Genomic DNA, 72,089 nt, shown 5'->3' with positions numbered 1-72,089 from the left:
AATAAAAATGATTGAGTACTCGGTAATTAGTTTCCAATCTTAATTTACCTCTTGTTTGCTCGGCTCTTTTTTTGGCATAAAATGCTTCTCACACCCATTATGAATTTGATAGCTCAATGAGATCAAAATCCACTAGCTCCCGACACTCCTATTTTGCAAGCAGAAGGTGATCGAGATTCATACTAGAGTGACTTTCTTTTGTAGGATTAATATTCTCATTTTTCTTGAAAGACAGCTTGATGAAGAACTCTTCATTTTTCCATAAAGGATTGTCACATTTGGTTAAGAATTCAGTGTGAGATTCTATACAAGAATGTTATGTGATTTGTGCTTCAATTTCCCTGACTTGATCTTCTCCTGTGAGCTGGAACAATCTCGGGATTGCACAATATGGCTTGAATTGCTTTGTGAATGCTATCCCATTAGCTTTGATCTGGAGTTCGTCCTGCAAAACCCTGTAAATGTCAAAAGCATTTTTATCAAATCCTTACCTGGGATATCTGACCCAATCAATTTGGTCCTATACTTCACTCTAGGGAAGAATTCAATGGTGATCGAGTGCTTGGTGAAGATAGTTGTGGTCAGAATTCCATTTGAGGCAGTGTTGAAATTTTTGAAGTATGGCACCCAATATTCATCTGGAAAGACCACATGATTAATGACTGAGGAGGCTGCTCTCGTGTCAAAGAAAGATATTACATGTGTTGGTTTTTCCCACTTGGAAGCATAGACTTTGATTTTTGCTTGCGGGATCACCGTGATGATGTGGGTCTCTTCTTTCACCTTTGTCTTGTTTATGAAATTCGGTAATGATCATCACCATATTCCTCATAAATATCAAGGGAAAAGAGTCTCTTATGTGGGTTCATCTTCAAGTGAGAAAACGGATTCATAATCGTCATCTTCACTAAAATGAACGCTTGTGTAATCTGTAATTTCAGAGTGAAGTCTAATAGACTGCTTGAATTACGGGTAGTTCCGCGCAAAATATCCTATTTTATTATAAACAAATAGGCTCTATTTGTTGGGTATCGTAACTATCCTCTGTTGGAACTTCTTGGATAGAATGATCGATAGGCTCCTCTTTTTGCTAGGTAATGGATCCTTGAGGTGTTACCTTCTCTAAATCACTATGTGGTTGGGAAACATAGGCTTGGGATTTGGAGGAAAGAGATCATGAAGTTCTCATAGTTGGCATTTTTTGAGCTTTCTCCTACCTCTCTCTCTTCTATTTCGGGTGTCTCTAGGCTGCAAGTGCATCTTTTCTTTCCCAAACTAACTTTGCAATGTCAAATTTGGGTTCTTCAACAGTTTGAGTAAATGGGTTAGCAATTATATGGCTTTTTCTTTGGGGAGAGGAAAAAGTAGAAAAAAGGATAATCTAGCCGAGGAGGGAAACAATATTGGGATGATAATGTACTTTTGGGAGGAAGAGAAGTGACTTGAGGACTTCTGGGTTTCTGGGGCACAAAGTGATCACTTTTCGAGAAGTGTATTTGTTCTCTTAATGACACCATCTCTTTCTACTACTGCTGGATGAAATGGAAAAGAGAAGTACCGATCGGACAAATATCGTACTGCAAGCTTGCTAACCTATGCTCCAAGGGTTTGATGAGTCGTGCATGCTGAGAAGACTTCTTTATAACCTGTTCCACCTTCTTCTCAATATTTTCCACGTTGGTAAGTATTCTATTCTAAGCGTGTGCAATATTTTTAACAGCGCTATTAATGTTGTTCAAGAGCTATTTTGAGACATACAATTTTCGGACTGCCAATTAATTGTTGCTTGAATGTCACTAGATGAAGGTTTTTTCATGAGGTAAAAATAACATTCTTTTTGGGGATCGTGTGGGCATGATCTACATCATCTTTACTGAAATGTTCGAGAGGTGAAAAAATATGGGTATAGCCGGCGCTAACATGTCTATACATTAGTATTTCAGGATTGTTGGGAAAAGTTGTTGCCTCGTCAAATTCCCAACTAAGGGTGATTGGCCTGGCATTTATCTCTGGAAATTTTGGCCATTCTTGAGGGTTATATCTGACAAGGTATTCATATTTACCTGGGCGGATGAGCGAGCGAACTAATGGGTCGCGTTTTTCATACCTTTCTCTAAGGCATCCTCTATATGATTTGCACTTTTTATTCCTGGCCTTCTTATTTTTTTTTTGGTCACCCGATAGTATTTTGCTGGATCCTCAAGGCATTCTTGACATGAATATTCAATATCCCATGGGCAGTGACCTGTGAAAGGATCCTTGAACCATCACACATTTGTACCTTCGATGTCAAAGTGCACAGTCTAGTCTTGGCCAAGCATGATTCTATCTATCAGTTCAGAGAAATATTTTGGATCATATCCAAAGGGAGAGTGGTACATGGGCTGTATCATATGGAAAGAAAAAGTACCATTGTTTGGCTTTTTAAGGTGAGAGTGGTCAAAACTTATCAAGACACTTGGATCATTGTTTCTCACAATGGTTCACTCGGTGGATGTGAGGGGTTCTGGGGGCTCTATTAATTTTTCACCCATGAATCTAGAAGAATTTTTACAAGTTATTCTTTCAAAATTTAACTGGCGACTGGGTGCATTGGGTAGTACTTTTTGTGGCATCAACATTGATTGCAAAGCATCACCATCACCGGAGAGAGAGAGAGAGAGAGAGAGAGAGAGAGAGAGAGAGAGAGAGAGAGAGAGAGAGAGAGAGAGAGAGATCCATGGCATGATTCTGAACTCTCCATGCAATCTGATAGTGAATAGTTGCTTGAATGACATCCTTGTCAAGCGAGGCTCCTAAGATCTGGACTTGAATATTCAATGCCTCTATGAGATATGGATCATATAGAGACATGTTGAAATTCGAGAACACTGCCACAAAGACTGTTCCTGCATTCAGAGTGACTTCAGTTGTGCCAAGATTAGCATGTCAGTATTCAAGATACCTGGTATCAAGGAGAAAAATCCTTGCAATAACTGGTTGCCCTTTTCGTCCATGATAAGTTAATGCTATCCGGACAGCTCCAAAGTGTATGTGAGTGAAACCGTGACTCTTACATTGCTTTGTAAACTCATTAGGGATCTGCAAAGTGATGAATTATTCTCGTTGTGTTGCATAAATGGGATGTTGGGCAAGATTAGAAGCAGCAACATATTCTCTAACACTTTTGGGCCTTTGTTTGACCAAAGAGCGGATTTGAGACCATGGAGACAATTATTTTTTAGCAAAAGCAGAATAAGGATTTATGAGTGGCAAATAGGTAGATGAAGTTTTTTTGATACCGTAAGGTGTGAGTTTAGTAACGGGAATCGTAGAAGTCAGTAAAATACTAGAGTAGAGATTGAATTAATAGAATAGAGATTGGATTACCTTCGTAGAGATTGGATAACCTTAGTAGAGATTGAATCACCTTAGCAGTGATTGAATTATTCTCACATAAGTCTTCCTACAAGAAGGGTGTCAGAGGCTCACAAAAGGAGTTCCCTGCTACAACTAGGCTGTCAACAGCGAACTCGGAAAACTTTTGCACTCCTGATGCAACAACTACTAAATCAATCTTTCTTAATTACTAGAGTAATCTTACTCAACTACTAGAGCAATCTTCTTCAACTACTAAAGTATTTTGAGACTCTACACTCGAATATAAACCACCCATATCCCTATATTTTAGAGTAATAAACTATAAGAGACTTAGCTAGAAGAAAAGTTTTTATTACACAAGAGTTTTTACAAGAGCACTAGTTTGGAATTAAGATGTCATCCAACTACAACAAAAGCTCCTATTTATAGGAAATGGAAAGCTAGTATATATACTACCCTTATTTAATTACTTAGTATAAGTGGCGTAAATCAAGTACGACAAACATAAAAGTCTTACAATGTAAGACACTTATTTGGCTAATAGACAAAGCATAAAAGCGTGATCATGAACTAGAAAACAAATTGCATGGCCTTGGGTTTTGGTATTGATTTGGACAAGATATGGGTGATGGCAAAGGGACCCATGAATAGTATTTGCATGATATTGGGTTTGGATAAATTTATGGCTTGACATGTATGACTTTTCTTTGATGACACGAGGGACCCTTAAATAGTACTTGCATGGCATAGAACTTTGGGAACTTTATGGAAAGACATGGGTAGTTAACATTATTGATATATATTTGGATTTTTATGGTAACTTTAGGTGGTTAAAATGGCTAAAAGAAGGTGTGTATACTTTTATTTCTTCAAATAGGTACTTACCTAGGGGGTAAGAGATTAAAATGGTTTGAGACACTTGTAAAGTTTCTTAGTTTAGGAAAAAGTGGAATTATGGAAGGGAAGTTGGCAAAAAAGGTTTAAAAAACTTATCCAAATTATTTCCTACCTCATGATTACGCGTTATGCTTGTCTTTAACCCTTCTAGCCTTCGCTTTTCAGCTCTTGTGAAATATCTCTCTATGTGCAAATGATCTTCTTCCATAACTCTTGCTCTTTTACCTTTGCGATGAAGTGTTATTTTCCCCTTTTAAAATAATCTTAGCAATTTCTGCTGGATTAATTTCATATGGGTCTTGTGAGTCTTAAAAATCACGACACTTGAATTCCATGTGAATATTGTATTGATAGCAGAGATAGCATTAGAATCATAAGTTCTCCTGTGGAAATTTCTTAGCTTGCGCTATGAACACCTGAAAAATGGATATTCCAGATTAATACCAAAAGGTGCTAGTATAGAACCTCCGTAGTTTCAAAAAACCTGGAGTTCATACAAAATCCGTTGCCCTAATAAGATGGACGAATCAAGAGGATCCAAAAAAATTAATCAACTCATGCGAGTGAGGTATGGATGAAGAACCTGGCCGTGGCATATGTGAGAACATGAACATTTGAACTGCAGATTTATTTTTCTTCTTGTGCTTTTGTTGCATAAACCTTTTGGAAAGTTCACCTGGCCTTGAAAGGAAATCAACAAGAACATTATCTTTCCCTTTCAAGTGCTTGACTTGCAAAAATTATTTTTTTGGCTAAAAGCATTATACCATTTTTTTGCACTAAAGATGCAAAATGATTGAGAAAATTTATGTATTCCTCCCAAGTATCGCTGAATAATAAAATATCATCAATGTAAAAAAGTGATGTGTGGAGGAAAGGCTGATATATTTTTATCATGGACTTTTAAAACAAAGATGGAGTAATCTTTAAACCGAAAGGCATGACTTTGCACTGAAAATGACGACAGGGAATGCAAAAACCAATTTTTTTCCCATCATCCGAGTGGATTACTAATTGCCAAAAGCCTGATTTGAGATCAAACTTAGAAAAATGATTTGCTTTGGAATGTTTAGAGAAAATGGTGAGCTTTTTTGAGATGAAAATCTTTTTATCCAAAAGAAAACGATTGAGTGGTTGATAATTAATTACCAATCTCAATTTACCTCTTGTTAGCTCGTCTCTTTTGTGGACATAAAATTCTTTGCACTCCCATTGTGAATTTTATGGCTCAATGAGATTAAAATTCACTAGCTCATGACATTCTTTTTTTGCAAGCTCTAGGTGGCCGGGATTCATACCAGAGTGACTTGCTTTTGTAGGATTGATATTATCCTTTTTCTTGAAAAGCAGCTTAATTAAGAACTCTTCATTTTCCATAAATGATTGTCACATTGGGTTAAGAATTCGATGTGAGATTCTTCACCTGAGTGTTGTGTGATTTGTGCTTCAATTTCACTGACTTGAACTTCTTCTATGAGCTGGAACAATCTCGAGACTATACAATATGGCTTGAATTTCTTTTTGAATGCTATCCCATTGGCTTTGATATGAAGTTTGTCCTGAAAAGCCTTGTAAATATCCAAACCAATTACTAAATCCTTACATGGGACATCTGACCCAATAAATTTGGTCCTATAATTTAGTCCTGGGAAGAACTCGATGGTATCAGGTGCTTGGTAATGATAGTTGTAGTCAGAATTCCATTTGAGGCGGTGTTGAAATTCTTAAAGTACGTCACCTAATATTCATTTAGAAAGACCACAGGATTAATGAGTGAGAAGGATGCTCCCTTGTCAAATAAAGATATTACATGTGTTGGTTTAGTCCCATTTGGATGCATAGACTTTGATTTCTTCTTGCGGGATCACCATGATGTTGTGGATATATTCTTCACCTTTGGCTTTCATTTTGAAATACGGTAATGATCATCACTATATTCCTCATAAACATCCGGGGAAAATAGTCTCTTATGTGGGCTCATTTTCAAGAGAGAAAACTGATTCAAGATCGTTATCCTCACTGAAATGAACACTTGTGAAATCTGTAATTTCAGAGAGAAGTCTAATCAACTGCTTGGACTGTGGGCAGTTCCCCGCAAAAATTCCTATTTTATTATTAAAAACAAGCTCTTTTTCTCCTTGCATTTCCCGACCTTCTCATTCTGAAGTATTTTGTTTTTCTTTTGCACCTGGACCTGTCGCATGAGAATTTTGGTAACCTGAAGCTTTTGAACCTCTTCCTTGGTGCTTGGCATGAGCAATCTTTCTTTCATGTGATTAAGTCTGACCTATGGCAAGCTCTATCAAGTGATGGATCATTCTTCATTATCAGTTTCATAGCAGATCTCTTTTGACAGATATCATCAAGAGCATAAGGCTTGCCTAATGTAACCAATATTCGCAGTAGTTATTGACTGGTATTTATCTTCTATGATGGTCATGGTTTGATCAACCAACATCTTTGGAAGGGATGAAATAAATGCTTATTTTAGATTGATATCCCCACCCAGCTCAAAAGTTGTTTTTGCTATTTTCATGCCTTTGGCCAGTATTGCCACAAACAACTTCTTGCAAGATTCTAATGTTAAAAGCAAAATCTTGGGAAGTAAGGAAAACATTTTTGTCATGCAACCCAAGTGAATTCCACCAGTCTCGAAGAATACTTGAGAGGCGAGAAGTGAGTTCTGATAGAATTATGTACTTTTCTCGCTTTGAAAAATTCTTGGTCACCATCCAAGTGTAGAAATCTTGGATTCTTTGAGGCTATCTTGAGACTTTTATATCATCTAAGGTAGAGGTATGGAAACCAGTACCTACCTATTTGGATGAGGCAGAATCATATCTCCTTTCTGAAATGGGCTCATCAGTCATCCCATCTTGATTATCGTCAACTGCGGAGACCTTTGGCTCCCTGGGCAAATTCATGAAAATGGGAGAAAATTCTTCCTTCTGAAGAATCTTGGGAGGAATCAGTACTTACCTCGGAACTGTCCTTTGTTGGAACTTCTTGGATTGAAACATCAGTAAGCTCCTCTGTTTGCTAGGTATCGGACCCTTGAGATGTTTCCTCCTTTGATCACTCTGGTGTTGGGTAACATAGAGGCTTGGGGTTTGGAGGGTAGATATCATGAGGTTCTTATAGTTAGCATTTTTTGTGCTTTCTCCTACTTCTCTCTTCTTTTTCAGGTGTCTATGGCTGCAAGTCCATCTTTTCTTTCCCAATCTAACTTCGCAATGTCAAATTCGTGTTCTTCAATAGTTTGAGCAAATGGGTTATGAGCAGATATATAGCTTTTTCTTTGGGGAGAGGAAAAGCTAGAGAAAGCATTATCTAGCTGAGGAGGGGAATAACTTTGGGATGAGAAAGTACCTGTGAGAGGAAGAGAAGTGACCTGAGGACTTCTGAATTTTTGGGGCACAAAGTGATCACTTTTCAAGAGGTGTATTTATTCTCTTAGAGACACCATCTCTTTTTGCTGCTGTTGGAAGAAATGGAAAAGATAAATACCTGGTGGCCATATATCATACTAAGCTTGCTAACTTGTGCTCTAAGGCTTTGATGAGTCATGCATGCTGATCAGACTTCTATACAACCAGTTCTACCTTCTTCTATATATTTTCCACCCAGCTAAGAATTTAATTCTAAGTGTGTGCAACATTTTAACAGTGCTATCAATGTTGTTCAAGATTTTATTTTGAGAAATAGAATTTTCGGACTGCCATTTGATTGTTGCTTCAATGTCAATAGATGGTGGGTTTTCTCATGAGGGAAAAACAATATTCTTTTTGGGGATCTTGGGGGCATTATCTGCACCATCTTTACTGAAATATTTGAAAACTGAAGATATGGTTCGAGATGGGACGCTACAACATAGCTCTATGTAGGCTAGCAGGTCATCAGGTAAGCTTTTATTTTTCACTTTCAATATTTATGATTTACGGTCGGTGAGGCAAATTGCTGCTATTTATAAAGATTGGCCATATGTGGCATGCATAGTATGTTTCTGGCTACGTGCAGGTTGGTTTTAACCTAGTGTACGAAGGATACTTTGGCAAAATTTTCCAAAGTCTCTAAGAGTAAACATTCGAGGACGAATGTTCCCAAGGGGGGAGTGATGTTACACCCTATATTTTCGTACGTAAAAATGCGTCGTAAGCAAACTAATGTAGGACCAAAAATGAGATAATATTTAAAAGTATATAAAGTAAGTTAATCATGTTACCTCTGAGGTTACAAATATTGAAGATCATGAACAACAAGTACAAAGAGGGTTGGACAGTTCAGAAGCTAAAGCAATTAAATAAAACAATGTTTCGTCGAAAGTCGACAAGTTGGGAATGTTATAACATGTACCTTTGGGGTGAGACTAGGGTGATTAACATGATAAGGAGATTATGTTATGATTTATATTAGTCGTATGACATCCGTGTGTTATGTTTTAATGTCAAGCGAGTTGTGGAACAAAAGTCGATGAAAGTCATCACAAGTTACACTCATAAGTTTTACTGAAATTTTGGGTCAAATGTAACTGCGATTGTCTCCCAATATACTTAGAGTTATGGGGTGTTCCACCCATCAAATTAAAGATATTTGAGTCTATTTTCCAACACATTAAACCGTTTGTCAATACGACATTGGAGTAGAAAGATATGGGCATTTGTGCGATACTGCGCAAGCTGCTAGGTGACAAGTAGGTGTGTCACCTACTTGCTTAAATGAAAGCCCAAAAATGGGCCATTTCGGGTCGTCCAAAGAGGCCTTTTAAGGGCCTATTTTCTTCATATATTAGACTTAAAATAGAGTATAATAACCAGACATAAGCTCTGCAAAGAATCCTCCCAAAAATTTCCCACAAACCCTAATTGATTTTCTCTCCCTTTCAAGTTCCAATTGGAGGTAAAACCTAGAGTTTGAAGAACCAAGATAAGAGCTGAGTTATCCAACAAATAAGGTGAGTTTACTTCTCTCTTTCATCCAATTTTTCTTCTGTAAATTCATGGTAAGTCGTTCTATACTTGTAAGAACTCACGGGACGGTGATCGGAAGCCGTGAGTTCGAGTTATTCACTTGTAGCGGACTGTTTTGTAGACTGTTTTGTGTTGCTGTTGGGCTGCGTGTTTTACTACTATTTTGTGGAGTTTTGGAGGAGGAAGGGGTTTATAAACACCATATAAATGTAGGGTGGTTGGCTGGTCGTTCGTCATAACATTTTCGGGTCGTTTGACACTACTACGGTGGTCGTTTTGTGTACGAAGAGATTGGGGTGTGTTGGGCTGTTTCGTAGTATTTGATGGTGTATATAGGGCTGGAAAATGATGTATATATGTTGTTATTGTTCTGTTCTTGTATTGTTGGTGTTATCTTGAATTTGGAGGAAGTAAGGATTATAGGGGAGATGCTGCCCGTTTTAATACAAAATAAGTTTGTCGTTCGTTGTGCGATAGTTGTACCTTTCGTAACTTAACGATAGTATTATTATCGTTCTTGTAGATTAAGGTGCAAAGAGGTGAGTTCAACTTGGTGATTGGAAAGATTGTGATAAGGTATGTTAAGGCTAAGCCTTCCTTCATTTTGGCATGATCTCGTAGCTACATGTGTTAGTAATGAGACAAAAAGAGAAGTTCATATTCATCAATTTATTCACACTATTCTAGTCTCATAAGTTACAATATTATTCCTTATCGAGATTCTATATTCAATTTAGTATTGTCTTCTTCCAGTCAAGAGAGCAACAAGCCTATATATACAGTATTACAGTATTTTCATTACCATCGAGCTATAATCGATGGGCAGGCCCCTATTGGGCAACCTCTGATCAGATGGAAAGTTATATACCGAGCCTACTGTGGCCGAGCGCCTATGAGCGAGCCCAGCATGGTCGAGATACATAGCCTAGTATGGCCGAGCGCCTATGAGCGAGCCTACTATGGCACATCAGTTATATATACCGAGCCTTATAAGGCCGTACAATTATTTTACTTACTACATTGAAGGAGTTGAGTCAGTATCAGCAGGTAAGTATATCTCCAGATCATCTTTGACTCCCAGTTACTTCCAGTTATTATATTATCAGTTCAGTTTTGATTTTCAGTTATGTTATTGCCTTACATACTCGGTACATTATTTCGTACTGACGTCCCTTTTCCGGGGACGCTGCATTTCATGCATGCAGGTTCAGATAGACAGACGAGTAGATCTCCTCAGTAGGTATTTCCCGAGTTCAGCCTGATCGGTAAGCTCCATGCCTTTCGGAGTTGCCAGGTCTAGAGTGTTGTGTACATCTTATGTATATCTGTATATATGTTATGGGTAGGTCGGGGCCCTGTTCCGATCATAGTACATCTATCAGTAGAGGCTTGTAGACATATCCTGTTGGTTAGTGCAGTATGTTGGGTTTGTAGGCCTGGTATGTATAATTTGGTGGTTTGTCAGCTGTAGTAGCTATGACGGCCTTTTCAGCCTAGCTTTATATTGATGTTTAGTTAGCGCTAGTTTCCATTCAGTTTTATATTTTGCTTCGCAAATTGTCTTGCAAGGTGGCCCCATGGCCAAAGTATGACATTATGTGTTCAGAGTCCCTTAGTCGCAATTTGGTACGCCAGGTTAGGTGAGGCATCGGGTGCTTGTCTCGCTCCTAGGTTCAGGGCGTGACAAACTTGGTATCAGAGCAGTTCTATCCTAGGGAGTCTATAAGCCGTGTCTAGTAGAGTCTTGTTTATAGATGTGTTGTGCACCACATTATATAAGCAGGGCACTACAGGGCATTTAGGAGTTGGTTACCCTTCTTTGAAATCTAAATCGTGCTATAGAACTGAGTTATAGGAAATTTGAATTAAACTTATGTGTTGGTGTTTGCATGCACAGATGACGGTGACTAGGAAGACTACGGCTAGCCAGAGGAGAGATACAGTAGTAGGTGAGGGGACCAGCAGGGTACCCCCAGTACATGGGGCCCAGTCTGAGGCTCAAGGTGAGACCCATACTCAGCCATTACCGGCTCCTCCACCAACTACGGAGATTCCTAGGGAAACCGCACATCCAGTTCCCCCTCCACTTCCATCAGATCGGGACTTAAGGAGTGCGGTGCATTTGTTGACACAGTTGGTAGCTACCCAGCAACAGGCTAGGGCATCAGCTAGTGCAGGAACTTCTGAGGGGTCTGGGAGTTCAAGGGTCCGAGAGTTTATTGCTTTGAGTCCCCCAGAGTTCACGGGGACAGATCAGAGGGAGGACCCACAGGATTTCATAGATCAGCTTCACAGGATCTTTCGTGTTATGCATGCCACGGAGAAAGAGGCAGTTGAGCTAGCAGCTTTTCGACTCCGAGATATAGCCATCCTTTGGTATGAGGGATGGGAGAGGTCCAGGGGACGTGATGCACCTCCAGCTATTTGGGAGAATTTTTCAGATGCCTTCCTTGACCAGTACTTACCACGGGAGATCCGACAGGCTCGAGTCGATCAGTTTCTAGCCCTCAAGCAGGGTAATATGAGTGTTCGAGAGTATAGTCTCCGTTTTGACTCATTGGCCAGATATGCACCATCCATAGTTGCTACTATGCGGGACAGGATTCACAGGTTTATAGCAGGGTTAGCCCCAGAGTTAACCGAGGCATGTGCCACCGCTGCATTGCAGGATAGTATGGATATCTCCCGGATTCAGGCATTCGCCCAGAATATAGAAAGGGGTAGGCATCGGCAGCAGGGTACAGAGAGGGCTGAGCAAGGGCAACGTAAGAGGATGAGATTTCCCAGGTCTCAGGAGCAATATCAGGGTAGTTATAGGACCCAGTACTTCGGACGGCCACCTAGGCCTCTGCTACCTCAGTTACAGGGTTACAGGTATGACCGTTATACTAAGTCAGGACCAGGTGAGAGCTCACGGGCGTCGGGTTTGCAGCGACAGCAAGGATCTGCGCAGACATGGTCATTTCCTCCACGGTGTGACATCTGTGGTAGAGGACACTTGGGCCAATGCCGAGCAAGTTCTGATGCTTGTTATACATGTGGGCGTCCAGGGCATATGATGCGAGATTGCCCAAATAGATATTCGGGGGGAATGGCACAACCAGCGAGTTCAGCAACAGGATCATCTATGTCAGTGCATCCTTCAGGGCGCGAGTCTCAGTCTTCGGCTGGTAGAGGTCGGGGCAGAGGTAGAGGTTCCAGTTCAAGTGGTAATCAGAACCGTATCTATGCTTTAGCGGGTCGACAGGACCAGGAGTCTTCACCAGACGTTGTGACAGGTATATTAACCATTTGCTCTCACGATGCTTATGCTTTGATAGACCCAGGATCTACTTTATCGTATATTACCCCATTTGTCGCGAGGAAGTTTGGTATAGTGCCTGAAATACTAAGTGATCCTTTTGCGGTATCTACACCGGTCGGAGAATCGATTATTGCTAGACGGGTTTACCGAGGTTGTACGGTGACAATTTGTAGTCGTCAGACCTCAGCTGACCTAGTTGAGCTAGAGATGATGGATTTTGATGCTATCATGGGCATGGACTGGTTGGCAGCTTGCTATGCCACAGTTGATTGCCGAGCAAAGGCAGCCAGATTTCATTTTCCGGGTGAGCCAGTCCTTGAATGGGTAGGTAATACACCAACACCCAGAGGTAGGTTTATTTCCTATCTGAAGGCGAGGAAAATGATCGCAAAAGGGTGCATTTATCATATTGTGCGAGTTAGAGATGCAGATGCTGAGATACCTACACTTCAGTCTATTCCCGTAGTCAAAGAGTATGCAGATGTGTTTCCAGATGAGCTTCCAGGTATTCCTCCAGAGCGAGAGATTGATTTTAGCATCGATTTGCTTCCAGGAACTCAACCAATATCCGTCCCTCCGTATAGAATGGCACCTGGCGAATTGAAGGAGTTGAAGGAGCAGTTAAAAGATTTGCTGGAGAAAGGTTACATCAGGCCCAGTACCTCACCTTGGGGTGCACCAGTACTATTTGTGCGGAAGAAAGACGGCTCGCTGAGGATGTGTATCGATTATAGGCAGCTGAACAAGGTAACTATTAAGAATAAGTATCCACTTCCAAGGATCGATGACTTGTTTGATCAGTTGCAGGGGGCTAGATGCTTTTCAAAGATAGATTTGAGGTCGGGGTACCACCAGGTCAGAGTTCGGGAAAAAGATATTCCGAAGACAGCCTTCAGGACCCGATATGGCCACTTCGAGTTCCTTGTCATGTCCTTCGGGTTGACTAATGCACCCGTTGTATTTATGGACTTGATGAATAGCCTATTCCGGCCATTTTTAGATCTGTTCGTGATAGTATTTATTGATGATATTCTGGTTTATTCCCGTTCAGAGGATGAGCATGCGGACCACCTACGAGCGGTACTCCAAACCCTCCGTGATCGTAAGTTGTATGCTAAGTTTTCTAAATGTGAGTTCTGGTTGAAGTCTGTAGCATTCTTGGGGCATATTGTATCAGATGAAGGGATAAAGGTGGACACTCAGAAGATTGAGGCCGTGAAATATTGGCCTAGACCTACCACTCCGACAGAGGTTCGTAGCTTTCTAGGCTTAGCAGGATACTATCGGAGGTTCGTAGAGGGTTTTTCTTCCCTTTCGGCACCATTGACGAAGTTGACACAGAAAGAAACTAAGTTTCAATGGACAGAGGCTTGTGAGCGGAGTTTCCAAGAGCTTAAGAACAGGTTGACCTCAGCTCCAGTTCTAACACTTCCAGAGGGTCTAGAGGGTTATGCCGTGTATTGTGATGCATCAGGTGTCGGGTTAGGATGTGTCCTGATGCAACATGGGAAGGTAATTGCGTATGCTTCAAGGCAGTTGAGGAAGCACGAGAGGAATTATCCGACCCACGACCTCGAGTTAGCTGCGGTTGTCCATGCACTTAAGATATGGCGGCATTATTTATATGGTGTTCATGTTGATGTATTTACTGATCATAAAAGCCTACAATATATCTTCAAGCAGAAAGAGTTGAATTTGCGACAGAGGCGATGGCTTGAGTTATTGAAAGATTACGATGTTAACATTCTCTACCATCCAGGGAAAGCTAATGTTGTAGCAGATGCATTAAGTCGTCGATCTATGGGTAGCTTAGCACATGTAGATCCCGAGAAAAGACAATTAGCTAGAGAGATTCATCAATTGTCTTCGTTGGGGGTTCGGTTAGTAGATTCTGAGGATGGTGGAGTTGTACTCCAAAACACTACAAAATCATCCCTCATAGCGGAAGTCAAGGAAAGGCAGTACGAGGACCCAGAGTTGGTCGAGCTGAGAGAGCGAGTTCCGCAGCAGAAGAAGCCACTGTTAGAGCTAAAGGGAGATGGGGTTCTCAGATATAGGGGTCGTTTGTGTGTTCCAGATGTAGCAGGGCTACGAGACAGGATTATGTCAGAGGCACATTATTCATGGTATTCCATCCATCCTGGGTCGACAAAGATGTATCATGACATTAAGGATGTGTACTGGTGGAATGATATGAAGAAGAACATTGCTGAGTTTGTCGCCCAATGTACTAGTTGCAAGCAAGTGAAGATAGAGAACCAGAAGCCTAGAGGGCTAATGCAGACTATAGAGATCCCGACATGGAAATGGGAGGCGATAAACATGGACTTTATCACGGGTTTACCTCGTTCTAATTGTAAGTTCGATTCCATATGGGTGATAGTCGATAGGCTCACGAAATCAGCTCACTTCCTACCGGTCAGATCTACATATACAGCAGAAGATTATGCCAAATTATATATTAAGGAGATAGTGCGGCTACACGGAGTACCAGTTTCTATTATATCTGACCGTGGGGCTCAGTTTACAGCACATTTTTGGAGGTCATTTCAGAGAGGTCTAGGGACTCAGGTGAATCTCAGCACAGCTTTTCATCCATAGACTGATGGACAAGCCGAGCGCACAATTCAGACGCTCGAGGATATGTTACGAGTATGTGTGTTGGATTTTAAAAGAAGTTGGGATGAACATCTACCTCTTGTCGAGTTTGCATATAATAACAGTTACCACTCCAGTATTCAGATGGCTCTGTACGAGGCTTTGTATGGGCGTAAGTGCAGATCTCCTATAGGGTGGTTTGATGTTGGGGAATCTGGGTTATATGGGCCAGACCTGGTTCAACAGGCCATAGAGAAAGTAAAGCTTATCCGGGAGCGACTGTTGACAGCTCAGAGTCGTCAGAAGTCATATTCTGACGTGCGGCGACGAGACTTAGAGTTCAGGATTAATGACTGGGTATTCTTAAAGGTATCACCTATGAAGGGCGTGATGAGGTTTGGCAAGAAAGGCAAGCTTAGCCCATGGTATATTGGGCCTTATAGGATCATTCGGAGAGTGGGCCAAGTAGCTTATGAGTTAGAGTTGCCCTCAGAATTGGAGTCTGTCCATCTGGTTTTTCACGTATCTATGCTACGGAAGTGCATTGGCGATCCTACCCGAGTGGTGCCCACGGATGATGTACAGATTATAGAGGACTTGTCATACGAGGAAATTCCAGTTGCCATCCTAGACCGACAAATCCGCAATCTACGAAATAAGGAGGTAGCTTCCGTAAAGGTTTTATGGAGGAGCAAGAATGTAGAAGAGATGACGTGGGAATCGGAGGAAGAAATGAAGTCTAAATACCCCCACCTATTTCAAACTGAAGATATGGTTCGAGATGGGACGCTACAACATAGCTCTATGTAGGCTAGTAGGTCATCAGGTAAGCTTTTATTTTTCACTTTCAATATTTATGATTTACGGTCGGTGAGGCAAATTGCTGCTATTTATAAAGATTGGCCATATGTGGCATGCATAGTATGTTTCTGGCTATGTGCAGGTTGGTTTTAACCTAGTGTACGAAGGATACTTTGGCAAAATTTTCCAAAGTCTCTAAGAGTAAACATTCGAGGACGAATGTTCCTAAGGGGGGAGTGATGTTATACCCTATATTTTCGTACGTAAAAATGCGTCGTAAGCAAACTAATGTAGGACCAAAAATGAGATAATATTTAAAAGTATATAAAGTAAGTTAATCATGTTACCTCTGAGATTACAAATATTGAAGATCATGAACAACAAGTACAAAGAGGGTTGGACAGTTCAGAAGCTAAAGCAATTAAATAAAACAATATTTCGTCGAAAGTCGACAAGTTGGGAATGTTATAACATGTACCTTTGGGGTGAGACTAGGGTGATTAACATGATAAGGAGATTATGTTATGATTTATATTAGTCGTATGACATCCGTGTGTTATGTTTTAATGTCAAGCGAGTTGTGGAACAAAAGTCGATGAAAGTCATCACAAGTTACACTCATAAGTTTTACTGAAATTTTGGGTCAAATGTAACTGCGATTGTCTCCCAATATACTTAGAGTTATGGGGTGTTCCACCCATCAAATTAAAGATATTTGAGTCTATTTTCCAACACATTAAACCGTTTGTCAATACGACATTGGAGTAGAAAGATATGGGCATTTGTGCGATACTGCGCAAGCTGCTAGGTGACAAGTAGGTGTGTCACCTACTTGCTTAAATGAAAGCCCAAAAATGGGCCATTTCGGGTCGTCCAAAGAGGCCTTTTAAGGGCCTATTTTCTTCATATATTAGACTTAAAATAGAGTATAATAACCAGACATAAGCTCTGCAAAGAATCCTCCCAAAAATTTCCCACAAACCCTAATTGATTTTCTCTCCCTTTCAAGTTCCAATTGGAGGTAAAACCTAGAGTTTGAAGAACCAAGATAAGAGCTGAGTTATCCAACAAATAAGGTGAGTTTACTTCTCTCTTTCATCCAATTTTTCTTCTGTAAATTCATGGTAAGTCGTTCTATACTTGTAAGAACTCACGGGACGGTGATCGGAAGCCGTGAGTTCGAGTTATTCACTTGTAGCGGACTGTTTTGTAGACTGTTTTGTGTTGCTGTTGGGCTGCGTGTTTTACTACTATTTTGTGGAGTTTTGGAGGAGGAAGGGTGTTTATAAACACCATATAAATGTAGGGTGGTTGGCTGGTCGTTCGTCATAACATTTTCGGGTCGTTTGACACTACTACGGTGGTCGTTTTGTGTACGAAGAGATTGGGGTGTGTTGGGCTGTTTCGTAGTATTTGATGGTGTATATAGGGCTGGAAAATGATGTATATATGTTGTTATTGTTCTGTTCTTGTATTGTTGGTGTTATCTTGAATTTGGAGGAAGTAAGGATTATAGGGGAGATGCTGCCCGTTTTAATACAAAATAAGTTTGTCGTTCGTTGTGCGATAGTTGTACCTTTCGTAACTTAACGATAGTATTATTATCGTTCTTGTAGATTAAGGTGCAAAGAGGTGAGTTCAACTTGGTGATTGGAAAGATTGTGATAAGGTATGTTAAGGCTAAGCCTTCCTTCATTTTGGCATGATCTCGTAGCTACATGTGTTAGTAATGAGACAAAAAGAGAAGTTCATATTCATCAATTTATTCACACTATTCTAGTCTCATAAGTTACAATATTATTCCTTATCGAGATTCTATATTCAATTTAGTATTGTCTTCTTCCAGTCAAGAGAGCAACAAGCCTATATATACAGTATTACAGTATTTTCATTACCATCGAGCTATAATCGATGGGCAGGCCCCTATTGGGCAACCTCTGATCAGATGGAAAGTTATATACCGAGCCTACTGTGGCCGAGCGCCTATGAGCGAGCCCAGCATGGTCGAGATACATAGCCTAGTATGGCCGAGCGCCTATGAGCAAGCCTACTATGGCACATCAGTTATATATACCGAGCCTTATAAGGCCGTACAATTATTTTACTTACTACATTGAAGGAGTTGAGTCAGTATCAGCAGGTAAGTATATCTCCAGATCATCTTTGACTCCCAGTTACTTCCAGTTATTATATTATCAGTTCAGTTTTGATTTTTAGTTATGTTATTGCCTTACATACTCGGTACATTATTTCGTACTGACGTCCCTTTTCCGGGGACGCTGCATTTCATGCATGCAGGTTCAGATAGACAGACGAGTAGATCTCCTCAGTAGGTGTTTCCCGAGTTCAGCCTGATCGGTAAGCTCCACGCCTTTCGGAGTTGCCAGGTCTAGAGTGTTGTGTACATCTTATGTATATCTGTATATATGTTATGGGTAGGTCGGGGCCCTGTTCCGATCATAGTACATCTATCAGTAGAGGCTTGTAGACATATCCTGTTGGTTAGTGCAGTATGTTGGGTTTGTAGGCCTGGTATGTATAATTTGGTGGTTTGTCAGCTGTAGTAGCTATGACGGCCTTTTCAGCCTAGCTTTATATTGATGTTTAGTTAGTGCTAGTTTCCATTCAGTTTTATATTTTGCTTCGCAAATTGTCTTGCAAGGTGGCCCCATGGCCAAAGTATGACATTATGTGTTCAGAGTCCCTTAGTCGCAATTTGGTACGCCAGGTTAGGTGAGGCACCGGATGCTTGTCTCGCTCCTAGGTTCGGGGCGTGACAATTTAATATCCCCTGGGCACTGACCTGTGAAAGGATCCTTGAACCACCACACTTTTCTACCTTCGATGTTAAAGTGCATAGTCCAGTCATGGTCGAACATGATTCCATCTATCCGTTCAGAGAAATAATCTGGATCATACCTATGTCTTTCCACAAAATTGCCAAAGTTCTATGCCATGCAAGTACTATTCAAAGGTCCCCATATAACTGGATCTCCTTTAGTTTGATGTAAATTGTTATCATCTTGGTCGGGTATCCATTCCCGTGTATATTGTGGTGCTTGCTGTTTCTTTGGGGATTATCCAGTTTTAGGGGAAACTCTGCCGAAAGTTTTGGCAATTCGAAGAGTTAAACAAATTTTGAGTTCCTTGGTTCTAATTAATTCTAGAGAGATCCTAATGATTTAATTAGCCTTAGTATCTCATGTACATACTCAGTTTCTCCCTAAGATGGGGATCCCCCATCCAACTTATGGACGACGAGTGTTAGATTACGTTTGTGATTCCGTCTATGGTTTTGTTCATGATCTCTTGAGTCCATATGATACTGCCACATGTGTTATGCCTTATACATGCTTACATTGATTATGCAGAGGGAATATAGCTTATAACGCCAGCGAGGCCTATTCATTATATGTTGGGGGAGATAGCCCATAACACCAGCCGAGCCTATTGATTATATACCTACAGAGGGGATATAGCCCATAACACCATTCAAGTATGCTATATACGTTTATATAGCAACAATATGCATTACATGACTATACATGAGGCTGGTTGATATGTACAATTACTTGATTGGGGGATATAGCTCATAACGCCAGACAGGTGCCAGTTCAGATAGTAGTTCAGTTTTAGCTTAAACATCGATTCAATTCCAGATCAGTTGCTAGTTCAGACTCTTGTTTAGCTTTCACCTTATAGTCAGATTCCTAGCTTACAGTCATACTTTAGTATGCTTTACATATTCTTTCCACCTTACTTACTTTATACATATCGTACTCACATCCCTTCCGAGGCGCTGCATTTTATGTCGCGCAGGTACATATAGATCAGTACTTCAGCCACATTAGTAGGCCATCCACCAGGTGTTGGAGTCATTCTGCTTACTCCCGGAGTTACTTATCTTTTGGCATGTGTACAGTCAGCTAGTTTAGGTATGGTGGAGCCATGTCCCGCCCAGTACTTGTTTAGTTCAGCACTCCTAGAGGCTTGTATATATGCACCTGTGCAGTTAGTATATTTTTATATGTCAGCTTGTGTTAGCCTTGTCGGCTTTCCAGATTGTACAGTTCTTATCAGCTATGCTTATGCTTGTTCAGTTTATTATTTTATATTCATGATTAGTAGATTATCAACACATTTAGTGATGATCGACACTTAGTGTCGGCTATTCATCACAGCCCTGGGTTGGGTAATGAAAATTGATTATTGGATAATGATCATTGATTGTAAAATGATCAACGCTTGGATATGTATCTGTCCCTCCAAAATAAGGTAATTACCCATGTTACTTTGGGCTATGTGCTTGAATTTGGTTCTTTTGTTTGGACACATGTCTTGTGTCAGGCACATGGATTTGTGCTGTGAGGTTTGAGAAGGGATCTTGAGCATACATATTTATATATCTTAACCTCATGCAATGGCTTTTATATAAGTGTTGGTTAATATACATCATGTCTTTGTGCGGGAATTGAGGTGTTTGATATTTGATTTGATATCTCTTTTATCTACAAAGCACGTCTAAATTCCATATGTATTGTATCTATAACCTTTGTATTTATTGATGATATCATGCTTTACTTCGTATCTTATTTATTTTACATGATTCTTAGACTGATAGTAGATGTCGATATCGATCCCTCGTCACTACTTCTTCAAGGCTAGACTTGATACTTATTGAGTACCCCGGTGTTGTACTCATATTATACTTATGTATATTTTTGTGCAGGTTCTGAGGTTGATATTAGTGGTATTCATCCAACAGATTAGGAGATCTATTTGCAGACTTCGTGGTGAGCTTTACTTGATCCGATCCACAATACATGGATTCCCCTTTCCTATATAGCCATTTCTATTTATTTATTTTCTTTCAGATAAGTGTCATTGTTTGGTTCAGACTATTTACTCTTGTTAGATGCTTGTGAAATTGTGACATTGATTTTGGATGTTAGATAATTGTGGTCGTGTTTAGACCCTGTCTTAGATATTGAATTCATGATATTGGATTTGAGAATTATTTTGCATTACTGTCTTTATCATATCTCTATTAATGACTTAGAAATTAGATTCTATTGTTGTTGTTAGTGTTGGCTTACCTAGCAAGCAAGCTAGGTGCCATCACAGTCTTTGATAGGATTTGGATTGTGACAAATTGGAATCAAAGCTCTAGGTTCGAAGGGTCTCATAAGATACGAGCAGGCCTACTAGCGTATTGTGGATCTGTACAGAGACATGAATATCTATATGCGAGAGGCTATAGGGCTTTACGAAACTTTCCCTTTCTTGATTCCTCGACGTGCGTTGTTTATTGCCTGAGTCTAAATCTCTTTTATACTTTCTCACATATGGTGAGAATGCACGCTTCAACAATAATAGTGTGTGATGGTGAGGCGCACCACCGGCTGCAGCTAAGAGAGGCAGGGCCCCGGTTTGGGGCATGGCTCTCGCTAGGGGTCGCACAGTCATAGCTATAGATAGAGAATCCACCGAAGCCCGTGGCCACGCCAGGGGAGTTGCAGTGGACCTATCTGTAAATTAGGTGGAAGATCAGTTTATAGATGAGCATGTTGAGGCTGTAGTACTAACTCAACATCTAGAGAGTTTTGTTGCTGGACTAGTATTTCAGGAAACTATGTCCAAGATTGTTAGCTTTATTGATACATTGACCCAGGATAGAGTGGTTCCATTGGCCCCAGCTACATCTCAAGCTGGAGGGGGAGTGTCACAACCTAAAATACGGCTAGTCGTGATGGAACCTAACCCAACCCGCTAGGTAAGCCAATTAACAGTCAACACATATCAGATAAGAAACGTATGAGTCAATAAATAAAATAACTGAACTTCTATATAAAATCCCAAGGATTGGTAATATAAATCATGAGCTTCTAAGACTTGGAATTTACAAAGCTGGTACAAAATAAATATATCATCCAAATTTGAAAATCTAGAGCTACCAAGAACAAGTGGCAGCTATAACCAGAATGCAGGTATGTCAGCTCCCACCATACACAGCAAGATAAGCTCCAAGTGCAGAAGTGTAGTATGATTACAACCGACCCTATGTACTCAATAAGTAACAAATCTGACCTTAAGTTGAAAGCAGTGACGAGCTCAGAAGACTGTCGTAGTCCAACATTAATAGCTAATAACAGTTCATAACAGTATAGTGAAGACAGTAAAGGTATGTAACTCAAGAGAGGTAATGCCTAGCTCGTTCACAGATACGGAAATGTAGATATGCCTTTCAAGTATAACAGTCCAGTCTAACTCATACAACTGAAGTCAATTAAACATGAGTTTATCAAAAGAACTGTGTTTTCCCAATTTACTACATCCTATAAGAGTTTTCATTTACCAGTTAGCATGAGGAAAATGTATCTCAATGCCTACATGTCAAGTAATCAGATGGCATGTCACTGTCTAGTATAAGGAGGGTATATTTCTATGCCTACATGTCAAGTAATTAGATGTGATTTCACTGTCTAGCATGAGGAGGGTACATCTCTATGCCTACATGTCAAATATATATGTCAATAAATCAATTTCACGGTGGAATCATTAAGTACCCACAATCTTAGAACACTCCAGGTGCATAGCTCAAATTCCCCAACAATATCACCGTGGATCTATCAAAATAATCACACTTAGAACTGTACGGGTGCCTAACATAACTTTCCATCATTAAAGCATGTATATAACTTATTGTGCCTGCACCCACTGCTGGTATGTCAGACTCCGGAGGGGCGGATCCTACCCAAGCGCTAATCATAATCACTCAGCCTAAATGGTGGGGCCTGGTGCCGGCGTAGGCTCAAATCAGTACAGCTTAGCCCAATATGGGGCCTAGCATATGCGTCACCTCAATATCAATATAATCGTTGATACGTGCAACCCTATCCAAATATAAATATAATCACGGCTTTATGGCCCACATCAGTAATCAATCTGCTCAAGTCTTAATTATTACATCTCGTACTTTCATATTATCATTTGTCTTAAGTGAGTCAATATGAGTCAGAGAATTGAAGAACTTTTACAAAGATAATAATGGGTTAAAATAAGTTTTAAGGAGTATCTCGAGGGTTGGAAGGTTAAGAAGCTAATTGAATCGAAGAAAATAAGTTTCGTCGAAAGTTGGCAAGTTCGGAATGTTATAACCTGTACTTGTGGGTTGATACTATTATGCTTAAGATGATAAGAAGGTAATGTTATGATATATTTTATTTGCGTGTTATGTTTTGAAGCACAGCGAGTTATGAAACAAAAGTCGACAAAAGTTATCGTAAGTTACGTTCACTATTTTGCTGAAAATTTAGGTCTAATGTTATTGAGCTTTTCTCTCAGTGTACTTGGATTTACGGGGTGATCTACCCACAAAATTGAAGATCTATGAGTCTAGTTTCCAACTCATTAAATCGTTCATCGATAAGACATAGTAGTAGAGAGATATTTGCATTTTTGCGAGATTGCACAAGCAGCTCTTGTTAGGACCCACTTGAGACGCCACCGACCATACTTCTTTTAAAAGATGTTTCAGCCTTATTTCGGGTCATTTCTAACATATCCCAAGATCCCAAGAACCAAACTCAAGGGAAATCAACTCTAATCATCATCAAAAGTGTTAAAGACTACAAGAGAATGCTTCTATGATATTGTGGTGTGATTGAGGGCTATTGTGAGCTAAGTTGAGATGGGGTTTCGAGTTGTAGCTGCTTTCCAATGTATGTATAATATATTCTTGATTGTTCCTAAGGTTAATATTGTGGTGGTTATCTTGTTTCAGTGAAAAACTATAAAATATCACTTGAAAGAACATGGGACATGGTTATCTTTTTGGTCGGACTGTTGTTTGGCCACATATATGGTTTGTGGTGGTTGGACATTATAAAAAATAATTTGATAATGTTGTGGCTGCTGTTGTTAAGCTTTTCTAGGTGTTAACTCAGTTTATTGAAGAAGAAACACGAAACACAAGTGATTGATGATAAATGTTAGGGTGCTAGGGGTATAAGGCTGTTTTGGAAGTCATTTTGTGGAGTTTTAAACCAGGAATCATATAGTACATATAAGTATGATATTATGAAGGTTGTGAACTAATTTATGGAATAAGAGTTGGATTCAATTTATGTTTTGTTATTAGTAAAAATGAGCTTGCCGCTCAATATGATTTGTAAGATAATCGGAGAAGCTCATATTAGATTATATTGTTGTTGTTGCTATTGTTAGTTATTGTTGTTGTTGTTGGGATATTTATGACCCTCAGTGGTCTTTGGGATGTAGTAAAAATAGGGGAGTTTCTGCCCAATTATTCGTAAGCTATACGACTAGCCAAATATGATGGTACGAGATTATATGTTGACGACAATATCATTTCACTTGTTATAGACGCAAGAAGTTGTGTTGAGCTTGGTTGAGGAATAAGGAAGAGATCATACAGGTATGTTAAGGAACTTCCTTCTTTCTTTTGGCATGATATAAAGTGAAATGAACGTAAACAATACGCTATTTCATAACGGATCTATTCCTAGCAACTAAGGTTGTCCATGTTGTTCTTTCCTTATAAAGTTATTCTAAGCATGTATGTATGATCCTTGAATTCTATTGAGGTCCATATTGATGGTAAGGATATCCATAACATTAATCGAAGGTGCAACGATCCTACGTCACTCCGAAAGGTTTACAACGTGATTCCATGAATTTAGCATGCATTATATATATATATATATATATATTACTCTATCGAGCCACTATAGTCGGTCGGGTACAAAACCTACCGTGCAACCACTGATCAGTTGGGTTTTACCGAGCTCCGCATGGCTGGGTATGATTCTACCGAGCCTGATGATGGCCGGGTACATTTGTACCTAGCCTATTACGGCCGGGTATGATTTGATGATGATGATGCCCATAGAGGCGAATGTTTTTAAAAGCTTATGTATATATATGTATCATGCATTTCATCTCAGTTGTAATGATGCGACCTGTCATTTTGCGCTCTAGTGTGTCGTTCGGCGGTGTGAGGCCTTGAGTAGCTTTACTTCATTTTTATGACTTGTACGCATAGTCGGAATCAAATTTCGGGAAGTTCATTATTGATTCGGATGAAAATTCTTAATTCAGAAGCTTTAAGTTGGAAGAGTTGACCAACGTTTGAATTTTGAGTAAACGACCTTGAAGTCGGGATTTGAAGGTTTCAATAGGTTCGTATGATGATTTTAGACTTGGGCATATACTTGGGTTGAGTATCGGGTGGTCTGGAAGCCTTTTGGCGCTTATTGTGGAAAGTTTGCATTTTGAAGGTTTTAGAATTTCCTAAGTTTGAATTGAAGTGAACTTTAATTTTATTGATGTCCGTTTGAGATTTCGAGCCTTGGAATAGGTTCGTATCATAATTTGTGACTTGCTCGTAAAGTTTGGCGTCATTCCGGAATGTTTAAGTGTAATTCGGACACGTTCGACGAGGTTTGAAAGTCGAAAGAAGGGTTTTGATCGTCGATTCATAGTTTGGATATTGTTTGGTCTTATTTGAGGCCTCAAGAAAGTTTGCATCATGTTTTGGGAATGGATGGTATGATTAGACGGGTCCCGAGGGCCTCGGTTGTAGTTCAGATGGGCTACGAGTTATTTCAACATGTTTGAGCTGCTGTTTCTGAGATTTGGTGCATCCTTCTTCGCGATCGCAAAGAAAGGGCCGTGATCGCGAAGAGCAAAGTGTTGTTCCAGGCCTTGTGAATCGCAATCGCATATAAGGAATTTCTGCTGTCAGTGGTCTGACTTCGGGAGCTTATATCTTGCAATCTATAAGAAATTTGTGGATGATCCAAAAATTAAAGTAGTAGCTCTTTGAATCTAGTTTTTAGAAAATCAAACCATTTGAAATTTGGATTTTGGTACAAAAAGTTATGGCCATTATACCAAAGGGTGTCTATGAAGAGGAAATAAAATTTTTACATCGCGATCGCGAGGTTATGGCCGCGATCGCGATGAAGGAAACGATGCTGGAACTTTTGTTAATCGCAATTGCATGGGTAATGACTTCAATCATGAAGAAGGACGCCTGACAAGTGTATTAAACATCTAATTTCGGGATTTTGAGCTCATTTCATCACTTTTAAGTTTTTGGAGCTCATGTGGGGCGATTTGGGGTGATTCTTGAAGATTGTTTTTGCCATATATCATAAGGTAAGTTATTCCTACATGTTTCAAGTGAAATACATGGGTTATATATGGATTTTAACATGGAAATGTGATAGCAATTATGGAATTTTTGGAAGAAAACCTAGAAATGGTATTTTTAGATTTTAACAATGCAATTGGACATGAAATTAGGAATAAATTATATATTTGCGTTCGTGGTATTATGGGTAATGTTTATCTTCAAAAATATTTGAAATTCGGGCACGTGGGCCCGATGGTTGACTTGGTTGATTTTTTGAGCGGAGTTGAAAATTATAATAAATTGATTAATTATGAGTATGGGAGTATATTTTTATTGTTTTGCACGTTGTTTGACTAGTTTTGAATCGATGGTCATTGGATTGAGGTGTTAGAGTGGCGTTGGAGCCGGTTATGGAACTTCGTTGCAAGGTAAGATTCCTGTTTTAACTTGTGATGGGGGATCTGCCCTCTAGGTATTAAAATTGTTATGTGCTACTAGTTGTGGGTGCTACGTACGCACGAGGTGACGAGAGTTCATACGTTGCTAAAAGTATGTTTATATCCTCGTAGACTTAGGATTTTATCATATATTATTTGAACTCATTTTGCTAGCTTAATTAAGTGGATTTATAATTGAAATTGATTTGGGAATATATTAGACTGAGCTTTATCACCTTAAGTTGTTTGGCGAGATATTTGATAAACGGTAAAAGTCATGTTTACTTTATGCTCCCGCACTTGTGTTGTAAGAATGTGACTCATAATTCGATAAGTTTCTTCCTTTCCTATGGATCGGGCCAAACGCCTCGGCAGTATATTGAGATGCATCTCTGGTTCGCGCCGCACGACCTCGGCATAATCGTCTGTTACACTGCTAGTAGACCGGATATTCACGAGCTCTCTCTTCTATTGAGGCCTGGCATTTTATATGGTTTTCCTTATCCGTTTAAGATTGCATTTGATATTTCAGATCTGTTGAGATGTCACATGAGATTTGAGAGATTTATATCGTTAAAAGAAATTTTTGGAGGATTATGTTAGTTACTATTTTTATCTCACTACTATTGTGCTTCATATCTGTTATGAGTTAACATATTGATTTATTGGACCACTAGTAAGTGTCGATGTCGACCCCTCGTCAATACTTCTCTGGGGTTATGCTAGATTCTTACATGGTACACATTGATTTACGTACTCCCGCTACACTTCTGCACTAAATGTGCAGGATCAGACAGGTACATTTGGTGGCCATCTTGTCGTGTAGGTGCAACTGTTGAGGGGACTTTATGGTGAGCTGCTTTCTATGCTACGCACCGCAGTCCACGGAGTCTCCATCTTATTTATTTACTTTATCATGTCTATTTTATATTCCATACAGATGTTGTATTATTATTGCACTCTTTAGTACATGCTCATGCACTTGTAACACCTAAGTTTGGGATGTTCTAGAAGTTCTTTGTGTTTTTTCTTAGCATTTACACACTTTTATTATCTATTCTATTTAAATTTTAATTTTCCATGATTTTAATGCGTTGATTTCTTTATCTAATAGAATTCACGATTTCAAAAATTAGAAAATGCATAATTAAGAAGTAGTTCACCGCTGGCTTGCCTAATGGCGACGTTGGACGCCATCATGACCTATAGTGGGTTTTGGGTCATGACAGCTTGGTATTAGAGCACTAGGTTCACTTAAGTCTCACGAGTCCCAAGCAAGTCTAATAAAGTCTTACGGATCAGTACGGATAAGTCTGTACTTATCTTTGAGAGGCTACATGGCTGTTAGGAGAATTTTGCTTCCTTGATTCCTCATCGTGCAATATGATTTCTTTGAAGCTTATGCCTTTGATTCCTTCCTACTCATTTGTATGTCGTCAGGCACTTTTTATCAGTTGGGCACTAACGAGTAGTGAAAATGCTACAGATGCGGTGCATGATATTTTTCCCTGAGTATGCAAGCAAACTATTATCGTCGCCTTGTAGAGGAGTGTTCTTCATTTCAGCCCAGTATTGATGTTGCCTACGATTTCCAGGATATGCACAGTGTATTGTGATGTTCATGTGTTGTTATCGCGTAGTGCCAGTGTGAATTGTAGGATGCGTACTTATGTGTCACGACAATGAATGATTCGAGAGGAGGATTAATCAGTTCAAGATCGGGAGATTCGACATTTGATTCCAGCGGAGGAGAGGCAATCAGACTATAAATGTTCATAGTGGAACTCTTATTAATAATCTGGTGTCCTCGTCCTTGTTTGAATGTGTTGAGGCTCGTTGGCGTGATGGTCTTCTTTCGTTTGCTTTCGTGGCAGGGTGTTGTGGAATGGTACATGAGAGGCGGTTATCAGAGATGATGATATGTGGCGGCTTCGGGGTTGAATTAGTGCTTTTGGTGTTGAATAGTTCGAGAGGGATGATCTTCATGGAGGCTCAGAGTTGGTGGCATTTATCAGTTTGGGTGCTATAGAGATGGATTATGATTTGAGGCAGTATTTGGGCAGCGAAAGATGAGGAAGGACATGTTGGGAGGTGTCTCACCGAGGTTGAATTTCTAGAGGTCGAGTAGTTCGATTCGAAAGATGGTAAACTCAGAGTGAGAATGTTAGCGTATCATATGGATTTCGTGGTAGGATGGCCACATGCTTCCAGAAAGCTTAGAGCGATTATGGCCATGTTAAACAAGGGACTAAATCTGTGTATTTCGTTCGAGATGACGACTTTGTGCTTAGGAAGTTTAAATATGATGGAAAGAGTTTGCTTAGGATGTAATATGACATCGAGTTTTGGATGCATCGCAGGACCTTCATTTGATGCTGATAGGAAAGAGCGGGCGTTTCGACTGCTGGGTGAGCGTGGGCTCAGGAGGATTAACTGATTTGGTGATGGCTTTAATAAGGGCATTATCGTTGGAAGATATTAATATGGGGTCACACAGGTGGGCTATCTCCTGTGAGGTGTTAGGAGTTGCGTGATTCCTAGTAAAGGTCCTCTAAAGAACTTTATTTTCAGTCCAACATGAAGTATGTACTATGATATGAGATGGGATCGCTTGAATAAGATGGTGTAATGGTCAGGAGGTTGAGTGTGTGTTTGGAGATGGTAATTTGAGTTATGTCATGCAAGTTTAACAAGAGATTTTGAGGAATATGGCAGAGCGACGGTGTGAAATCATGGTAACCAAGGAGGATGAGTCATTGTAAATTATGGATTTATGTAATTGTTGCTTGATGCTATGTTGGGGAGCCCACCGTCTACGATTGGGTCATGTGGTTGTGTGCCTTGGCAGTATCGGGTTATTGGTACATTGTTATTCATGTGCTACTAGACCACTGGTTGCTAGCTATATATTCGGGACCAGGTGAGAGTGGGTGACTCTCAACAATGGTTCTAGTGGGTTCAAGAAGAAAAGTGCGGTGTCTAAGGATTTTTGAGTTCATCGTGTGACTAAGGAATTAGTTTCGCAGCGAAGTGTGAACGAGGCTTAGAGTATTTTTATGAATGCCACCGGGTCTGCAGTGCGATGTTAGAGAGATGTAGGAAACAACTTTGGATACGTCAGAGGTCTTTTAGGACGGGTGTATCAGTTGCAGATACTATTGAGTGCATAAGGAGAGTATGAGATGGCTGATGGGTATTGAAATGATGGGTCTCGTGATTTGGGTCACCCAGTATGAGTGTTGTTTGAGGTTCATTATGTGTTTGAGTAGAACTATTATTTCGAAGGCAAGTCAAGAGTAAATTAGAAGAAGTTGAGTCAGTTAGTAGTGGTTTGAAACAACATGGTTGTGGAGATGATCGGTTCCTTCGAGGTGGTAAGGATATATAGGTGATCCGTGGCTGTACGTGCGGGCTTGACAGTCATCGTAGTTTTATTGATTTGGATGTATTTGATTCCGATGGCCTTGTTCTATGTAAATGAATCCCAGAAGAGTTATGGCGGTTTAGACAACCACTTGAGGTTTGCATTTTCTGCGGTTATGGGAATTCGGTTGCGTGTTGCAATTGTTCCTCTAAAATGTGTTGAGTGAAAGGGTTCTAGATGATGACGTGCTTATTCTATTGGTGGTTCAGGAGTTATGATGAAATTCTTGTACTCTCGCGTAGTGGCATGATAGGTACAGTGAGCAGTATGGAAATTGGAAGTTGAGGATCAAGGTTGCAGTTCGGTGTTAATAAGAATGTCACGAGCTCGGGGGAGCGAGGGAGGATTTCAGATGTTCAGAGTATGCTGGCACTATTTTCGGGCAGCCTGAGGATGGTCTGTTTTGTGGTAGGAGTGTTGGGCATTGAAATACGGACGCTTAGCTAGTATTATAGAAATAGCATGGTCTATGGCCATTAATGTTCAGATTTTACTACCTGGTGCGGAAGGTTGTGGGAGTATATCCCACGAGAAGATCGTATAAGTGTAACGTGTTAGACATTCGATTGTTAGAGACTGAAATTAGGTATGGATATTTTGGTACTGTCGCCAATGGGAGAGGTTATGACTGAGAGGCGCTCTATTCCTTGGGTTGTGGACTGCGGGAGTTTGTTCCGAATTTGACGACTGCTCATATGTGTCATGAATATGGTCATCGTGGATCCTTGAAAGGTTATTGGCCCAGTATTGGATGATCCGAATCGGCTTGAGGTCTGTTTTTTAGGTCTAATGTGAATGTATGCTCTACATCAGTTCAGATGTGTTCATTCAACATAGCATTGCTTATGGAGGAGTCTTCGGGTGTTAGATGTTATTCCTGTCGTCACTTATTCTATGTAATACTCTATTATGCCATGTGGGTTGTGAGACGACTTGATTCTTCACACATGTGTTATGATACTGCGTAGCTTGTGGTGTTATATGAGCAAGATCGCTCTCTAGATGCAGGTCGTTTATTGCACCTTAGTCGTGCTTGAGTTTTTGTAGCGCATGGTGCTATCCGTCTCCTCAGGGTTGTATTTATGCACTTAGCGTGCTTGTGGTCGATATTCAAGTATTTCGTAGGTATGATCATTATGGATTGATGGGTATTTCCTTATTTATTATTATGTGTGGATCGAGTGGCACGCCGCCACGGGTATGTTGTTTGGATCGGGCTGCATGCCGCAACAGTGTCATATTTGGATCGGTTTGCACAACGCAACAGTGTCATGTTTAGATCGGGTTTCACGCTGCAACAATGCCATGTTTGGATCGGGTTGCACGCAGCAACAATGTCATATTTGTATCGGGTTGCACGCCGCAACGATGTCATGTGTGGATCGGGTTGCACGCCATAACAATGAGATGTTGAGTATGGTTCCTTATACTTATTTTGTGTGCCTTATTTCTCATCTCTAAGATAGGTTCTTAGCATCTATTTGGCCATTTTATTCGTTACGCGGGCTGGATGGTTCTTTGCCAGAGTTCTTTCTTCCTTATGGGTCACATTCAAATTTGTAGCTTGTTGGCAAATTGATGGAGTCAAATGAGATTTTTGGCAATGTTTGAGGTAGCTTATTGCCCGAGTAGCTTGTACTGGGTGAGACGAGGTTATTGGACTTGAAATCAGTGCAATCAGATTTATATAAGGTATATTAGTGGGAAAGTTTCACTATTCAGTTTAGAATGAGGCAAGAGTTCTTGCTGAGCAGAGGACTCCATGATTTATTGACTTGGCATGTGGTTATGAGCTTCTACGCATCGTTATCATCGTTGCAGTATCGCGAGGGTTGGATCAGGGCTTATGCGCATACGAGGTATACTACTGGCATCAGGTTAGTGAATTTATAACTTCTACAGTTGGAAGATGTAATTATGAGCATACGCATTATGTGGTACATTGTATGGTTTCAGCATGGGTGTATGATCATATTTGGTACAATGGGTTGAGATTGATATGGTGTTCATATATTAGAATCAGGTATCGTAGAGAATTCTGGATGTTGAAATTTGGTTCCAAGGCTTGTGGGCAAAGGTAGCAGGAAAGATCTTCAGTCTGGCTCGAGCTAATGTATTCACATGGGTTGTGGTGGCACGGGTAGGTGCACGAGGTGTTAAACAGTGGTTTTGGGCAATTCCAGAGCGGTTCTTGGCACGTTAGAGGACAAACGTTTGTTTAAGTATGGGAGAATGTAACGACCCGACCTGTCGTTTTGAGCTCTAGCGCGTCGTTCGGTGGTTTGAGGCATTGAATTACTTCACTTCATGTTTTATGACTTGTACACGTAGTTCGAATCAAATTTCGGGAACTTCGGAGTTGATTCGGATGGAAAATTCTCAATTCAGAAACTTTAAGTTGAAAAAGTTGACCAAGGTTTGACTTTTGAGTAAACGACCTCGGAATCGGGATTTGAAGGTTCCAATAGCTTTGTATGATGATATCGGACTTGGGCGTATGATCGGGTTGAGTATCAGGTGGTCCGTAAGCATTTCGGCGCTTATTATGGAATATTGGCATTTTGAAGGCTTTAGAATTTCCTAAGAATGATTTGAAGTGAACTTTTATTTTATTGATGTCCATCTGGGATTCCGAGCCTTGGAATAGGTTCGTATCGTGATTTGTGACTTGCACGTAATGTTTAGCGTCATTCCAGAATGTTTAAGTGTAATTCGGATGCGTTTGGCGAAGTTTGAAAGTTGAAAGAAGGGTTTTGATCGTCGATTCATAATTTGGATGTTGTTTGGTGTTATTTGAGGCCTCGAGCAAGTTTGCATCATGTTTTGGGAATTGTTGGTATGATTGGACGGGGTCTCGGGGGCCTCGGTTGTGTTTCGGATGGGCTACTGGTCATTTCGACATGTTTGAGCTGCTGTTTCTGAGATCTGGTGCATCCTTTTTCGCGATCGCGAAAAAAGGGCCGCGATCATGAAGAGCAAAGTGTTGTTCCAGGCATTGTGAATCGCGATCGTGTAGAAAGAATTTCTGATGTTAGTGGTCTGACTTCGGGAGCTTATATCTTGTTGTTTATAAAGAATTTGGGGATGATCTAAAAATTAAAGTTGTAGCCCATTGAATCTAGTTTTCAGAAAATCAAACCATTTAGCATTTGGAATTTTGTATTAAAGGTTATGGCCATTATACCGAAGGGTGTTTGTGAAGAGGAAAACAAATGTGTACATCGCGATCGCAAGGTTTTGGCCGCGATCGCAATGAAGGAAACAATGCTAGAACTTTTGTTAATCGCGATCGCATGGGTAATGACCGCGATCGCAAAAAAAGAGGCCTGAAATGTGTGTTAAACATCTAATTTCGGGATTTTGAGCTCATTTAATCACTTTTAAGTTCTTGGAGCTCATGTGGGGCGATTTGGGGTGATTTGTGAAGATTGTTTTCGCCATATATCATTAGGTAAGTTATTCCTACTTGTTTCGAGTTAAATACATGGGTTATATATGGATTTTAACATGGAAATTTGATAGAAACTATGGAATTTTTGGAAGAAAACCTAGAAATGGTATTTTTAGATTTTGACCACGAAATTGGACATGGAATAAGGAATACATTATATATTTGAGTTCGTGGTATTATGGATAATGTTTATCTTCAAATAATTTCGGAACCCGGGCATGTGGGCCTGAGGGTTGACTTGGTTGACTTTTTGAGCGGAGTTGAAAATTATTATAAATTGATTAATTATGAGTATGGGAGTATATTTTTATTGGTTTGCTCGTTGTTTAACTAGTGTCTAATCGATAGGCATTGGTTTGAGGTGTTAGAGAGGAGTTGGAGCTGGTTATGGAACTTCGTTGCGAGGTGAGTCTCCTGTCTAACTTTATGAGGGGGAATCTGCCCCGTAGGTACTAAAATTGTTATGTGCTACTGGTTGTGGGTGCTACGTACGCACGAGGTGACGAGAGTCCGTACGTAGCTAAAAACATGTTTATGTCCGGGTAGACTTAAGACTTTATCATGTAATACTTGAATTATTTGAACTCATTTTACTAGCTTAATTAAGTGAATTTATAATTGAAATTGATTTGGAATATATTAGACTAATCTTTATCACCTTGAGTTGTTTGGCGAGATATTTGATAAACGGTAAAAGTCATGTTTACTTTATGCTGTTGCACCTATGTCGTAAGCACGTGACTTGTAATTTGATAAGTTTCTTTCTTTCCTGTGAATCGGGCCAAACGCCTTAGCAGTATATTGAGATGCATCTCTCGTTCGCGCCGGTCGAACCTCGGCAGTGTGCACACCACTCTGGATCGGGCCGTACGATCTCGGCATAATCGTGCATTATACCGCTAGCAGTCCGGATGTTCACGAGATCCCCCTTCTATTGAGGCCTGGCATTTTATATGGTATTCCTTATCCGTTTGAGATTGCACTTGATATTTCATATCTATTGAGATGGCACATGAGATTCGAGAGATTTATATCATTAAAAGAAATTTTTGGACCATTATGTTAGTTACAGTTTTTCTCTCACTACTACTTTTGTGCTTCATATCTGTTATGAGTTATCATATTGATTTATTGGACCACTAGTAAGTGTCGATGTTAACCCCTCATCACTACTTCTCTGGGGTTAGGCTAGATACTTACTAGGTACTCGTTGACTTACGTAATCATGCTACACTCCTGCACTAAATGTGCAGGATCTGACACGTTCATTTGGTAACCATCTTGGCGCGTAGGCGCAACTGCTGAGGGGACTTTATGGTGAGCTGCTTTCTATGGTACGCACCGCATCCCACAGAGTCTCCATTTTATTTATTTACTTTATCCTGTATATTTTTTCAGACAGATGTTGTATTATTATTGCACTCTTTAGTAGATGCTCATGCACTTGTGACACCGGGGTTTGGGATGTTCTAGAACTTGTTTGTGGTTTTGCTTAGTATTTACACACTTTTATTATCTATTCTATTTAAATTGTAAGTTTCCATGATTTTAATGTGTTGATTTCTTTATCTAATAAAATTCAGGATTTTGAAAATAATACAATGCATAATTAAGTTGGTAATTCACCGTTGGCTTGCCTAATGGCGACATTGGGCTCCATCACGACCTATAGTGGTCAGTATGTCTTAGACATGTATTGATTGGTATAGCGGGGCCCTGTCCTGACTCTTATGGTGTTTACGTACTCTTAAAGGCTTGTAGATAGATGTCATATATATGGATGATGGTAAGTCCTTGTCGGCATATGTTTTGACTGTACAAAAGGTCATGTCGGCCTTATAGGCCTGTATGTCACATGTATAAGTTTGTATATCATGTTGGGTCGTCCTATGTCGATTATTTTCTTTTGTTTTATTCTAGTTATCTCATGTCTGCCTTCCTGTCCCATTTACATGATGGAATGATAAGAAAGATACGTTGCGTGGTACTCGGTTGAGTAAGGAACTGGGTGCCCGTCGCATCCCTTTGATTTGGGTCGTGACAAACTTGACATCAGAGCAGGTCTATCCTAGGGATGTCTACAAGCCCTGTCTTGTAGAGTCTTGTTTATGAGTGTGTTGTGCGCCACACTTATAAACAGGAGGTTGCGAGACATTTAGGGTTCCTAACTTCCTTTCATATTCTTGATCGTGTGAAAGAGCGGAATTGTAGGGAATTGAGTTTAACATATGCGTTGGTATAGGTTGTACAAAGATTTCATTACCCAGAAGAGTTGCGGCTAGTCCGGATGTTAAGAAATTATTCAGAGGGGGTATGAGATGCACACCCTCTATTGAGACAAATCCATATGAGGACCAGGGTGAGTCACTCCCTCAGATAGCCCCGATTCCACTAGTACTAGAGGAGCTAAGGGAGTCTCCAGGATCATTAACTATGCGAGTTCCACCACCGACCCTGTCTATGTAAGAACATCAGTACATGTATTGACGCAGTTGGTAGCCTCTCAGGATTGGTGCCACCCGAGGGCCCCTGATAGTGATAGAGCCCTTGAAAGGTCAGGAATTCACAACCTAAAGAGTTCAGAGAGCGAGAGCCATCTATATTTCCAAGATATTATTCTGATGAAGCTCTGGGATGGACTAAGAGGGCAAGGACAGTTGATAGTGGTAGGTTATAGTAGATCTGGTTTGCGCAGTGACTTGCGCGTGATCAGATAAGTAAAGCAATATTAGACGACTAAAGAATAAGGCCTATTAGATATGAGAAGTCGAGAATCAAGGATGTTTTGTTGAAATTACTGCGAAAGAAATGAGAAGTGGAATTTTGTGAAAGATTTGTGCGAAATCAAATAGAGCAATATGAGTTAATAGGGAAGACTATTAAGGGACGTAAGTTAAAGTACGGGAGTACAAAGATTCATAGGCAAGTGAGCTCTAAGGTTATAAAGCAATATGGGCCCCGTTTTCATTAAAAGTGGATAAGTAATTTTAACGGGGATTGTCGGAAGGTCAATGTAACCATACAAATGCGAGATGCTGATATCGGAGGATGACTTAGGATGAACTATAACTAAGGTACCAATTAGAGACTACAAGGAATCTCACACTAGCTAGCATTGCAATGATAGAAAGAGTGAATAAGCAGAAGGAGGAAGAGGATTAGTGGGAGAAGAACCCTAAAAGAAATTGGTAAAGATATGCTTGACAAACCATGTGAACTAAGGTTAAACTCTTGCCAGAAATAACGTATGACTCGCTACATATATAGACCCCTATAAATTGTCTCAGAGGAAGAAAGGTTACCCTTAGGACAATTGTATGCTACTAGGAATACAAACCTACGGAAGGAGGAAAGACAAGTAGGACATCAAGCGTGAAACATTGAACTATTTTTCTAAGGGGGGAAGACGGGGTGGTAAAGCACTAAGTCAAGAGCCTTTTTGTTTAACAACAAAAAGATTGGAGGATTGTGGCAGAAAGGCGTATAAGCAATTTTAAAGCAATGCAAGAGTACAAAGGATATGGAAAAGAGACAATATTGGTTTATAAATAGACGACAATCATAGTCAAACACTTTATAAATGGGAATGTTAATGTGAAGAATTCGTTAAAGCTGTAAGATATAACTCCAAAGGAAATTGCTGAGATTGAAAGGAGAAGGAAGAACAATCATAAGGAGTTAGAAAGTGACCCGAGTATGATGACTCTTGAAATTAAAGATAGACCATGGTAATGTCTAAATGTTGCAACCATGAGGGATAATCGAGATGACAACAAGAACAAGGGAGTTAGTACGATATTTCAAGGAAAAAACCCGAAGAAGAGAAACCATCAAAGTGGAAACAATAAAGTCGACATCAAAGATAAGACTTAGGATAGACAATAAGGAAAGGACGAAGTAGAAAGAAGCAGTATGAATGTAAGTTGTTTCACAATGTCAGTTTCTTCTATAAATCGAAACCTAACCAATGAAGAATACGTCAAATGTATACGGTAACAAGAAGATGAAAATCAGTAGATGAGATCCAGAACTGTATATACAAGGGATTCATAGCTTAATATTTCAGTTGTTGATCGGACAAAATACAACATCATGAACCAATGGATTGACACGAATAAAGTAACCCAATATGGAAAGAAGAAAAGATTGGCATAAGATTCATTACAAATATAGTAAGTTTGATTCCACATTGACGACTGTGGTTAGTTTGACAAAAATTAGTTTACTTTTACTGGACAAATTACTAATTTTTATGTAAAACGGAAGGGTGCAGAAGGTAGATCAGGTACAAAATGTTTCTACCTCGATTGCGGTTAATAGAGGTTCTCTATTACAGATAGATTCTGAAAGCCCTCTCAATAAACATGGGTACATAAGATAATTCTAGCAAGTAAAGCGTACAATTCAGATGCTCAAAGACATGTTACAAGCTAAGATGCCAAATTTTATAGAAGGATGGGATAATCAATTACCGACTATTGAGTAGTGTATAAAACTACGTATAGTAGTATCTATATATGCGGGAGGATCATAAGAAAATATTTTAATGCACGGAGTAACTTCTGATAAATCGCAATGTAGAAGGATATATAGATTCCCCATAAGGTAGTTTGAAAGACATAATTAATCAATCTGATCTAACTTATCAAGTTATAGAAAAGTCAGCCTATTTCAAGAGTGTTTGTGCTTAGAAGCGTCATAGATCGAACCCCAATATGCGACGACGATACTTAAGGAAATCTCAAGTTGATAATTAGGCCTTCTTGAAAACATCGCTCATGAAGAGCATAATAACTTAATGGGACAAATATTATAAGGCCCAGTAAAAACATTTCACCAAAAACCCGAGGTTCCGTGGTGGCGAGGTAGGCTAATACGTTTGGTGATGGTAGGGTCGAACAATGCGCTAGGGAGTTAAAGGAAAATATTGGCAGAAAAAGACATTTCTGCGGCCCACTATGCGGCCGCAGAATCACTTTGCGGACCGCAGAATGATCGTAGAGTGAAGCAGGAAACTGGGCAAGTTTGGATGGTATTGTGCTGTCAATTATGCGGTCGCAAAACTATTTCGCGGGCCGCACATCGACCGCGGAACCAGCATGAAGATTTTTTCGGAGGGAGGTTCTGCGGTGTATTATGCGACCGCAGAACAGGTCTGCGGACCGCATAATTGCCGCAGAGTGGGCAGGAGTGCCCAGTTCCGGAGGGCCATTTTGCAGCCCATTTCGCGGACTGCATGAGCACTATGACCCGACCTTATTCCATTATATAGACTCTATAGACCATTTCTTAAGTGAAAACTTGACATTCTGAGAGTGAGAGAGTGCTCTAGAGTGGGAGAGGGTTCCTCAACAATTTGTTCTTCAATTCTTGATCAAATTTTGGAAGATTAACAAAGGAAACTCACTAGGTCTTCATCCTAGAGGTAAGATTCTACACCCTAACTCTCAATTTCGAAATTTAACTAAAAATAGGTAATTAGTAAGGCAATTCTTGGGTATGTGAGTTGCTTGTTTTTACATGCATGTACTATCAAGGGTTGGGGGAGAATGTTGAGCTAAATTGTGTAGACTTTGGGTAGTGGGGTGAAAGAATCCACCATGAGAGGACCTTGAAATCATAATACCCACCTAGTGTTTGATAAAATGCTCAAATGAGCTGGAACCATAAACTCTCTCCTAATTTGTATTCAATTTTGCTATATTTCCATATAGATCAAAGAAGCTAAAAATTCCAGAACATTGTAGTAATTTAAAAAGGCTCGAGGCAAGGTATGTTGGCTAAACTCTTCTCTTAGAATTGAACCCCGCAATGTCCTTGTAAGTCTCGTGATGCCCTTATAAATTGATTTTTTGTCAAATAAGCCTTGTGTCGAAATAATTATGCGTTCAATATGTATTCCAAAGATTCTTGTTATGTTGAGTTAATATTTGAGAATGTGGTTTAATTATGGGTTGTGTGTTACTTTGTTATGATTTAAAAGCGTGAATTTTTATGAAAGCTATCATGTCAATTGTGTAATAAGTCATATGTGCCTAAGACCCTAATTTGCTCAAGTATGTGATTAAAGTCTTAATTTGAAAGGCCTAATTGTTGATTATCCATTATAATGACTGAAAATGGAATAGTGAGCTGAATTATGAAGTACGACCAATGTGCCAAGAATGATATTGAGTTATGGCCAATGAAGTCAATAAAATGAATAACATGTAAAAGAATATGAATTGAGAGGTAAATACTTTTAATAAAAAATGCTTTGGGAGTATCGATTAGCCACCGAGGAAGGGTAGGTCGGAACAACCTAACCCCGAAACTACGTGTGCCGGTGTAGGAGTGATTGAGGGTAAATCCCCGTGTTAATGTGATGAAACTGTTTCCCCTTATATGGGATGAGATTGGTGTGTTGAGATGTTTTCCCCTTAAATGGGATGAGATTATTGCTAGCCTGATGTGATGTAATGTTGACCCACAAGGCATTGTGGTGAGACGGCTTAGCCGATCGGGCTGAGATCGGATACCATGTTGTGCACATTTGTGGTATTGTGAGTGTATGTCTCGGGGTGAGATGACTTAGCAGGTTGGGATAAGATCGGATTCTGTGCTAAAACACGGTGGTATATCGGTGCAAAAGATCTCCCAACTTAAATTACCGAAACCTACTTGAAATTTACGTTTCCCCTAATGTGACACTTTGATACAGTTTGAGTCTCTTATTGATATCATGTTTTATTCTCCGTTTACTGTTTCTTGTTCTATTGTGAGGGTGCTTAGTTTTACATACTAGTACTATTCCATATGTATTAATGTCCCTTTTGCCGGGGGTGCTACATCTTTAATGGATGCAGGTGGTTCCACAGTAGGTGGTATTGATCAATGATAGCATCACACCCTCTCCTCAATTGAATTGGTGAGCCCCACTTCATTTCGGGGTCCTGTATATTCTATCCTTTATACATAGCATTTTGAGGTATAGTCGGGGACTTGTTGACGGCACTGTCATAGCACTCTTTTGTTCCTGTTAGAGGCTCCATAGACATAGTGTGGGTTGTGTCTATGATTGTACAATATACTGTTTTGAAAACTTGTTAATGACATAACTAATGGAAATGAACCGGTGTTGTTCACATGACTTATTATTGACTTATTAATGAACTATATTCTTCTCTTTATTTGTGGGTGAGTTGGGTAGACGTCACCGTGTAGACTTGCTCGATCGAGGTAACTCTATTGAGCGTCAGTCGTGCTCCCCGAGGTCGGGGCGTGACAAGTATCAAGACATATATAAAGCCACGTCTACCCAAGAAGGGACAAAAGTGAATTTTCTTTCAGAATTAGGATCCGTTCACCCGGTTATCATGTTCTGATATTGAAGAAATGCATTAAATGATATAGTAGCTATAAATGAATCAGGAATCAATGCTACAAAATCACATGAGGTTCAGATTACAGAGAACCTATCTTACGATGATAAGAAGGTAATGTTATGAGATATTTTAGTCGTGTGTTATGTTTTGAAGCCAAGCGAGTTATGAAACAAAAGTCGACAAAGGTTGTTGCAAGTTATGTTCACTATTTTGCTCAACATTTAGGTCTAATGCTACTAAGCTTTTCTCTCAGTGTACTTAGATTTACGGGGTGATCTACCCACCAAATTGAAGATCTATGAGTCTAGTTTCCAACACATTAAACCGTTTGTCGATACAACATCGAAGTAGGGAGATATTTATATTTTTGTGAGACTGCACAAGCAGCTCTTGTTGGGACCCACTTGAGATGCCGCCGGCCTTACTTCTTTTAAAAGATGTTTTAGCCTCGTTTCCGGTCATTTCTCACCCAAAATTCATCCAAAGTATCTCCAAACCTTCTCTAACATATCCCAAGATCCCAAGAACCAAACTCAAGGGAAATCAACTCAAATCATCATCAAAAGTGTTAAACACTACAAGATAATGCTTCTATGATACTGTGGTGTGATTGAGGGCTATTGTGAGCTAAGTTGAGATGGGTTTTCGAGTTGTAACTTCTGTCCAAGGTATGTATTATATATTCTTGATTGTTCCTAAGGTTAATCTTGTGTTGGTTGTGTTGTTTGAGTGAAAAACCATAAGATAGCACTTGAAAGAATATGAGACATGGTTATCTTTTTGGTTGGACTATTTTTTGGCCACATATATGGTTTGTGGTGGTTGAAAATTATGAAAAATAATTTGATAATGTTGTTGCTGCTGTTGCTAAGATTTTCAAGGTGTTAACTAAGTTTATTGAAGAAGAAAACACGAAACACAAGTGATTGACGATAAAAGTTAGGGTGCTAGGCGTATGGGGTTGTTTTGGAAGTCATTTTGTGGATGTTTTAAACTAGGAATCATATAGTACATATAAGTATGATGTTATGAAGGTTGTAAACCAATTTATGGAATGCAATTTGGATTCAATTTATGTTTTGTTATTAGTAAAAACTAGCTTTCCGCTCAATATGATTTTTAAGATAATCGGAGAAGCTCATATTGGATTGTACTGTTGTTGTTGCTATTGTTGGTTATCGTTATTGTTGTTGGTATATTGATTACCCTTAGTGGTCTTTGGAATGTAGTAAAAATAGGGGAGTTGCTACCCAATTTTTCTTAAGCTATACGACTAGCCAAATACGATGGTACGACATTATATGTTGACGACAATATCATTTTACTTGTTATAGACGCAAGAACTTGTGTTGAGCTTGGTCGAGGAATAAGGAAGAGATCATACAGGTATGTTAAGGCACTTCCTTCTTTCTTTTGGCATGATCTAAAGTGAAATGAACGTAAATGATACGTTATTTCATAACAGATCTATTCCTAGCAACTAAGGATGTCCATGTTGCTCTTTCCTTATAACGTTATTCTAAGCATCTATGCATGATCCTTGAATCCTATTGATGTCCATATTGATGGTGTGGATGTCCATAATATTAATCAAAGGTGCAACGACCCTACGTCAGTCTGAAAGGTTTAGAACGTGATTCCATGAGTCTAGCATGCATTATATATATATATATATATATATATATATATATATATATATATATATATATGTTTATCTATTTTACTCTGCCGAGCCACGCTATAGTCGGCCGGGTAAGACACCTATTATGCAACCACTGATCAGTTGGGTTTTACCCATCTCCACGTGGTTGGGTACGTTTCTACCGAGCCTGATCATGGCTGGTTACATTTTTACCGAGCCTATTACGACTGAGTACGATATGAAGATGATGATGCCCACCGAGGTAAATGTTTTTAAAAGCATATGTATATATATGTATCATGCATTTCATGTCAGTAGCCCTCAGAGGTACTCAGATGTCACAGGTTGTATCTTCTCTATCTCTCTTTACATTACTATTCTTAATTATGATTTCTAGCCTTACATACTCATTACTTTCTTCGTGTAGATGTCCCTTTTGCTTGGGTATGCTGCATTTCATGCCCACATGTCCCGATAGACAGGTTGACTGTCCTCCTAGTAGGCTATCAGCTCAGCGGAAGATATTGGTGCACTCCACTTGCTCTGGAGTTGCCTATTTGGTCAGTATGCTTGGGACATGTATTGATTTGTATGTTGGTCCTTGTCCCGACCCTTATGACATTTACGTACTTTTAGAGGCTTGTATACAGATGTCATGTATATGGATGATGGTTAGTCCTTGTCGGCATATGTTTTGAGTGTACAAATAGCAATGTCGGCCTTATAGGCCTGTATATCACATGTATATATTTGTATATCATGTTGGGTCATCCTATGTCGATTATTTCCTTTTGTTTTATTCTGGTTATCTCATGTAATCCTTTACACCCCATTTACGCATGATGGTATATTAAGAAAGATACGTTACGTGGTACTCGGTTGAGTAAGGCACTGGGTGCCCGTCGCGTATCTCAGATTTGGGTTGTGACATCAGTATGCAAACATCTCACAGAAAGATAATACAGTTATGTAACACAGAATATCACAATATGCCTAAGATATAGTCCAAACTTGTATCATGTACAAGCACACCAATAACACGTGAGAAAGCATATCGAAAGTGCACAGACCGAGATATAACATGCAGATGTAACTATCATGACTGTACAGTATGACTACGGTCGAGGCAAATAGTTCAACATGGCGAAAATAGCCCTATCATGTCTCAAATAATTAAGCAGGTAGCCTAGGCATGATTTCTAAAATGAATAATATCCCACATAGTCATATAAATAGAGAAAACATGATCTCAAGGAACCATGATAGCAAACAAGGAATATAATAGCCTAAGAACTACCCAGATCATAAAATACCTCGGTGCACGCACTCGCGCCCGTCACCTAGCGCGTGCGTCACCCCCAACCCATCTCAAGTATCATAGTTCCCAAGGATATTTACCCTCAAATCCAAGTTTAGATATGTTACTTACCTCAAGCAAGCCAAATAAATTACTGAGCAAGCCAACTGATACTCTATAAACACTACCCTGCGATACTCTACAAACACCACCCCGCACGAATCAACCTCTAAACGCCTCGAAACTAGCCAAAAGAAACTCAAATACATCAAATAATGCAAAAGGAAACAAACCCAAGCTATAAAGGTCAAATTCTTAATAAAAACTCAAAGTCAACAAAAAGTCAAACTCGGGTTCGCATCTCGAAACCCCACGAAACTCACAAATTCCAAAAACCCATTCAATTATGAGTCCAACCATACCAATTTTACTAAAATCCTACTCTGAATCGATGTTCAAAAATCAATAATTCATTTTAGAAAACTTTAGACAAAAAAAACCCAAATTTCTCTTTAAAATCATCAATCAAATTCCAAAATCGAAGGTAGAATCATGGAATATAATCAAAACTGAGTAGAAACTACTTACCCCAATCCATGTGGTGAAAATCCTCTCCAAAATCACCCAAAACCAAGCTCTAAATCTGAAAATATTATGAAATAACCAAACCCTCGATATATATAAAATCTGCCCAGGGATTTACGCATCTACGGACAAAATAGCACACATGTGCAACCGCATTTGCGAGAAAAATCATGCATATGCGACTTTCACTTACATGACCATCAGCTACATCTACACGCAACAAACCGCATATCCGGCATCACAAAAGCGCAAACAGATCTGCAGAAGCGGACACCCACCTGGAGCCTCAATCACATACTGCGATCATTCTTCCGCAGATGCCACCTCGCACCTACGACCCCTCACCCACAGAAGCATAATACTTAACTATACCAGGACCACGAAGAAGTGACTCCACCCTCGCAGAAGCGGACACGCATCTGCACTCCAACATGTGCAGATGTGAAACACCGGAACCATTCCTTCTTCAGCAATACAACATGAGACAAAATGATCTGATACACGACTGAAATTTGCCCGAGCCCCCCGGGACCCTGTCTGAACATCCCAACAAGTTCCAAGACATAACACGAACATACTCGAATCCCTAAATTACACATAACAAAATCAAAACCACAAATCGTACCTCAAATCAATCTTAATGAACTTTTGAACTTTTAACTTCCAAAACTCGTGCAGAAGCGTATCGAATCAGCTCGGAATGACCTCAAATTTTGCACACAAGTTCCAAATGATATAACGAACCTATACCAATTCCCGGAATAACAATCTGAACCCGATATCAATAAAGCAAACTTCCGGTCAAACCTATAAACTTTTCGAACCTTCAAATTGCCAAGTTTTGCCAATTAGCGCCAAAACCTTCTAGAAACATCTAAATGCAAATACGGGCATACGCCCAAGTACAAAATCACTATCTGGACCTAAAAGAACCATTAAAACTCCGATCCTAGGTCAAATACACAAAAGTCAAACTTTGTCAACTCTTCCAACTTAAGGCTTCCTAGTTGAGAATCATTCTTCCAAATCAATCACGAACCACCTGAAAACTAAAACCGACGATTCACACAACACATAATACATCATATGAAGCTACTCAAGACTTCAAACAACTGAATGGAATGCAAATGCTCAAAATGATCGGTTGGGTCATTACATTCTCTACCACTTAAACATACATTCATCCTCGAACGTTCCAAGTGAAAGGCCCCGTAAAAGTTTGCCTAGGAATTTAGGGTTTTGTGGTGCCAAGGTGTACTAACCGCAGTACGGATGTTTTGGGTGGAAGATTTCATCGAGGAGTTGATGGAAATATTTGGCAGAAGAAGGCGATTATGCGGTCAATTTCGTGACCGCAGAACCATTCCGCGGGCCATATAATCATCGCGGAGTTGAGCAGAAAATTTGTCAAATTTTGAAAGTCGTTATTGCGGTCCATTATGCGATCGCATATCTATTTCATGGTCTCTACTTCCATCGCAGAATGGGTATGAAGAATTTCGTTGGGTGATTCTGCGGTCCACTCTGCAGCCGCATAACTGGTATGTAGACTGTAGACCTGGACACAGACTTGTCCAAGCCAGCCCATTTTTTGGGGATCCTTTTTGCGGGCCGCATATCTGTTCTGCAGTCGATTCTGCAACCGCATAGTTGAGTTTGAAGGGTCCATTTTCTATTTTTATAACCCGATCCCATTTTGATTAAAAACCTTTGGGGCTCATTTTTGAGCATATACCTGACGATTTTAGAGAGAAGAGTGAGTATTTTAGAGAGAGAGGGAGAAGACCTAGCCATTCTAATCATCCATTCTTGCCCCAATCTTTAAGAATCATGGAAGCCACTCACTAGACCATCATCTATTCGGGTAAGTTCTTGTCCTACATCATCTATGCAAGTTTGTTTAGGGTCTAAGTAGATTGTGGATTTGGAGATAGGCCATGCATATGACATTAGGTGGTAGTATGTGTGATTGTTGAACTATTTGGGGTAGTTTCTTGTTGAAATTAGTTGAGGGAGGAAAGAATTACCATTGTAGAGCTTTGTAGTCAATATTTCATAAAAGGTGTTTGACCAAATTCCTAAGAAAGTTACACCATGAGAATCCTTCTAATTACTATCTGATTTTCGCTATCTTCCTATAGATTAATATTGCTAGAGGCGTTGGGACATTGTAGTAACTTAAGGAAAACTCGAGCAAGGTATGTTGGCTAAACATCTCTCTAGAGTCGAATTCCATGATGATCCCGTAAATTTCAAGTATGGTTGACCCAAGTTCCTAAATCCCATGCTACAGGTTATTCCTAATAAATTTGATTATTCTAAACAAGTGTTATGTTGAAAGATATATGTACTCAAAACGCGTTCCAATTGCTCCTATCTTATCATGATCTCTTTCGAGAATGAGTTCAAGTAAGGGTGATGTATTAAAACGTTACCACTTCAACTAGTGTTTCAAATGAAAGTTTATTATGCTTAACTTGGAAAGAAAACCCATTGTGCTTAAGACTCATATTGCTCATATACATGTTTGAGGTCTTGATTCCAAATGCCCTTAATTGTTGATAACCTATGATAATGTTTGGAAGTGAAAGATGTGAGAGTGAGATATAAAATGTGGTCATGGTTGTTGTAACTAGTACATTTGAGATGAATTTGTGATTCAATCGTAAATCACCATGCTCTCCTTTATAAATATTTCCAATGTGATTTGAGTACTTACATACTAATGAGTTGAAATTGTGTATTGCCCTTTTGGTAAAGAGTATTTCAAGAATAAGTGGTGTATCACTCGTTCATTATTTTAACTTGTGCTTCAATTGCTTGTCATTTTGCTCCATTCTTTGGAAATGAATCTATTGTGTTTAAAACCTTCATTACTAATGAACCTAAAGTTGTGATTTTCGAAATATTCTATGTGTTGATGTTTATGATGATGATCCTTGAAAGTAAGAAATGAATCTGTGGAATATCAAATATGGTTAACGTGCCATGAATGAAGAATCATATGCATGGCCAATATAGCCAAGGAAATAATGATGTTGTGAATGGTTGAAAGTACTAATAAAGCTATATATGGTGTGAAAGGTTATTAGGTGAATATATTTGTACTTCTGTTTCCCTTGTGTGCAAACAAAATATTTTTAGGTGTATCATTAGCGAACCGAGGAAGGGTGGGTCGTAAGGCCCACATCCGAAACTACACGTGATGGTGTAGGAGTTGATTGTGATTATTCCCCTTATTTGGGATGTGATTGATGTGTTGAGATTATTCCCTTTGATTGGGATGAGATTGTTGATAGCCCTGGATTTGATGTCGACTCATACAACATATATGGGGAGATGACCTAGTCGGTCGTGTGGTGATCGAATTCCATGCTGCGTGCATGGTGGTTCCTACTCTTGGTAACACCTATCTTTCTTTCACATCACATGTCAATCCACATTGTTCGTGGAGAGACGGCTTAGCCGATCGGTCCGAGATTGAAATCCGTGCTAAAAATTCGGTGGTATATCAGTGCTAATGATCTCCCAACCAAAAATAGTATTATTTTTGTATTTTGAAAATTGTTATGTTTCAACTTGGCATTTGGGTATCATTGATTGTTACTTACTGCTTTCATGATTATTCTCTTCTTAGATTCACATTTTATTTTGAAAGAGTTAATTTAGCTTTACATACTAGTACTATTCCATATGTACTAACGTCCCTTTTGCCGGGGGCGCTGCATCTTCAATGGATGTAGGTGGTTCGTCAGAGGGCAGCTTTGGTCCTCGTTAGCAGTTACTCTCTATTCAGTAGGTCTTGGTGAGCCCCACTCTATTTCGAGCTTGATTTCACTTGATGTTATACTTTTTGTTTTGAGGTATAGCCGGGGCGTTGTCGCCGGCACTCTTTTGGTTGAGCGCCGATCGCACTCCCCGAGGTCGGAGCGTGACAAACATGGTATCAGAGCCTAAGGTTTTAAAGTGTCCTAGGATGTCTCAAAGTCGTGTCTTGTAGAGTCCTTATTATCGGTGTGTTATCTACAACATCTATAATTAGGAGGTTATATGGACATTTAGGAATGTCACCCTTCTTTGATACTCCATATCGTGCGATAGAGCTCAAGATAGGAATCTAATTTACTTTTCATGTATCATTTTCTAGATGAGTAATCCACAAGTTTGTAGCAGCGTGGAGGGAATGACCCCACCATTGAATCTAGGGGAGATCGCACTAGAGTTCATTGGGAGATTGGGTCGAGCCGTGAAGGGATTATAAGAACTAGTTGCTAGGGGAGGTGTCCTTGTTCCTATTAATGTTACCGCGCCACCGGACCATGTGGTGAGAGCACCTAAGAGACGAAAGAGGCTTGTTGGCACCAATAAGCCGGAATGTCTGATATGTAAGAAGCGCCACTCGGGTTTATGTTGGATGACTCTTAAAATATGTTATTGTTGTGGAAAGAGGGGGCACAAGAAGAACAAATGCCCTAGGTTGGGTACACCCATCACGGTCTGCCTGATATGTGAGAAGGAATATTTGGCGTCGTGTCGTGAGTGTGCTCAGGAGCGTGTTAGGGGTGGTAGACTTGGGAAATCACAAAGGCCCACATAGCAAACAGGTACAGAGATTGTTACTCCCGCCATGATGGCTTGGAAGAAGGATAAGGGGGATGCTTATGATGTATGGAAATAGGGTAAATATCAGGTCAGTGGGGCGAGTCAACTTGGTAAAGTGTAGGATATGTCATTCGGGGGTATGTTACTATGGTACCAATGTATGTTATGGATGTGGAGTCGAGGGGCATCAGTTAAGGTACTACCCTGTCAACCTAAGGTCACTAAGTAAGTCACTCCTTGCTATACATGACAAATTTCTTATAGGATCTTCTGATTCAAATTGATAACACCTCGTCACTTGTGTTTCTGCATGCACCATCATAATGTTTACCTACATGGTATCGAATCTATTGTAAAGCAACCTTGTATTGAGATCTTTCTTGAGCCACTCTCTCTCCCTCTCATGTGCATGTAGCTCATATAGTTTGAACAATCACTTCACTCCCTTTGTGAAATTTGTCATGAACTATTTTCACTGTCTAGTAACATAAGAGCATATCTCACCACCTATCATATGTGTGCATGTCAATTCAAATGGTCACTTGTCCCCATAAAGTTTCTCAGAAATTTGGGATTTTCATAAATTCGTCATAGGAAGATCTTTTGTTTGCCCATCTCAGTGTAATATTTAATCCATTGAGATCATACCTCAATGACTAACTCACCTCGTTCCTAGTATTGTAGCGGCTCATGACGTGGCCGAGTACCGCAACTTGAGAGTTGTTCTAGTAGAAACGTGTCTAGTTTATAACAAGTGTTCACTTTCTCTTTACACCTCTACAACGTATTCTGACTGTTTTCCTTAGTTAGTAAATTCATTGTGCTAGTTTCCTGACGCTTGTTGGATAACCATGAGAGATCGCATCCTTCCATATGTCATTGTAACACTTCCTTTCTCATAGGTCCTTAATAGGCTCTCCGTCAAGATCGAATGCACCTTTGGGGTTATCATAGCATCATGCCTGCTTCTTATGTTTTTCCCATCCTCTGGTAGCATATTGATACTTTTCATTTCATAAAATCCATGGTGAACTCATTATGAACTTTCGCAAACCTTCCATGGTTATTTTATAGTGTCTCCCTGGATTCCATTATCTTTAACACTCGGCTTCTAGAATCATTGCTATGCCATTGTCATATGCGGAGAGTTTACTATCCTTAATATTCCACATCTCTGTGTGGATAGGGGTTTTATTTTCCTTTCTCCCCGAAGAATCATATTAACCATTAGAACCTCTCTAACCAATGCATGATTTTATCCCAATATTAAGATGTCCTAGCTACATGGTTTCACTCGTGTGTGGTTGAAGTTAAGTAGCCTTACCACAACCTTTCCCTCCCAACTTCAGGTGGATGTTTTAGATTTTGGGAACATATCATGAGCATATTAGTTTAAAGGGCAAGTCTATCGTATCACTAGTCCCCTGGTATAGGATCAACTATTGGGAAGGGTTAAGCTGTTGGAATAATAACCTCATAAGTGTTCAACCTCCTTTTCAGCCTCGTGGGCTTGTAGCATAGATTCCTTGTATCAGTTACTGATAAGAGTGTAACGCAACTTCATGTATTTTTGAAATATCTATCACATTCATGGTGCAAGAATCTTCTCATTTCAAGTTAAACCAATTTTCCCTGCACTCAAGAAGGCAACTAGTGTTACATACTTGGCTACTTCTCATTGGAGCTTACTTTTGCCGAACATGGCACATATGGAATGAAATAATTTCTACTGTCCATTTCATAACTTATAGTCTTCCAAGAATAACTAATGCTAACGTTTTTATCCTCCCGATCATTCCTCCCATATATCACATGTCTAAAATGACTCACTCCTTTTACATCTTAGGATCATGTACATGGTGCCCACATTATCAATGTGTACTAGTTAACTCTATGCCTCATTTGTCGAATCAAGGATGTCATCACATTGATTAACCATGTCAGCGTTATTGGTAGTAACCTTCATTTCTTTTAGGATATAACCTCCTAAAAAGCCCTACTCAGCACATTAATGGATTGTTGAATAATTCTAGCTCAAACTTGAAACCTCATTGTTCCTATTCATACTAAACCTATAGGGGTTGAAGGTTCAAACATGTCAAAGAAGAAGCATCATTTCATGAATCAAACATATTGGGTAGAAAACTCTATGGTCATATCCGTTTTAGCACATCATAGCATGATTGTTGAAGGTCACCAAAGGTTTAATTTGGGTGTTCGGCGTAGAGATTTAGAGTTGAAGAAAGTGAACGGGTTATTCTCAAGATTTTCTCCATGAAGATATTAGGTGAATTGTTAAGGAAGTTGAAATAGGTGTAGTTCACATTGGGCCTTATGGAATCTTAAAGGAATGGGCCAAGTAGCCTATGAGTTGATGTCCCCCATCGTTGTTCTCCATGCACCGGTGCTTCATGTGTCTATGTCCAAAAAGGTAGTTGGGAATCCTTTGTCTATCGTTCCGGTGGGAGATATTGAAGGTGAAGTTAATGGATAATTGGCTTATGAGAGGTACCTAATTTTCATTCTTGTTACACCAGTCCGGAAGTTGGGATTGCCTCCATTAAAGTGCTATGGCGAAGTCAGTGAGTTGAGGAGGTCACCTCGACGACCGAGGGTGTTGTGGAAAGAATATATTGTCACTTGTTTGTATAGACAAATGGTTGTGGTTCGAAAGGTACTTTGTATGTGTTATGATTTAAATATGTGCAGCTCATGTCCAAATATCACTTTTGATAATGTAATGCCGGTAATATTGAGATTTGCGTTATTGATATATTGTGATGCTTTGCTGAATTGTGGATGTGTTGTTAGGAGTGGTTTTGGAGATTCTCTAGCAGGTGGATAGGACCAAATACAAGGAAAACTCTGCCGAAATATTTGAAAAATTTGGGAGTTTGTCAAATTTTGGGGCTTGAGATGGTTGAAAGAAGAGTTGAGTTATGTGAGGTGTTTGGGGCGGACTCTACTCCTCATTCGAGGACGAATGATCCTAAGAGGGGAAGTATGTAAGGCCCCATAAATTTTTGCCTAGGAATTTAAGGTTTTGTGGTGCCGAGGTGGACTAACCACGGTACAGACTTTTTGGGTTGAAGAATGCATCGAGGAGTTGATGGAAATTTTTGGCAAAAGAAGGCGATTCTGCGGTCAATTTCGCGACCGCATAACCATTTCGCCGGCCGCATAATCATCGCGGAGTTGAGCAAAATATTTATTGAATTTTGAAGGTCATCTCTGCGGTCCATTATGCGTTCGCATATCCATTTCACGGTCCGCACTTCCATCGCAGAATGTGCATGAAGAATTTCATTGGGTGATTGTGCGGTCCACTTTGCAGCCGCATAACTGGTCTGCAGACCGCAGACCTGGACGCAGACTTGTCCAGGCTAGCCCAGTTTTTGGGGATCATTTTCGCAGGCTGCATATCTGTTCTGCGGTCCATTCTGCGACCGTATAGTTGAGTTCGGAGGGTCCATTTTCTATTTTTATACCCCGACCCCATTTTGATTAAAAGCCTTTAGGGCTCATTTTGGAGCATATACCTGACAATTTTAGAGAGAAGAGTGAGTATTTTAGAGAGAGAGGAGAAGACCTAGCCATTCTAATCATCCATTCTTGCCCCAATCTTCAAGAATCATGGAAGCCACACACTATACCATCATATATCCAGGTAAGTTCTTGTCCTACATCATCCATACAAGTTTGTTTAGGGTCTAAGTAGACTGTGGATTTGGAGATAGGCCTTGCATGTGACATTAGGTGGTAGTATATGGTATTGTTGAATTGTTTGGGGTAGTTTCTTATTTAAATTGGTTGAGAGAGGAAGTGATTACCATTGTAGAGCTTTGTAGTCAATTTTGCATAATAGGTGTTTCACAAAATTCCTAAGAGAGTTCCACCATGATAATCCTTCTAATTACTATCTGATTTTTGCTATCTTCCTATAGAATGATATTGCTAGAGGTATTGGGATGTTGTAGTAGCTTAAGGAAAGCTCATGCAAGGTATGTTGGCTAAACATCTCTCTAGAGTCGAACTCCATAATGATCCCGTAAATTTCAAGTATGGTTGACCCAATTCCTACTTCCCATGTTACGGGTTGTTCCTAATAAATTTGATTATTCTAAACAAGTGTTGTGTTGAAAGATATATGTACTCAAAACGTGTTCCAATTGCTCATGTATTATCATGATCTCTTTCGTGAATGAGTTCAAGTAAGGGTGATGTATTAAAACGTTATCACTTCAACTAGTGTTTCAAAATGAAAGTCTATTATGCTTAACTTGGAAAGAAAACCCATTGTGCTTAAGACTCATATTGCTCATATACGTGTTTGAGGTCTTGATTCCAAATTCCCTTCATTGTTGATAATCTATGATAATGTATGGAAGTGAAAGAAGTGAGAGAGAGATATAAAATGTGGTCATGGTTGTTGTAACTAGTACATTTGAGTTGAATTCGTGATTTAATCGTAAATCTCCATGCTATCCTTTATAAATATTTCCAATGTGATTTGATTTCTTACATACTAATGAATTGAAATTGTATATTCCCTTTTTTGGAAAAAGTATTTCAAGAATAAGCGGTGTATCACTCATTCATGATTTTAACTTGTGCTTCAATTGCTAGTCATTTTGCTCCATTCTTTGGAAAGGAATCTATTGTGTTTAAAACCTTAAGTACTAACGAACCTAAAGTTGTGATTTCTAGAATATTCTATATGTTAATGTTTTTGATGATGATCCTTGAAAGTAAGAAATGAATGTGTGGAATATGAAATACGGCCAACGTGCCATGAATGAAGAATCATACGTATGGCCAATAGAGCCAAGGAAATAATGATGTTGTGAATGGTTGAAAGTACTAATGAAGATATATATGGCGTGAAAGGTTATGAGGTGAATATATTTGTACTTCTGTTTTCCTTGTGTGCAAACAAAATGGTTTTAGGAGTATCATTAGCGAAACGAGGAAGGGTGGGTCGTAAGGCCCACACCGGAAACTACATGTTCCAGGAGTTGATTGTGATTATTCTGCTTATTTGGGATGAGTTTAACGTATTGAGATTATTACCCTTGATTGGGATGAGATTGTTGATAGCCCTGGATTTGATGTTGACTCACACGGCATATGTGGGGAGACGACCTAGCCGGTCGGGTGGTGATCGGATGCCATGTTGCGGGCACGGTGTTTCCTACTCTTGGTAACACCTTTCTTTCTTTTGCATCACATGTCAATCCACATTGTTCATGGAGAGACGGCTTAGGCGATCGGGCTGAGATTGGACTCCGTGCTAAATACACGGTGGTATATCGGTGCTAATCATCTCCTAACCAAAAATAATATTACTTTCGTGTTTTGAAAATTGTTATGTTTTAACTTGGCATTTGGGTATCATTGATTGTTACTTGCTGCTTTCATGATTATTCCCGTATTATATTGGCATTTTATTTCGAAAGAAGACATTTAGCTTCACATACTAGTACTATTCCATATGTACTAACATCCTTTTTGCTGGGGGCGCTGTATCTTCAACGGATGAAGATGGTTCGTCAGCGGGCAGCTTTGGTCCTTGTTAGCAGTTACTCTCTACTCAATAGGTCTTGGTGAGCCCCACTCTGTTCCGGGTTTGATTTCATTTGATGTTGTACTTTGTGTTTTGAGGTATAGATGGGGCCTTGTCGTCCGTACTTCCATATTACTCTTCTATTGTACTTAGAGGCTCAGTAGACATGTTGTGGTTAGTGTTCACTGTTGAGAAACGAACTAGAAGTGCTGGTATTTTGGCAAACATGTTTTCTCTCATAAATATGAATTTATGATATTTTGAAAATTGTAAATGAATATCCTTTGAGTAATGGAAAAGAATGTGAAGCACTTGACTCTTCCCATGTCTATCTCTTGTTATTGGTTCTTAAATTGTTCATGGGTGAGTTTGCGTATAAGGCATTGTACAGGCTTGCTTGGCCGGGTTATCTCGGTTGAGCATCGTTCGTGCTCCCCGAGGTCGGGGCGTGACACCAAGAGTCATTCCAAAGCCATCAAATCATTGTGTAAACTCACCATGCACATACCCATGGGTGATCCCACGTTACCCCAACCCATGTAAGTTCAACAACACAACATAACTCAAGATCTTTACTTCAACCTTAGTTCGTAAACCTTAGAACCCAATTTCCAACATCCGGAATCCAATACAATACCCAACTCTCCCATCCATACACCATATAAGTCTGAACAAGCTGTATCAGGCCATAGCCATAATCCAAGATGTAATCACATGATACATCACATAACTCATATACTCACAACAATAACTTCCGACCATAATAGCTGCTCAAAAATAAACCTGGTACCGGTAATAAACCTCATATAAAATAAAACCTTATTCTAACTCTTCGTACACTACCAATAATGAATGAAACAAGCAGAAACTCATAACCGCTCATTAGATCAACAATTCATGGAGCTCTCTCGTCCGACAAGAACCATAGCTAAATTCTATTCTGATTAGTGTCATTATTCTTTCAAACATACCGTAATCAAATCCAATAGCACTCGTTCCAGTTCCAATAACCTCATCTCATCAAGTACAAGCTGCTCTACTAACATGCCATACCTATACTACCTAGCGCCACATACCATGCAATCTGTGCACCAAACAAGTAACAACTCAAATGTAACCAATGATGAAAGAAGAACTAAATGAGAGGGCTATTCCGCAAGCTCACAGATACCATCACAAGCACAAAGATATGAACCCATCACCCAAGAAGAAACAAAACACACAAAATCAACATAAAGGGTCATACCCTAACATAACTCCGCTACGATGCGTGACCCAGACCAAACACCAATCGACACGAAATACCTCGAGCCATGATGCTCAAAATCAACAACCACATGCAAATCAACAATAAGCACGCGAAGTGCATGACCATAACTATGGAGGAACAGATAGCACAATATACCACCAACTAGGAAGAACCACACCCAAGGCTCAATAAACCATTCAACGCCCCGAGAGCCATCTCGCTTGAATTTTGCTACAAGGCCCAAATAGAATCGCATCAGGTGTGCGAATAGTCATCAGTCTCACAACGCATCATTGTATAGAAGAGTAACACATAGAACATATCAGAACACGGACAAGTTCAACTCTAACCGAATGTCACATCCCTCAATAGTGGCGGTGCTAAGTCAACAAATCCGACTCGGTGTAGAATACACATCCTCATTAGGCTTACCAATGTGACCCCAAATTGACTCCGGTCATCCACGAATATGTAAATGACCCTCCAAAAGTCCACAACAACCTAACCATAACACATACTATTAGTTGTCCCCAACAACCTAACCATAACACATATTATTAGCTGTCTAACTTTGGCCATACCTTCACTGTCCGCAACCAAGGAACAATCTCCCTCTAAGAACTCCCAGTCTCCAATTCCTTAGAATACCAGAATCACCATACCTAATCTTAACTCGACCACTCAAGTGACTGACACATCCTTCATACATAATCATTCCACGAGAAATAATTCCATAATTCTTCCGTATCACATAGAAAAATCTGAATATTATTCGATCACTCAAGCGAGTACCGCAATACCAATCAAGCATCCACAAGTCAAAACACAATGCGCCTTTGGAAATACACGCTCTGCAACAACCCCTTTTGGGAGGGCGCTACTTATGAAACAATGCTAATTTAAGACTGATAACGTTCAGAAGCTATTAATCTAAAAAGACATTCATAATAATTTAGTAGCGGAAATAGTCCCATGCGAAGACATTCATAAACGTTCACAAGTGCAATATAATTTGTTTTGTATACTTCGTAAAATTCCTTACATGAAATACAATATCAAAGTATCAAGATAATGTAATACAACCCTTCTTGGTAATCAACACATTAAAGAAACTTCCTGACGAAATTATACTTTTCATTTGACATCACTGTAGGTTTGTATTGTACATGAATCTCAAACTAGCGAGCATAAAAGGAAAACTAGTCTTCTCCTTTGCACATAGTTATAAGACGAAGTGAAAATTTAGCATATTACAAGACTTGGGTTATTAGCACAACCTAAAACAGCCAAACTAGTCACCAAATTCAAGTTACAAGCTTATGGTCTTGAGATCCAACAAGCCTCCAAAATTACATACATAAGTGTGACATATAGATCATGTACAAGTCCCAAAACTATACAAAACCTAGGTGCATATGCAAATGTGATATCCATAAATCTCCCAAAAAGACTACTTCATATGGCCGTCTTCAAATCTCATCCCGTACATTACCTACGATAGAAAAATACTATCGCTAAGCATAAAGCTTAGTGGCATATAAACTCTGGGCTTAAAGCCATTAAATTCTCCAATTCCCCTTTTCAATCATATGTAGCTCTAATGGAACATAAATTTAAAGCAAGTAAATAAATATATCAAAATTATCGAATATCAAACCTTGAAGTGTTTCCAAATATCAATAATAATGTTCAAGATTCAAGTGTCAAGAAATCATATACTATCAATCCAAGAGAGTTTGCCAAATATCCATTTTCCACTATGTACGTCATGCCATAACACTAAGCATAATCAGGTATCAAGATGGACCAAAGCCCCAAATCAAGTAGGGTAAAACCCAATAGTCAAGAGAATCAAGAACCATATTAATAGTGGCTTTCTAGTTCGTACTTAACACAGACAAGTTTCATAATTTAAGACAAACCACAAACCCAAACTCAAGATGATAAAAGATCCGAATCAAGAGTCATGCCGAGATGAGTGACAACGTCACTGCCATAAGAAAGACAAAGTCCCAACAAGAATGCAAAATGATCAAGCAATTAGTACGAGTGGGCGATTTAGCGAATATCTTATAATACTTGATATAACACGAATACAATGATATAAATTTAAGACAAGAGAAATAAAATCTCAGGTAATTTCAAAACATTCCACCAAGTAAAAAGAGTACAAAGTTTATGCACAAACCTTAGTGTTTTACCACAAAATAGTTCAACCACAACTTGAGGACGTTTGAATCGTCTATGCCATAGACCAACCAAATCTGTCCACTTCCTCAAACACTTCCCCCTTGATTTTACAAGGGTATATATATATCTTAAATACATAATCAAATATCTATATAAGTTAAGTGATTTAAAAATATCGAACTAAACATCATATTGGTGAAAATCACCCTAAATGTTTGAAATAGAAATTTTGGACAGTACCATTGTCGTGTGTTGTGACAGTTTTGAAGATATAAATGGACAAACTAGACAGTGTGGCCTTCATAAAAGTTGTAAATATATGTCTTAGGGACTCATGAGATCTTGAATCACCCTCATAATACTAACAATGTGACATGGAGGGTTTGTAAAACAGAAAATATGGGCAGCACCTGCCCTGTACTTGATCATCCCTTTGCGGGTAAATACAAGAAAAACTAGGTTTTGGAGCGTGAACAAAAGTTATAGAGCTGTGAAATATCTTTCCACAAACGTTTGGCTCACTTAAAAATGAGTTTTATTTAAATAGATATGATAATAACCTAAAAATGAGTTTTATTTAAAAATGAGTTTTACTCAACCGAGTGCCAACATAACATATCTTTTCGTATCATACTATCATAGATAACTGAGCCGTAGAGGCTGTCATGAGATAGGTAGAATACAAGATGTAATACCAACTTATGCATAAGACATATGGCCTATAAGACAAAAATAACCACTCGTACACTCAACATAGGCCGACAAGGCCATACAATCTTTTACGTACATGACATCTGTCTACAAGCCTCTAAGAATACATAATTGTCATAAAGGTAGGGACAGATCCCTGCTATACCAAACAATACACATATAAATCATACTGACCAAACAAGCAACTCTTGAGCAAATGGAGTGCACCAACATCTTCCGCTGAGCTGCTCGCCTACTTGGAGGATCTCGACCTGTCTATCGAGACCTGCGTGCATGAAACGAAGCATCCCAAGGCAAAAGGGATGTCAGTACAAATAATGTACCGAGTATCTAAAGCGATATACTGAAAGCTGAAACTGAACTGATAATATAATAACTGAAAGTAACTGGGAGTCAAAGATAGTCTGAAGATATGCTTACATGCTGATACTGACTCAACTCTCTTTATATAGTAAGTACAATAGATGTCCGGCCCTATAAGGCTCGCTATATATACAACTGCTCTGCCGTAGTAGGCTCGCTCATAGGCGCTCAGCCATACTAGGCTCTGTATCTCGGCCAACTGGGCTCGCTCATAGGTGCTCGCACACAGTAGGCTCGGTATATAACTTACCATCTGATCAGAGGTTTCCCAATAAGGGCCTGCCCATCGATTATAGCTCGGTGATTATAAAAATCTGTAATACTATACATAGGCTCGATGGTAACATATTTCTAGTGTAAAAACAGGTTTAGTAATTTACCACAAAAGAGAGGAGCAACATGAGCTTCACCAAGAACTTGTTTGGCTGGTTGGTTTAGTGAAAACCTCTGATGGTTTTAATGTATTATTTCATGTGATAGTAAGGAGAGAGGGTTGGGGTTTTCTTCAGCACGAAGGAATGAAATATGAGAGGGGTTATGGAAAAGCAAGTCACAAAAGTAATATATATGAACTTTGGATAAGTATGAAAAAATGGCTTCCCAAAATACTAAATATCTTTAGATAATATGGAATATTTGCTGCCCAAAATAGTATTTATATCTATTGTGTTTAATATCAATTAATCAAAAACACCATGGAACTTCTTTGTACATATTAACACAATCTAGAGTAAGCAACTTTTCTATATCGCCAAATTCACGTTTAGGAAGTGCGAAGTGAAATCTATCCTCATTATAAAGATGGTCACTTCAGAATGCATATATTAGTCAAATCTTTGTGGCATTACACGCTCTTCTTAGGTGATACAAAATAGTGCCAACATTCCTCTAAATAACGGCATCTATTTCTGGTGTGTAAAATTCATGACCTTCCCTTCAAAACTGAACCGCAATCTTGTACTTGTAAATCTCAATCCCACACGTCGCACCGCATTTATCACACCATTACATGAAAACACGAGAATTCTATTATCAACTCTGAATCACAAGCAGGATACATACGCATCAGCCAAAAAGCTTTCACTTTGTTCCCATCCAAGAGGCAATCACAACACGCAATGTACTCCTTGGTCGGTAGAAACATATCCATCTCAAATCGTAACAAAAATCATCGAGAACTCTTCGAAATCCATTTGCACATAACCAAGCCATCAGAACTGAATCCCTCTAACTCAACCAAGTCACGCATGTTGCAAAGTCCAAGAGTATTGCACCAAAATACCGGTAGAGATTCATCATATCAAGAGAACCAAAATAACCGACCATCATTTTTTGTATTACCATGCTGCTCTACCAAGCTGTCCTATTTTTCTGAGTTTCTTCTGAATTGCCTTCAGATTCACACTTCTCCTAGGTAGTAAACCACAGTCCATAACCAAAGCTCACCATAAAAGATCCTAGCATAAAACCACGTCGTCCTAAAGACCATAAGCCACCGTATTCCTCTTAAGCATCCAAAAATATACCGCATCTGAGATACCAACTCTGAAGATACCTTATGCGAATCTGAAGTTATTTCCTTAACCTCTCTAATACTAAAAATTAGAACCTCTATTGATACAGACATACCGCAAGTCTTGATACCTTTCAATAAAAATCTCACACCTTAGCCTTTTAAAAATCCCGAAATTCCTCAAATGCCACATGTGAATCCTGAATCCATTAGAACCTTCTCAAGAGTCATCCACCCTATTAAAATCTCAAATGCATCGCCTAAATGAGCTTAATGACCTGTGCTCCATTAGCACACAAACACCTCAAGACGTAACCCACACCTCTAAGGAAATGAGTAAATCCCTACTCCATGCACATTACCCCCACCACGAATAGCAAACTCAAATCATTCAAAGATTTCCGGTATTCCCACAAAGTATAATACATCATGCATCCAGAAATTTTCTTACTCAAGTCATCCTCAAAATCATACTTTTCAAGTCATAACCGATATACAAGTATTGCCTAAGACCAAACTAGTATAACACATAACCATGCAATCAAATCATTGATAGCAGACTCCTCCACTTGGCTTGAAGCCATAGAACAAAACATATGATAGCTCAGAACGCCCTTACTCCATTACTGCCATAATCTCGCACTTTAAGTCAACTAAATTCTTCATAAGCTCATGTTGCACTAATCATAAAAATACTTCAACTCAGTTGCTAAACTTATATTCATCCTCGTTACAGTCAAGACAACTTCCCCAAGAGTTCCTAATAGGAATTACGACGTATACAACCCACTGGTATAAAGAAACTTTCCACACAAATCATAAGGATTACACATCCGTAGACCACCCCCACAAGAGATAACCCACCTACTTATCCCCAAACTGGAATCTCTTTATGCCCTACCATAGTCACACCCAATACACATTCACTAAATATTCTTGAGTCTAAGCTCGTCAACAAAACATAAGAATCTACTTCACTCCCCAAACGAACAACATAAAAGATCCCACAACACGCTCATAACTCGAGACTGTACAGCACATCAAGACAGAAATCAAACACCCAATAGTCATTTTCACATCCCAAGCAAACACTTCTCGTCATATCCAAGCTATTTGAACACATCTCGCGGCCTCATCACACTCATCATATAGCCATCCAACTACTCACCAAGCCACCCTATGGACACTACTAGACATAGATGTCACAACCCAAACCGATGGGCCGCAACAGGCACCCGATACCTTACTCAACCGAGTGCCAACATAACATATCTTTTCGTATCATACTATCATAGATAACTGAGCCGTAGAGGCTGTCATGAGATAGGTAGAATACAAGATATAATACCAACTTATGCATAAGACATATGGCCTAAAAGACAAAAATAACCACTCATACACTCAAGATAGGCCGACAAGGACATACAATCTTTTACGTACATGACATCTGTCTACAAGCCTCTAAGAATACATAATTCTCATAAAGGTAGGGAGAGATCCCTGCCATACCTAACAATACACATATAAATCATATTGACCAAATAAGCAACTCCTGAGCAAATGGAGTGCAACAACATCTTCCGCTGAGCTACTCGCCTACTTAGAGGATCTCGACCTGTCTATCGAGACCTGCGTGCATGAAACGAAGCATCCCAAGGCAAAAGGAACGTCAGTACAAATAATGTATCGAGTATCTAAGGCGATATACTGAAAGCTGAAACTGAACTGATAATATAATAACTGAAAGTAACTGGGAGTCAAAGATAGTCTGAAGATATGCTTACATGCTGATACTGACTCAACTCTCTCGATATAGTAAGTACAATAGATGTCCGGCCCTATAAGGCTCGGTATATATACAACTGCTCTACCGTACTACGCTCGCTCATAGGCGCTCAGCCATACTAGGCTCTGTATCTCGGCCAACTGGGCTCGCTCATAGGCGCTCGCACACAGTAGGCTCGGTATATAACTTACCATCTGATCAGAGGTTGCCTAATAAGGGCCTTCCCATCGATTATAGCTCGATGATAATGAAAATTTGTAATACTATATATATAGGCTCTCTGCTCTCTTGACTAGAAGAAGACAATACTCAATTGAATATGAAGTCCCGATAAGGGAGAATACTATAACTTGTGACACTAGGAAAATGTACATAAATTCTGGAATATGAATTTCTCTTTATGTCTCGTTATCAATCACATGTAGTTACTGGATCATGACAAAATGAAGAAAGGTTTAGCCTTAACATACCTGAGCCGAGTCTCTAGACAATCCCTCTAATACACGCCAATTGTGACAAAACATGTAATGTCGGATCGAAATAGGGAATTTTCCTTTCCGTGTTTGTACACTCAACATAGTGTACTTTTAGAGATCTATTCACATAGAAGCTTAATTCCTCACAAAAAGATGAACCAAGAAATGGCTTTTAGGCAAAGTGATTCATCAGTTACTAGCATCCTACCTTAATAAGGTAAGAAACCTTCTTAAAATTGTTGGCTTGAACTCCATCCGTAAGGAAATCTCTAACAAGTCTTAGCATCACTCTTTGAATAAGGTAAGAGATCTCTTAAAGTTATATGTTGTGGGCCCCACTATGTGATGACTTGGCCACAAAGACTCCTCCAATCTTGCCACCTTATCTCAAGACTTACTTAGTCACATTAGGCTTAATTAAGCCTTTTATGCTTGCTGCCACGTTTTGGGGGGGGGGGGGCCCTTAAGCTTTATTAAAAATTCCATTTACAAATTAATCTCCCACTTAAAAATCCATAATTATCCAATTATCCCCGCAATTAAGAATTATCTCAAATTACTTATAATACTACTCACTTTTAACACACTTTGCACACCTTACTATCATGGTCATGTAGTACCTTGTATGGCACTAGTCCATAAATACCAGGTATTGTAGCTCAGACCGTATTTTATCCCGAATTGACAAACTTCGACGAAACTTATTTTTTTCTATTTGCTTACCCTCTCACCTTCACGAATTTACTTATCCCTTGTTTGAAATAGCATATTACTTATAATCCCAAAATAATCTCATTCCCAAGCTTTTATCAATTGTTTTATGGCGTACTTTCACGAACGAAAATATGGGGTGTAACATCATTCCCCCCTTTGGAACATTCGTCCTCGAATGTTGACTGATGCACTTAACATTTTCATAACCTATGTCTTCTGAATACTCTAGTACTCTCATTTCCATCTAGGCAACTGTTCTGTGAATAATTCCAAAGGCCAGGGCATTCCCCTCTGTTGTCGGAATCTTTTCAATCTCGTAATTGTTGCTACCTTTTTGTCATGCATCCTGTACAACCTTTTCCTTGTATGTGTGCTTATACGACTCTTCTCTCCTTTTTCCTCCAGCTTTTATCCAATATCTAGGCTTAACTTTGTAAACATATATAGAGTTTTGATAAGCTGTCCCTCTGGGTGTTTATAGGTATACTTGAAGTTCTTTGCTCGGTACTTTGTTGAACTTACGAATATTGCTATATCTTGTTTCATAGCTTTGGTTATCTCTCCTTATGGCTTTACTACATCTAGGTAGGTTAGTATACCATCACTCTTACTTCGATTTATCATTACTGAGGTCTGCTACCAAACTCCAGGTTATTCTCGTTGCTTATCCTATATGTCTAAATATAAGTCTTTTTAATGCTTCATCATTACTGTTCATCTTAAGACTGATGGCCTAATCTCATCTCGTACTTTGCATCTTTTACCCATCCATTGTTGATTTACCTCAATGTTGATCTACAATCTTCCATTGATAACTTGAAACTTCTTACGTAATATATTGCCACTAGTGCTTACGCTGCATCGTGGAACATTTGAAGTGATTTTTCTGATCCACCTGGGGACGATATTGTACTTCCATAACTCTATTTCATATCATAGTCATCCCAATGCGATTCGCCTTACATGAGTATTTTAATCCTGTACAATTCATGAACTCATTACTCAATCGAAGGCCCAAACGTCATCCTCTATCTATCACAATTACACCCTTATTTTACTACCAGGGCAGCATTCTATCTCTTCTAAATTCTACTAGTCTTAGACTGCTTTGAGTTTATTCAGGCTATACTGAGCTTTCTATAACTTAAAGAAACCATTAGCTCTCTTTTTTCATGGGCTTAATTCTGAGGACTTATCCATTCTTGTCACTTTACCCATACTCATGTCTTCTAGAACCTTGTCGCTTTACAATACAATAGCTTGCGACCTACACATATTTGTTTATATTATTTGCAACCTTCCTTCAACTTGCTTGCACCATAGATTTCCTTGTGTTATTCTGGAACATCAAGCAAGACATCACATCGTCTCTAACTCTTCTTTTACTCTCTTAACTAGACCTATCGATACCTAGAAATCATAGGCTGCAAGATATGCCACTGACGATGCCGCTATCATTCCTGGATATTGAATCACCGCACTTTTAGCCTTCTATCCGAAGTATGGACTATTCACAACCTTCTGCATTTGAGTACCTCGTACCTTGTTCACCTTTACCTTACTTACCCTAAAGTCTCGCATCATATCTTCTATCTCCTTCATGACCTCCCTTTCACACAGGTATAATTCATATCCCCAACTTGAAGCTCTCTTATAATACTTGCACCTCTGGTGCATACACAATCTAGTGATAGCTCCATGTTGACTTTTTACGAGACTGGTACTCTTCTAACTGGCTCTATCGTAGGGCCGTTATAGAATATAGTGGTTTTGTTGTACTATCTCTCTTATGCCTTTGATATTAAGGATGATCCTGTAAGGTTCTCAATCACGATTTCTATAATTGTCTGGGCCAATGATAAGACTCCTGATTTACTTGGTTGATGTAATTCTTTAGTTTCCTCTTCCTTCTGATTAGCCTTTATGTAGGCTTAAGCTGTCTTCCGATATGTGGCTCATGATATTAGTTATTACTTTAGCCCTTCATGGACGCTATGGAATATCCAAGATACAATCTTGTAACAATTTAATCATTTGTTTATGCCTTGGGCTCAATTCTCTCTTTTAACTTATACCAGGGTCTTCTACAGCCGTATGATTGTCAACATATATGTTGCACGGATAATACTACGAACTCTTAAGTGGAGCTAACTTTAGATCATTGATCTAATAATTTCATTTGTTCCTTCTCAGCTTTCTTTAAACGTAAGCTATTATTTCTTCTGGTTGTTCTGCCGCTTGTTGCGTGCCTACTTAGCTTATCTTAGTTCCCACGCATGCCGGAATTTTTGTGCAACTCATACGATATCAAGTATTACTTTTTGTTTCATTTTCCGCTCATTAGCTCCGATAGGTGACACTTTCTTATGGAGTGCATACAATGTTGTAGTGAGACTGCTATTACAAGACCATTCCTTCTTCAAGTTACTATGCTTAGGTTGAAGCCTTCTTCCTTATTTCCTCAGCTAGTCTTTCGTTGTTGTACTTAGGGAGGACCCTCTGACTCTTGTAAAGCTGCGAACTTATTATGTCGTATACTTGATAGAATTTTTGATGTTCTTCCTCGCCTATAATTATCCGTAATTACTTATTTCCACGCACTTGTGCTTGTAGGGTTGCTCCTGAACTGAAGTTTTGACTGTCTTCCCAGTGAGACTATTTTTTATTTCCATAATATTCATACGGTACCTTTAACTACCCCAACTTTTGTCTGAATATTTCCCAAGGGTCACGATGTCGTATCTGCGAGACTGAATTCCCCATGTTGGGGTTCACTATGTTCGTCTTGCACAATCTGTTGATTTGTCTGTGTCCTCTTGTTTAGCCATAACTAGGCTCTTCCTGAATCAACTACTAACTACTCGTTGGCCCATTCTCATATCAATAGTCCGCGTAATATTTCTTGGGTTATTTCCTTTGTCTTAACTTACATCTCGCACTGGTTCCTTATCTATCAATAGCATCCCAGGTAGGAACCCTTACTTCCTCTCCTTGACGTCGTGCTTGCATAATGTTCTAGAATCATAGCATATCTGTAGGATTTGAATGAGTGCAATCTCATCCCTTTCTCATTTTTTATCGCATTCTTCCTTCACCATTCCATAGTTACTAGAACCACTTAATTCTGACTTAATGCCACATCACACCATATTCCCCTCTTTAGGGGAGCACTAATATTTAGTGCTACGATGATCTACGAATATATGTTTTACATTTTCATCTTTGGCATCTTTTCACATTATCGATGATCCTTACTTGCCTCACGGTAATCCTTCTGTACCAAGGATAAGGAAATTCCTCACTCGCGAGGGTGACACTTAGTGTAACCGGCACATACAGTCCCTTTAGCTTAACTTTGCTCGCCTTGCTTGCTTTAGTGAAGTGTCTTCCTGAATGACCTTTAAAGGATATTCTTCTGTCCTCCATTCTTTTATTGCCGGGACACAATCTCTGAAATTCTTATGATGCCGACTATTACTCAGTCCCTACTTCATGTTTAGTTTACCTTGTTCATCAGTCCATACTGATTTCTATTACCCTGGGGTCTAACTTTTCCTTCTGGTAGTCGCGTTGGAGTCACAAACCTATTTCTTGAAATGAGGATATGACTTTATGGCCTATACTCTTTTTTTGTCTCGAGGCCTGTCACCTCTCGTCTTTTCCTTCACATGACTATAGACTCTGTAATACTGTCATCTTTTGATCTACCGTTGTCATCCATGTATCATATCTTACTTATAATGCTTCATTAACTCATTTCTTATTTCCCACTAAGATTTATGTCTATCACTTTATTCTGAAAACTCGAACAAGACATTCTTTTGTTCTTAGCTCCGCTTTGCTCCATCCAGTGTCTCTTCGGGTTGCTTAACATTTTCGCTCTACTAGGCACGCGAGCCACACTAAGGTAATATTTATCCCTTCCAAGCTTTCAGTGCCTATCTTCTGAATTTCTTTTTTTGATCATGCTAGTATTCACATCTAATTGTAATATTCAATAGTGCATCATCTGGGTGCCTCACAAGGAGATCTATTATCACCTTTGTAATATCTTTCGGAAATGTCAACTAACATAAACAATACATTCACTATTTTGGGTTACTCCAACCCCAGTCGGATCTTGATATCCTGTCTTTTTCTTAAACTACACCTGCTAGACCCCAATATGGTATAACTGAGATGGGTGTGGCAAATTATAAATACCTCTGTTATTGTTGAAGGTAACTCAAAAGGATTATGTTCCTCTACCTAAATTGTAAATACTAATAATCTTTATTAGCTGGGCGCCTCGTACCCTTCTTCATCTTGCTTCTTTTACTTGTTAAAACTTGTATCTATCTTCTGAATCTCTCATTACCTTTCACCATAGGGGTGGATAGATATTCCTGCCTTAAGGCTCCTTATCAAAGGGCTTACACGTCTTAGTACACACATGATCTGCTGAAGACCTTACATTTACAATCATAAGCATCATGCAAAATCGAGTTCCTCTGACTCAACTCTTCCATAGCGACATTCAATCTCTTACCAACTGCCTTTCTGGATGTAGGGATCATCGTACTATGAATAGGATGGAGTTTAAGAAATTGAGTTCTTACAACTGAGCTCTACCACACGATCTAGAGTAAGAAGAAAGAGTAACAGTCCTAAATGCCCTATAGCCTCATGCTTATAAGTATGGTGCATGATACACCCATAAACAAGACTCTACTAAACATAGCTTGTAGATTCCCTAGAACAGAACTGCTCTGATACCACTTTTGTGACGACCCAAACCGATGGGCCGCGATGGGCACCTGGTACCTTACTCCACTGAGTACTAACATAACGTATCTTTTCGTATCATACTATCATTAGATAACTGAGCCGTAGAGGCTGCCGTGAGAAAGGTAGAATACAAGATGTAATACAAACTTATACATAAGACATATGGGCCTATAAGAGCAAAATAACCACCCGTACACTGAATATAGGCCGACAAGGCCATACAATCTTTTACGTACATGACATCTGTCTACAAACCTCTAAGAATACATAATTGTCATAAATGTAGGGAGAGAGCCCTACCATACCAAATAATACACATCTAAATCATACTGACCAAATAAGCAACTCCGGAGCAAATGGAGTGCACCAACATCTTCCGTTGAGCTGATCGCCTACTTGGAGGACTCTCGACCTGTCTATCGAGACCCGCGGGCATGAAATGCAGTGTCCCCAGTCAAAAGGGACGTCAGTATAAATAATGTACTGAGTATGTAAGGCAATATACTGAAAGCTGAAACTGAACTGATAATATAATAACTGAAAGTAACTGGGAGTCAAAGATAGTCTGAAGATATGCTTACCTGCTGATACTGACTCAACTCTCTCAATATAGTAAGTAAAATAGTTGTCTGGCCTATAAGGCTCGATATATATACAACTGCTCTGCCGTAGTAGGCTCGCTTATAGGCGCTCGGCCATACTAGGCTCTGTATCTCGGCCAACTGGGCTCGCTCATAGGCGCTCGACCATAGTAGGCTCGGTATATAACATACCATCTGATCAAAGGTTGCCCAATAGGGGCCTGCCTATCGATTATAGCTCGATGGTAATGAAAATACTGTAATACTGTATATATAGGCTCTCTGCTCTCTTGACTGGAAGAAGACAATACTCAATTATATATAAAGTCCCGATAAGGGAGAATACTGTAACTTATGAGACTAGGAAAATGTACATAAATTTCGGAATATGAATTTCTCTTTATGTCTCGTTATCAATCACATGTAGCTATTGGAGCATGCCAAAATGAAGAAAGGTTTAGCCTTAACTTACTTAGCCGATTCTCTTAACAATCCTTCTAATACACACCAATTGCGACAAAACACGTAATGGCGGAACGAAGTACGGAAAACTGCGTATGATATTCTTGAGAAAGATTGTACCGTGCTCTCTTAGAATTGCATCTCGACCAATCCAGATTCGCGCTTCTTTTTCCTTTCCGTATTTGTACACTCAACATAATGTACTTTTAGAGATCTATTCACATAGAAGCTTAATTCCTCACAAAAATATTAACCAAGAAATGGCTTTTAGGCAAAGTGATTCATCCGTTACTAGCATCCTACCTTAATAAGGTAAGAAACCTTCTTAAAATTGCTGGCTTGAACTCCATCAGCAAGGAAATCTCTAACAAGTCTTAGCATCACTCTTTGAATAAGGTAAGAGATCTCTTAAAGTTATATGTTGTGGGCCCCACTATGTGATGACTTGGCCACAAAGACTCCTCCAACCTTTCCACCTTATCTCAAGACTTACTTAGTCACATTAGGCTTAATTAAGCCTTTTATGCTTGCTGCCACGCTGTGGTGGGGGGGGGGGGGTTTGTCCCCTTAAGCTTTATCCAAAAATTCCATTTACAAATTAATCTCCCACTTAAAAATCCATAATTATCTAATTATCCCCACAATTAAGAATTATTTCAAATTACTTATAAATACTACTCACTTTTAATACACTTTGTACACCTTACTATCATGGTCATGTAGTACCTTGTATGGCACTAGTCCATAAATACCGGGTATTGTAGCTCGGACCATATTTTATCCCAAATTGTCAAACTTCGACGAAATTTATTTTCTTCGATTTGCTTACCCTCTCTTTTTAATGAATTTACTTATCCCAAAATAATCTCATTCCCGAGCTTTCATCAATTTATATATGGCTTACTTTCACGTACGAAAATATGGGGTGTAACAATAGAAGTCCATAAGCATATACTTTCACAACTGAAACTACCGAGCCCAAGCTAGGGTCCAAACCTGGCCTCAAGTTCTCCAAACTAGCCTATCACCAAAATACAGGAAACACAACTCACACTTCATCCATGGAATCACAAATCGTCCATGCACAGCTGGTACCGAGCGCTCACATAACATACGAGTGAGTGGAAGGAATTCAAAGAGATACGCTTCAAGCTTAATTAATGCCATACGATAAGGAAAGCAAGATGGGAAGTTTATCCTAAATGCCCTGTAGATTCTCGAAGATAGGTATGGACGTCATCATACCGATCCGAAAGACTCTACTACACAATTGCTCATGACTCTTAGAGCCTATGAACCTAGAGCTCCAATACCAATTTGTCACGACCCAAAATCCGGCTAGTTGTGATGGCACCTAACCCAACCCGCGAGGTAAGCCAATTAAAAGTCAACACATCTTAGAAAAGAAACATAGAAGTCAATGAATAAAATTAATGAATTCTATACAAAATCCCAAGGATTGGTAATACAAATCATGAGTTTCTAATACTTAGAATTTACAAAGCTGGTCTGAAATAAATACATCATGTGTTCGAAATATACATAAACAGATTTGAAAATCTTAAGCCACCAAGGACAAGTGACAGCTATAACCAGCACGCAGGTACATCTTCAATGCCAGCTCCCACCATACACAGAGACATCAGCTCCACGATCTACACGCAAGGTGCAGAAGTGTAGTATGGGTACAACCGACCCCATGTACTAAATAAGTAACCAACCTAACCTTAGGTTGAAAGAAGTGACGAGCTCGGAAGACAGTCGGAGTATAACAGTATAGTGAAGACAGTAAAAGGTATGTAACTCAAGAGATGTAATTCCTAGCTCGTCCACAGATACAGAAAAATAGATATGCTTTTCAAGTATAACAGCCCCAGACAAAATCTTACAACTGAAGTCAATAAAACATGAATTTATCAAAAGAACTGTGTTTTTCCCAATTTACAACATCAGATAAGACATTTCATTTACTAGTTAGCATGAGGAAAATGCATCTCTATGCCTACATGTGAAGTAATCAGATGTCATGTCATTGTCTAGTATAAGGAGGGTATATTTCTATGCCTACATGTCAAGTAATTAGATGTGATTTCACTGTTTAGCATGAGGAGGGTATATCTCTATGCCTACATGTCAAGAAATCAATTTCACGGCGAAATCATTAAGTACACACAATCTTAGCACACTCCAGGTGCCTGGCTCAAATTCCCCAACAATATCACCGTGGATCTATCAAAATAATCACACTTAGAACTGTACGGGTGCCTAACATAACTTTCCATCATCAAAGCACGTATATACCATATTGTGTCTACACCCACTACTGGTATGTCAGACTCCGGAGGGGCGGATCCTACCCAAGTGCTAATCATAATCACTTAGCCCAAATGGTGGGCCTTGGTGCCGGCGCAACCTCAAATCAATATAGTTTAGCAAAATGTGGGGCTTGGCATACGCGTCACCTCAATATCAATATAACCATTGCGGCATGCAACCATATCCAAATATAAATATAATCACAGCTCTACGGACTAGATCAGTCAAAAATACGCTCAAGTCTTAATATGCAAACATCTCACAGAAATATGATACAATTGTATAACAATGAATATCACAATATGCCTCAAATACAGTCCAAACTTGTATCACTTACAAGGACACTAATAACATGTGAGTCAACATATCAAAAGTGCACAGAGACCAAGATATAACATGCAAATGCAACTATCATGATTGTATAGTATGATTACGGTTGAGGCAAATAGCTCAACATGGCAAAAATAGCCCTATCAGGCCTCAAATAATTAAGAAGGTAGCCTATGCATC

This window comes from Nicotiana tomentosiformis, chromosome 10 (assembly GCF_000390325.3).
Source record: "Nicotiana tomentosiformis chromosome 10, ASM39032v3, whole genome shotgun sequence".
Lineage (NCBI taxonomy): Eukaryota > Viridiplantae > Streptophyta > Magnoliopsida > Solanales > Solanaceae > Nicotiana > Nicotiana tomentosiformis.
The sequence above is the reverse complement of the archived record's forward strand: the minus strand, read 5'-3'. Positions refer to the sequence as shown.